Below are 72,089 nucleotides of genomic sequence, written 5' to 3' on the forward strand. Positions count from 1 at the left end.
CTTCTCGCCGTGCAGGCAGTGCCAGAACTGTCTGAACTTCGGACATACTAAGAGTCGCTGCCCTGCCAAAATCCTCACCTGCGCTAAGTGCTCTGCCCACCACCTTACAGCAGAATGCAAGGCGCAAACACAAAAGTGTGCCAATTGCGCGGAACACAATTCCCAATACAAATCCAACACCGACACCACACACCGCGCCGACTCCGAACGTTGCCGTAAAGTAAGGGCCATGCGTGCCCGCGTTGAGGCCAAGGTCAACTACATCTAACATGCACAATAAATTAAATATTATTCAGGCGAACCTTGACCGGTCTCACAACGCCACTCAAGAACTGAAACACCACTTCACCACAAAGAAACTTGACATCGCAATCATCTCAGAACCCTACACAATTAACAACACTATCAAAAATATCGCGGGCCGCCGCGTGTTTCAGTCCAGTTCGACTGACACGACGAAGGCCTGCATTATCACTCAATCACACATCAATGCACACATTATCTCACAATACACAACAGGAAACATGGTGGTTATCGCCATTCCTACCACAACAAAAACACTATACATCGCGTCGGTCTACATTGAACCGAAAACCGACGCAAATAATACACTAGACACACTCGACACTTTCATTAAAGCACACACCAACAATAACGTCGTGGTTGGCGGAGACTTCAACGCGTGGCATCAACTACGGGGCAGCTCCCGTAGTTACGTCCGGGGTATGAGCCTCATAGACATCATAAACTCTAATAGTATGCACCTTAACAACACTGGAAATACACCTATTTGAGACAATTACTCACGGAGCTGAGAGATCATCTATTATTGACCTCACTCTAACCACTATACCCATACATCACCACATACACAAATGGGAGGTGAAACAACACCTCTTCCCCTCTAGTCAACACAACCCCATTACCTATTATCTAGACTGCAGAAATGACCCCATAGCTCAAGCAAATTCCGATAGTACCTTCAAATTTAACACTAGTAAAGTGGCACACTTTCAAAGAGACATTACACACAAATATCATTAAGCACAACATTCTTGATACCAACATCTCCACACTCACACCTACACAAATCGACGAATTCATTATTAAACTCACACATATTATCAATACTGCCTGCTCTGAGTCTTTCGCCCTCAAAACAGGCATTAGAAAACCGAAAGCACCATGGTGGAGCGAAGAATTACAAACACTCAAATCGCAATGCATAAGTCTTCACCACAAAATTCATATACACTCTATACATAAACAAACGCCTCCCCCCGACCTCATTAGAACATACAACGAAACAAAACACTTATACACACAAACTATTACAAAAACATCAACAGATCACTTTAGATAGTTTTGCGAAGCACAAGGAGCAGAGGACGTCTGGTCCATCACCAACAAGACCTATCGGTCTCATCCCCGTCTTTGGTAAAGTGCTTGAAAAACTCTTCACCAAACGACTCACATTTAAAGCACATCAACTCAATCTACTGAACCGATCTCAATACGGCTTCACCGAACAGACCAGTACCACACACGCCATTCACAATGCCCTCGACATTAAACACGATGCCAAACATAATAAATTACACACCATAGGCGTATCCCTCGACATCAAAGGCGCCTTTGACAACGCTTGGTGGCCTGCGGTGTTGAGCGGACTACGATCAGTTCAATGCCCACTCAACATCGTCAAATTGATACAAAATTACCTCACAGACAGAACACACACTACAAATTGGCAACACACGTACCACACACAAAACACAAAAGGGATGTGTACAGGGATCGGCATGCAGTCCGATTCTCTGGAACATCATCCTGAACTCACTCCTTAACACCACACTACCACCAGGGTGCTACATCCAAGCATTCGCTGACGATGTAGTACTCATCACCACTGATAAAGACAAATCACTCACCAAATCACTTGAGCAAAAAACTAACCACACTCTAAGCAAATATTAAAGAATGGGGCGATGGGGTGAAACTCCAATTCGGCCCCGACAAAACACAAACCATAGCATTCACAAAACAAGCACAGAGCTGCAGAATCTCCTTCGACAACACACCCTTACAATTCACCCACAAGATAAAATACTTAGGCATCATCATAGACAATAAGCTCACTTATAAAGACCACATTGCATACATTACCACCAAAGCACTACACATCTTCAACAAACTCACCACGTACACCCGACCCACTTGGGGTCCACATCCAGAAAATATACAACTTATCTACAGAATGGTCATCAAACCGATAATTACATACGGGGCCTCCATCTGGGGCCATGCAGCACTTAAAAGATACAACCGCATTCTACTACTAAAAACTCAACGCGGCTTCGCCATCAAGACTACCAAAGCGTTCAGAAATGTATCCACTAACGCTGCGATCGCAATCGCGGGGTTCGTGCCGCTTGATCTCAAGGTTCTCGAATCGTGTGAGATTGAGAAGGCGCGCATTAAAGGCGTCAGCAAGTACATTCCTAACGACATCACCATCGAACGGCCTACACATTACACCGAGCTCTTACACCCTGCATCCAGACCGCTTTTAAAATTCAGTACTCACAAAAACAATCTCAACAAACACCTTACAAACAACATTAATATATACACGGTTGGAAGCAAACAGGAAAATGGACAGACGGGAGCCGCGTTTATTGCGCACTCCCCTAACACTTACACCGCCATACACCGATGGAAAAGGAAACTCCACCCCACCTGCACTGTATACCAGGCCGAACTGCTTGCCATACAAGGGGCATGCAACTGGGCCATCACGCACTCCCAAAAAGACACAAGTTTGCGCGTTTTCCGCTAAAAAACACCCTTTGTCGCTACTCCTCTTTTCGAAAACACTCTCCTTAAAGCCACAGCCAGCATTGGAATACTTGGCGTTGACATATCGAACGACGTTCAGTTTCGCGGTCACTTGGAGGGAAAGGCTAAATTAGCCTCCAAAAAGCTCGGTGTGCTCAGCAAGGCGAGACGGTGCTTCACTCCGGGCCACCGCTTGCAATGAAGCGCAAATCCGGCCTCACATGGAGTACTGTTCCCATCTCTGGATGGGTGCTCCCCAGTATCAGCTCCTTCCACTTGACCGTATTCAACGAAGAGCGGTTCGAATCGTTGACGACCAAACTCTCTCCGAGCGGCTTGATCCTTTGGCGTTGCGTAGAGATGTGGGGTCTCTCTGCATCTTCTACCGCATTTACAATGGAGAGTGTTCAGAGGAGTTGTTCGGATTAATACCTGCAGCTGAGTTTCATCATCGGACGTCGAGGTGATACGGGTGGAATTTCGTATCACCTCGACGTCCACCGTTCCACAACTGCGCGTTTTTCTAGGCAGTTTTTGCCGCGCACCACCACTTTGTGGAACCAGCTGCCGACTGAAGTATTTCCGAACCTTACAGTCACCGACTTAGGGTCCTTCAAGAAAAGAGCGTACCAATTCTTAAAAGGTCGGCAACGCACTCGCGAGCCCTCTGGCATTGAGAGTGTCAATGGGCGGCGGTATCACTTAACATCAGGTGAGCCTCCTGCCCGTTTGCCCCCGGTTCTATAAAAAAAAAGCTATTTCCTCGATTTTGTCTACGTATGATCATTCAGTACACTTGTTAAAAAACACTCGAACTCTCTGACTCAATGTCAGAACGGATTTTAATTATGAGAAAATTAATAGTTTTTCAGTAGCTTTAAAATGTTAACTCAACTTGTGCCGGCGATTGCCAAGAATCAGCGTGAGCACGATGGGTTACGTTGTAAAGACAAAAATCTAGAATTTTATTTATTAGCAGAACACTGGCGCCTCCAATAACAAAAGCTATTATTGTACACAATTTATTCTTGATATCTCCACAGTACTTAATATTAAAGTCAAGATCACAGACTTCTAGTGCTGAATCAGATTTTGCCATAAATACCTACGATCCAATATCTTGTGATAAAGAAAACACAAATTTAAAATTTTACTTTTTAATTTAATCATTAAATTCTATGTTTTAGATATTATATAAATTAAAATATTGAAGTTTTAAAATGCTTGTATAATAAAAAATGGGGAAACATAGTTAAACACAAGTGTATATCTGGCTTTCTTTTACTGAATCTTCAACATTACATTTAATTTGCTTGAGTTTCTTAGTGTCAGTATTTCTTTTTTGAAAAAATTATCGGTTTGTATTCAAACTCCAGCCCAGTTTTTGTACAAACTGATACAGTTTTGTTTTGTATAAAAAAGGTAATATTTGGAGGTTTCAGTATTATTATTTATTTGATCATATAATGTCCTGTCGTCTAGGCTGATACTCTGAACACGCTCCTGAAACAATAAAGTAGTTTATTTGCTACATATTTATATACAGCAATCCCAGCGTTTATAACCAAACGTTTATGGTTATATAATGAGACATAATGGAACATTAAGAAGTAATTAAGTATAACCTAATCAACTAATAAGGATATTAAACATAATCCGGGAATTTAATAAATAAATTTTTCCTTCTCGCTCTCTCTGTATCTCCCATATAGAAATTGTAGTGTATCATAGCACTAAAAATGTACATACTATTACACTAAGAAAAGATTTTTTAAAGGAATCTTGCTGTTGGCTTTAAGGGTCTTTACAGCTCAGCAGAGGCTGCTTTGGCGAGCTTAGCTCGGCCTGAAAGGGCGGGTTACCCGCGACTACCGCAAGGGCGTCTCCTGTGAGACTCAAACCTCGGCCTGACAGAACTGACTTTTAAGACAAGTGAATATATGTATATATATATATTATTTTTTCCTTGAGCGTTTCTAATATAAATTCATTAATGTTGTTTGTGAAGAATAAAGCAATTAACAAAGATAAAAATGGGTTGTGATTTATACCAAGATAGAACATCCCATAAAATAAAAGCAAACCGTCCTACCTTTTAAAATGCTCTCTGGGCACGCAGTCGCATACAATTTGTTTTTTCCACCTGTTCCCGAAGCGATCGTTTATTCGGTTGGCCAATCTGTCACTCAAGGGGCCAGCTCGGTTCCCGTAACGATTCGTCAAGAAGAACCTGTAATTCATGTTTGTCTTAACTTTCATACAAAATATTTTACCGTTTTATTGATACGACTTGCTAGGAATGAAAAAGAAACGATTTTTTTATATATAATAAAATTACCAAATCACCAAAATTTCACTCGGGGCGCAACTAACATTATTTTTTATAAATCTAAAATAGCTTATGTTTACTTACAGTCCAAGAGTTCGTAAGAGTTAGTCACGTAGCTATCTATACAACCTGCTATTTAATTGTTTATATATCCAAAATGTTTATACGTACCTATTACTTTTCTGTTGGTCATTCTCTTCTGCGTGACGCACCACCCTGGCATTACAATAATGATGTTAATAATTGGTAGGTAAATGAAAAGGAAAAAAAAATAAAAGGTAAATGTATATGAAGCAAATTTGATGGATTCCTCCCAAAAGAACAATTTAAAAATAAATTTAACGATCGATTTTATTTTAGTGGCCAATTATATGCTTTAATTGACGCATCGCTCTTAAAGGTTCATTCATTGCTGAGTACTCACTGTTCGTCACTTTCTTTCAGTATACGGTTGTTAGAGACGAGACTATTTTTAAACAAAAGTCGTAATTTTAATTAAGGGCAATTTTTCATGAGCGCTTTTCGCAGTTAAAATAGAATTGAACCAAGTTATTGCTTGCGTGGAAAGCGATGTGTTATTAAAAAAAATGTAACAGCTTAACTTACATACAAGCACCGCCATACTAGTTTGTGTTAAGAAGTTATGTTTAATCTCAGGATATTTTAAGGCTTTCTTAAATAATATAGACAACCACTCTTGGGGGACAATAGGGATTTATTTTGTGTTCTCGAAATGATGAGATTTTATGATAGAGTTTTAACAATAACTTGAAATGCCAGTAATGAACTCGCGAACCCTCTGGCATTGAGAGAGCGTCCATGGACGGCGGTATCAAATCCTGCCGGTTAGACTGCTGTTCTATAGAAAAATAAGCCAATTTATAGAAGTCGTTTAGTGCCTTCAGTGTTACCTGTTATTCGTCACAGCTTCAGTAGGTCCAGGAAGAGAGCGTCCATAGCGACCGCTGATCCAGAATGTCTCGGCGGAACGCGGCTGACGATCCTCTGTTCATTATAAATATTATCAGTTGCGTTGGAACCGTTATCCCAATCCCGCCTACGTATTCACGTGGCGCTTGCCCAACTATGAATGTAGTGTTATTGTGACAAAAGGTCCATCAAAGTTATACTGCCACACAAACCAAACATTTTAAATTCCTTTAAATTTACATATATATTATTTTTAATTATTAATACTTTGTAGGTTAAGAATATTATTAATACTGTATGTTTGTTGGTTACCTCGATTATGGCCCGTAGCAGAGAGAACGGTCATTACTAGCGCCAAAAGGCAAAGTGGGCGCCACATGCTTGCTTTTTGAGCTTGCTAAAACAAAAACACCGTACAGATGAAAAATAGCTGTTTTTGTATTAACATGTTTTTTTAACTCAATGTTTACGGAATTACCGATACAAAGAAAACATAAATGTTATTTGGATAGTAAAGTTAGGGAAACAAAATTAACATCAAATGTTGAAACCCTTAAGGCTAAACGTCCGTGGTGGGGCATGGGGCAGACATTTACTTAAATTCTTGTAGCTCCTACTAACTAATAATAAACTTTTCTGCTATACTTATTTTACTAAGCCGATTTTGTTTTTGATTAAGTTTTTTACAACATATTCAATCTTGAAGCTTAAGAAATGTCCATTGCGACGGACTAAATAGTATTTATATTAGTGGTTAAAACCATCGAGTTATAACATCCTATTTTATGTATTCCGTACTATCAAGTAAAAACAATAATACTTAAAATGGAACACGTAATAAATACAAAAAAAAACCAAACATTTACGCAAGAAAAGAAACAATAAAGAATCATTAAATTCATTGAACTAAGTAATACCTACCTAATCCCGCTGGTGTGTAAAAACTTGTCTCTGAAACCATTCTATAATTTTACTTTTACATTGTTGCAAATTTTATATACTATACTCAATAGAGTATAGTATATAAAATTAATTTAATTAATGCCGAGTTATAACAGAAAAATTCATTCACCTGTGTCCAAAAGTTTGACACGTTCATAAATAAATTAAAATGTAATTAATTAGACCTTCAATTTCAATATTTATTATAAAAGTTTTAATACAAACAAGATGCTAATGAGTGGATGATGTGAGGGTGGCGAATGCGAAACTTATGTCATTGAACGGTAAAAGTTGCGTTTGATTGTGGGTGGGTGTTGCTTGGAAAAACACAGGCCTGGCCTGGTAGCTACAGCGTGCAACTCTCATTCGATCACCGGCTGTGCAATAATAGACTTTCACTTTTGCTCGAACGTTGAAGGAAGGCATCGGAACATCGTGTGTCAGGCACACGAGGCTGATCACCTCAGATCACCACAGAATTCTGAGACCTATAAAGGCAGTAAGGAAACATTCAATATGGTTAAGTCAAAACCACTACTACCACTACTACTACTACATTAAATACGCATTCATGCCATACGTAGAGTAAAATAGCTTTTGAAATGGGAGTATGCAGAAATTCATCAAATTATAGTAACACTGTTATAGTATGATTATTATTCTTTTTAAATTCCATTATGTATGTGTATTTCTAAATAAAAACCTTCTCGTCAAAAATAAGCTTTAATAGCTTGCGTCCGATGCTATGTTGAATACGAATTGGTGTAATCAAGAAAAATAAATATTATCTATACTAATACTAATATACTAATAATAATAATATTATAAAGAGGAAAGGTTTGATTTTTTGTTTGTTTGTATGAATTGAATAGGCTCCGAAACTACTTGGCAGATTTGAAAAATTCTTTCACTGTTGGAAAGCTACATCATTCCTGAGTGACATAGGCTATATTTCATTTTCAAAAAAAAAAAAGCATCCTTACTAAAATTACGATAACATTAACATTTGTTTATTATTTGATACAATTCTAACAGATGGCGCTGAGTTAAAGGTAGTTTAGTTTAGGTCCGTGTCGTGATACCAACGTTTCACATAAGTTCTCCTACGGTTTCCCTTGATTAATTTACTACTATGTAATATAACAAAAACCTTAGCCACAGCAACGCTTGGCCGAGTCTGCTAGTTAAATAAATAAAATGGTATATGATATTTATTTAATTAAAAGTAGTCTTACAGCTTATATACATATTATAAGAAAAAAAAAACTAAAACAATACAGAAAGCCAAAAACAGATAACATACATAAACAAAATATATGAAACATAAAACAGTTAGTTATTAATAGATAAAGATACATTTTTTTTTATTTGCTTTTTTAAAAGAGTACCGAGAGTTTTTTTACGCCGGCTTTTTCTCTCGGCCTAGACCTCTGTCTCCTTTGCCGATGAGTAGGGATGCCTACAAGTTCGAATAGATTGACGTGGAATAAGTGATACCTAGATGATCTTATGTTCCAAAATAAACGTATTTTATTTAAAAGGAGTTAAAAGTCTGTGGCTATGGATAGCAATAAAGGCGTTCCTCAAGGGAACATACTGGGTTCATTGCTGTTTCTTCTGTACATTAATGATTGACCGAATTTGGATAGTAATAAATGCATGCTTTACTCAGATGACATTTCAGTGGTCGTGTCAAATGATACAACGCGTAACCACGAATCATTATTGAATGAAACAGTAAAGAATGTCACAGAATGGTGGGACAGTAGTAATTTAAGTGTAAATATAAAAAAAAAACAATTTTATATAATTTCGGAACTATAATAATTGCAGACCCAATAACCTCAAATTAATTATAAGAGCGAGTTTATTGAGGAAGTTGTATCAACCAAGTTTCTAGGCATAACACTGGACCAATATCTTAATTGGAAACAACACGTTTTAACGAAATGCACGCGCCTTAAAAAATTTGTTTTTGCTTTGAGTCGAACTCGCAAGGTGGCTTCAAAACACGCAGCAATTATTGCTTATCACGGCTATGTTGCCTCAGTATTGCGCTATGGTATCCTTTTATGGGAAAATTCGGTAGATGTGAGTAAAGTTTTTATTACTCAGAAAAAATGTATCAGGGCTATTATGGGCGTTGGACCACTTACGAGCTGTAGACCGCTTTTTCACGAACTCGGTATTCTGACAGTACCGAGTTTGTATATCGTTGAAACGGTCATGACTGTAAAGAGGCATCCAAAATTATTTCAAACATTTAAAGAAACTTCCTTGCATATACCGAGGGAACTAACTCGGCTGCGGGTGCCTGCATGTTGCACCACGCTATATTCTAAAAATTGCTACGCCATGGCCGTAAGAATATTTAATCACCTTCCTAGAAGCTATAGATAGCTGCCATGTAATGTTTTCAAGGGGAAGGTGATTGGGTTCTTAAAGGCAAGGTGCTTTTATAGCGTGGGCGACTACCTAGATCAAAAGTTTGAAATTAACTTGTATTTAATAACATCACTTCAGATGTTATTAAATACAAGAATAAAAATAGGTAAAAAAACTTTTTAAGTTAAACGGTCTTATGTTAAACATACATTGCAATAGTATTGTCTTTTATTTACATAACTTTTACACATTTAAAGAAAAACACTTTTTTAACGGATTATAGATATGTATTATTATATTTAAACTTATAATTATTTGTACATAATTTTAAATTTAAACCGACGTTTCGCGTGCTTTACAGCGTGCGTGGTCACGGTGACTGAAGACAAAGGTGTTAAATGTCAAAAAGTATTACAGCTGCAGAAAATGTTGTGTTATCTGTATTTATTTCCCCGGAGTTGGTATCGACTAAAAGATGTAGGGTTTTTGCAGAAATTGCTCACGGTGTCCTCCATTTTCTCAAAAATCTCAAAATAAACAACCCGCGAAAATGGAGAACACCGTGAGCAATTTCTGCAAAAACCCTACATCTTTTAGTCGATACCAACTCCGGGGAAATAAATACAGATAACACAACATTTTCTGCAGCTGTAATACTTTTTGACATTTAACACCTTTGTCTTCAGTCACCGTGACCACGCACGCTGTAAAGCACGCGAAACGTCGGTTTAAATTTAAAATTATGTACAAATAATTATAAGTTTAAATATAATAATACATATCTATAATCCGTTAAAAAAGTGTTTTTCTTTATACATTGCAATGTTTAAGATAAATGTACTAAAAACAAAAAAATAATAATAAAATAGATACAGTCGTGGGAATTATAAACATATGCATAGACTAGACTAAAATAAAACCGTGGGAGGGGACCGTACAAATTGTTTGAACTGGAGCAAATCAATCCCTAGGATTAGGATCATTTAGGTATTCGTCACATTTATAAAAGGCTTTATTAATTCATTTACTTTTAACAAGGGCTTTGAATTTATTTAGTGATAGTTCTCTAATTTCGCTTGGGAGTTTGTTGTAAAAACGAATACAATTTCCATATAAGGAGTGGTTTATCTTCTGGAGCCTGGTTGGTCGCACACTCAAATTAGTTCTATTACGCGTATTATACTGGTGAAAGTCACCATTTGTTTTAAAATCGTTTAAGTTTTTTTGTACATACAACAAGGCTTCAAGAATGGCGATGGCTTACGAGGCACATGCAACAACTTTGTGTATCTTGTCGCATAAGGAAGAGGGATTTTAAAAGAAACTAACCTAGCAAATAAGGGTTATCTATCCGCCCATTAAGAATAGCGTGTAAAAATAGCAAGTCTTGCTGACTCCGTCGATATTCCATTGAGTCTAAATAAAAATATTTACAACATCCAGCTATCAAAAATTGATATTTTTTAAGACTAAGAAATTCAACAAATTTTCGTGCATACTCCAGCACGCTTCTGACATATGCAAAATAAAGGCTTTTTATGCAATTTATGTTTTGAAATTACTTGCATGACCGCTTGACAAATCCTAACTTTGCCTGTTATGTCATCGATATGTTCTGATAGGCCCATTTTTTCATCTAATAATATTCCAAGGTCTTTTACTAATTTTACTTGTTTTATTGAGATGTCATCGATTTTGAAAATGTATTGTATTTTTTGTTTTTGCGTGAAAAAGTTAACTTATTACATTTGTTATATATATATATATATATATATATATATATATATATATATATATTATTGAAAGTTTATTTTGTTTGTAATATATTTCTAGCCTATTAAGATCTTGTTCAATTTGATTGAACTTAAGTGTTAAATATTTGCATAATGAACGATTTGGGTCATCTGTCAATCGGTCACAGATGACATTTCTGTAAAATTTATATTGTCGTTCTCTCTTCAACATTTTTCCTTCATAAAGACCTTTTTTTGACAAAAACAAACATCGGAGCACACGTGATGGACTAGGGAAAGAGAGATCCATTATGTACTAAGCAGGCTAATTTACACTGAATTTAAAATTAAAAGTGCACGATATTGTAAAGATTTCAAAACTAATTGAATACAAAGTTTGAACAGTTATTCTCTAAAATTAATGCTAATCACTCATCACCGACACGAATATTTTTTATAACATAGAAACATTTCGTATTGATGAAACAAGCTGAAATTAGCTTATTCTTGTAATAGCCATATTATTCCAGAAATCTTTGGGTCTGCCCCAAAGTGCTACGGCGTTAAACAACCGTATTTAGATTAGCACAACCAAACAAATTCGCTCATTGCAAAATACCCGTAGAAAAAGATTGTGTTTTGGGATAACACTACATAGTATAAAACAGTCGCTTTCTCTGTCCCTTTGTATGCTTAAATCTTTAACACTACGCAACGGATTTTGATGCGGTTTTAAATAGATAGAGTGATTGATGAGGAAGGTTTATATGTATAATAACATCCATTAAATAGTGGAGAAGTACTGTTATTTTTGAGGTTTCTAATGTCATGTCGTAAATAATTACATTTTTTCCGCTTACATTGCAAACGCAGGCTGAACCCTACGACTTTTAACAAAATAATGTACTAAGTATTGTACACATTGAAAAGGTCTACATAAAAGTCCGTGATGGTATACGTCTATCTCTTATGGATAACCCACAATAACTTTTTTTTGTCATTTACTTTTTACGACAAATAATGGCTAATTTTCGAATCGATTTTAACCAATACAGCATTAATCCTTAACCTATTAAATACCTTGAATACATTGTTCATTTAATATAGATGTATATGGCTCAATACACCGTATGATTTAAGTGAATATTTTCGAAGATATTACAGATTTAAATTTGCGGGACGTAGCGTTTGCGGCGGTACCGGCCGGCCGCCCGGTGCGGCAATAAAAAAGATATCAGAAAAAAGTATTCACTGCATTACTATCAACAATTGATAACAATGAAGAGAAATTGTTTTTCCTTGATTACCCAGGAGGTACAGGAAAAACATTTTTAATTAATCTGCTTTTCAAAAAGTGAGATCTATCGAAAAAATTGCGTTAGCTGTTGCGTCATCCGGAATTGCCGCTACGCTTTTAGAAGGAGGCCGAACCGCACACTCCACGTTCAAGCTCCCGCTGAAAATCGCCACCGATGATAATAACAGCGTCTGTAGTGTTTCTAAACAGAGCAATAGAGGAAAATTGATGCGTGACTGCTCATTAATAGTCTGGGACGAAGCTACCATGTCAAACAAGACGTCTGTGGAAGCTCCGGATAAGACAATGCGCGATTTGCGCAACAAAAATTCACCTATGGGTGGATGAACAATTCTGTTCTCAGGAGATTTGGCCACATGTCCATAAATTAGAGCTAATAAAATAATAATAATTAAAACTAATATGAGGGTTTCGTCATCTTCACGTGAGAACAGGCTATTTCCAGAGATGCTGCTAAAAGTTGGCAATGGAGATTGGAGAGTTAACACAAAGCTTTTCACTCGTCCACACTCTCTTGGTCTGTTGCAAACGTACGAGGCCCAGTTGGACTATTTTGCGATTTCATTATCCTGTTTTTTGTATAAAATATTTTTGACGAGTTTAATTTTTGCTAAACTTTTCTTTCTTTGTAATCTTAGAGATACTAGAAGTAAATTAATCATAATATGAAATAGGTAACAATTTATTAATTATTTTTAACTGATTAGATTAAAAATTAATTTTTACAACTCATCGTTAACGTAAAAGTAACGTAATGAACACTACTTATCCAGAGGTTTATATTTTTGGTAGCGGGCAGATAACAACAAAACACTGTTCATTGCCTAACTAATACCTAATCCACTGTGCCAGTGATTTTTAGTTTAAAAAATTATGTTTACACAGTATGAAGTATCACAATACAGCGAGGAAATGGTGCTAGCGTTAAAGGTGCTAATTACTGTATTTTTTTAAATTATTTCTCTTATTACTGTAGGTTAGGAAATTGAACTGTATATTTGAATGTCATGATTAATAATAAATGTTTACCAAAATTGTCATATACATATTTCAGAAAAGATAGTTTATCATATATACGGCAATTTCATAAATAAAATAAAGGTTATAACTTACCACGATGTCAGACGCAAATTGAAAAGCAGATCGACGTGTCGCCCAAAAGATAACTGAGCTCCAATTGAGCCTGAGGCTGTGTGGTGAGAAGGCAAAGGTGAAGGCGGTGCTACGACACATCAAAATTCAGTATATTAAAAAAAAACTGTAAACTTCATTTTGAATCGTACTTTAGGGATTCATGACTCGATATCATAATATATACAACTAAGATTTCAGTTACAAAATTCGTTTATTATCAGTTTTAATGATATATTAAGCACATTTTTTAAATATTTTCGTTACAAATGAAATCTACCGTAATTACGGTAAGCGTAGGAATCACAACTTTTAATGTTATTGCGCGCGCATTTCCTCCTCGTCGCCCTCGCCGCGAATAAGGCTTGTCATCTGCCTTTGTGCATACGAGTCTATTAGTTACTTTAATTTTCTATATTTTTAATTATAATCAAACGCAATTAGAGGACGCCGCCTGTATGAAACCAACGCCTGAAAATGAAACCTCACTGTTGGCCTTTACAGTCTTTACAGCTCAGCTCGGCCTGATGATGTTACGCCTTCTGCACTGGAACGCGTAAGTTTCTTTTATATATGGTTCAAAAAATTTGGATGCTGCTTTACAATCATAACTGTTTCAAAGATATGTCAGAAGTTCGTGAAAAATTGATCTACAGCTTATAAGAGGTCCAACGCCCATGATAGCCCTAATACATTTTTCTGAGTAATAAAATCTTTACATCTACCGAATTTCCCCATAAAAGGATACCATAGCGCAAAATGAAGGCAACATAGCCGTGATAAGCAATAATTAGGCACGTATCAAGATTTGACATATAAACGGAGTGGTTCGCCTTTAGCAACCTTAATATAACTAAAAATATGGTCAATACAAGATAAATTTCTAATTGGTTTCTTAATAAAGTGTTACAAGTTATAATTTGATGTGAATGTCATTGTAATTCATAGTTATATTTAAAGTATTATAGTCTAAAGTGTCTATATTCATGTCACAGTATAGCCGACCGCAGCACTCTCTTCATCTGCATTTACTAAGTCATGGGAGTTACACCCCGAGAGCATAGCCAGACGTCGGCACTCTCTTCGATTGTTTAATTATAATTTCATTATAAGTCTATTGTATCGCTCATAGTCTATTGTTATACGGAAGTGGTGAATATAAGGTAATCTACAAATCTTCTATTATTTCTACCACCTGATGACCCAGGAACCGTACATTTTGGTCCTTCGAGCTATCCGGGAATAGCGGTTCTTTCGCGTAAAGTTGATCGCGTTCGCATTTTTCTCCGTTTTCCTGAAGATCGGCGCCGTGGAAAAACATCCCACTGCTGGTTTGTGGAGTCAATCAAGCAAGTAGAACACCATCATCCGCATCAATAGAAAAGAGGAGAGCAGCGATTAAGTATCCAGAGGGATCAACAGTATATCGGCGTCCTTTTGAACCTAGAAGAAGGCAACGGACGTCAATCTTTAATAAAGGGAGGCAAGTGAAAAAAGGTCCTGTCCCAACATTTATAAGGATCCAGAGGGGTCAACAGTATATCGGCGTCCTTTTGAACCTAGAAGAAGGCAACGGACGTCAACCTTCAACATAGGGAGGCAGCTACAGTAAGTCCTTTCCATTTGTTTTGAGCACTATAACTTCTGAGAATTATCTCATTCATTTCGAGCATAATTTTACTGAAAATGATTAGAAGCATTCATTGAGCATTTTAACAAGTAAATGAATAAGTTACTCCAAGCTTCGAAAACTGAAGAGTCGCTTCGCAAGCAAGAAGTTTTTTTTAGGTCGTTGGATAGCATATTGGATCTAAGGCATATTCGGCATCCGACAAATATGAACTTGAGGATGTACTAGAAGTACAATCACGATGGAATTTAATTTTTGAAACCCATATCCAAATAGATACGGTTCTTAATGGATCTAACTCGGAATATCAGAATAAATATTACGAGCAGGAAGCTAAATTTAGGCGCCAAAGGAGAGAGTTGAATCGCAAATTTCATTCTACAGACTGGCAGAAGAATTCTCAAGAAACGCGTATGGAATCACCGATACTTAGGGATTCACATAATTAAGAAAATTCATTATATGCCTTGCAAACAGCTAATAATCAAATCCGGAAAGATTTAATTAGAAAACAACAGTGGCCTACATCAAATTTTAGCATCAGTAAAAATTCGCTGTCGACGCGTTTCGATAACCAAGGTCAAGGAAATACATATAAAATAAAACGTTGTCAATTATGCAACTTGTCTAATCATGGCCTGTTTAATTGTCAATCACTGTTAGAAAAAGATTGTAATGAAAGGTTTGATACCATTTTAAGATTGCAGCTTTGCACAAATTGTTTGTTTAAGCATGACGTAGAAGTTTGCTTCTCGCATAAAAGATGTAAGATTTGTTCCCAAAAACATAATACTATATTGCACCATGCACTATTTAATTCAAATGTAAATTATTATTCTATGCAAAGAGAGCGATCATTTTAATATAAATCGTATGAGAAAAATTATTCGTCTACGGCAAAAGTGGAAAAACGTTTAGGAGAAAATGAGAACGAGCACAGTGTATGTGCAGATATTTATCAAGGTGGAGGAATTGCCGAATTAGCAAAAAGCGTGGCCAAATTTGTAATTTCAGACAGAATGTTAAATGTTTAAAGAACTTTATTTCTCATTACAAAACAGAAATATTTTATTTACATGAGAAACTTAATATTAATATGTATATATTATATACGAGCTCAGAGGTACCTCTCTGGGCTGTCATACTGTAAGCATCGTAATTGTGTAGCTCCGTATTATTGAGTGCTAAAAAATAATTTCGTACACTGTTCTTGAGACTGCGACGTCACAAAACACAAATTGAAGTGTCGTCCGTGTAGTGGAACTACCGATTTCACACAATATCACGTAAGTTCTTGAATTTCAACAAAAGTATCTCCAAAAAGTGATAATTAGAGGTTAGAAATCCACCAATCATATTGAGCATAGACAAAAGATCAATGACATTGACACTTGTCACAGTAACAGCTAACTAGTGTTGCCAGAGCAAGTAAATAAAAACTACCACTAATTACGTTCCATAACACGCAGATTTAGTTTACAAGAATGGAGGATCAGTTTCAACTATTGTTTGATAAAATGAAGAATGAAATCTTGAACCAAACAATAGAATTGAAAGATTCGATAACAAATAATATAATGGAGAGATTAGACGAAAAACTTCAACCTATTATAACAGAAAATAGAAACTTAAAAATAAAAGTAGAAAATCTCGAAAAGGAAGTAGAAAGTTTAAAAAGAGGAAAGAAGCAAAACAATTTGATAATGTTTGGAGTAAATGAAGGCGAAAGGTCTACACAAGAATTAATACAAAATACAATACATATTTTCAAAACTGACCTTGACATACAATTACAAGAACATGAGATAAACAAAATATATCGTCTAGGAAAGGGAAAGTCTTCTGGAAAACCAAGACCAATTCTGATTTCCTTTACGAGCGAATGGAAGAAGAATGAAGTTATGGGAAAGAAGAAAAACTTCAAAAATGTATATGTTACAGAAGACTACACAAAGGAAGTAATAGAGAAAAGGAAAACGTTGCAGGCGCAGCTAAAAGAGGAGAGAGAAAAGGGAAATATCGCGTACCTGAAATTTGACAAACTAGTAGTAAAAGGAAAAAATACTAACATAAATAAGGAAAAGCGCAAAAGAGAAACATCATCATCCCCACAAAACAATGCTCAACCAAGGAAACAACAAACTCTAATGCCGCCGATTAACAATAGACCAAATGCTTTCGACGTAATGAGGATTAGAGCTAATTCTCTTTCGTCTCTTCCCGCTAAGACAACAACTAACAAAGAATAACAATTAACTGTCGGTAAACGGAAAAATAAACAGCTCAACATGAACCAACATAAAATAACAAAACAAAATACTTCCCCAAGCCGACTGGTCATCGTGGGGAAAAATGACCACGACCCTCTAAAGGAAAAAAATAACACTAACATGAAAAACAAAGTAAATGACATCCACATAGCAACTATTAACTGTCGATCTCTTAGAACACCTGAAAAACTCCAAGAACTAGAGCTGGCAATAGAAGAGTTAAAGTGGGATATTATAGGTATTAGCGAAATGCGCAGATTTGGAGAAGGTATAGAAAACCATGGCAAATACGTACTACATTATAAAGGGGAGACGCCCGGGCTGTATGGAGTTGGATTCATGGTGAAAGTAAATCTAGTCAACAACATAGAAGAACTTAGTGGATTCTCGGAACGTATTGCAATCCTTAATATAAAACTGCCCGTGAACGGAGATAAAGAAGAGAGATGGTCTATTATACAGGCATATTCACCAACTGAATCTGATAAAAAAGAGGACGTAAAAACAATTGAGGAATTCTATGAAAATCTCCAAAACGCTATTGATAACGCACACAAAAACGTCATCGTGATGGGAGACTTTAATGGACAAATTGGGATTCAAAATAGTGGGGAAGAAAATACCATAGGAAACTATGGGTATGGAAATAGAAGCAAAAACGGAACAAGACTAGTAAACTTTGCACTGGAAAACAGATTAAGTATTCTAAACAGTTTTTATAAAAGGAAACCATCAAAAAAATGGACATGGATCTCACCCAATGGACAATATAAGAATGAAATCGATTTTATTATGTCTAATAATAGAAAAGCCTTCAAGAACATTTCGATCATAAACAATTTAAACTTCCACACAGACCATAGGATGGTTCGAGTTGCGATGTCAGGAATGTTCAAGAAAACAAGACGATTTCAAAATAAACAATTAGCGGTACAATACTCAGGTGACCCTAAACTATTACTTAATAATCTTCAAACATCTCTAGATGCCGCGGAATTAGAGAAGAAAGAATATCCATCGATACAAGAAAAGTACAACCTATTACTAAATCAACTAAAAACAGTAACCAGAAAAACAAACAAAAGTATCAAGAAAGAAGTCTCACTTACAATCAAACAATTATTACAAGAACGAAAAGAACTTTTACGACAAAAGGAAATTAAAGGAAACCGCCAAAGAGTAACAGAAGTAAGCAAAAAGATCAGTGAACAACTTAGGAAAGAAAGAAAAACTAAAAGATCTAATACAATGAAAAGTTACATAGAAAAGACAGGAGGAATAAAAAAGGCATTGAAGGAGTTAAACTACAAAAAGGACTGGATACCAAGTATGAGAAAGAAAGATGGTAATAGTACAGGTAAAAGACTCGAAATATTAAAAATCGCTACAGAATTCTACCGAAACTTATACCGAAGTCAAAAAGAGAAAGACACTATAAAAGAAAACGACGAAATAACTAATGAAGAATATATACCGGAAATAATGAAGGAAGAAACCATAAAAGCAATAAATACACAAAAACTCGATAAAGCCCCTGGATCTGATCTTGTTACAAACGAACTTCTAAAAGCAACGTTACCAGTAATCGCTCCAAGACTTACAGATATATTTAATGAAATTATCAATACGGAAAACATTCCAGAGGATTGGACAAAATCTACAATTATACTACTACATAAAAAAGGTGACAAAGGAGATATAGCAAATTACAGACCAATCAGTTTAATGTCCAATATTTACAAAGTGTTTTCAAAAATAATATTATCTAGAATCACAAACACACTTGAAGAAAATCAACCCAAAGAACAAGCTGGATTCCGTAGACATTTTTCAACAATAGACCACATACACGCCCTTAGACAAATACTCCAGAAATTTAAAGAATATAACAAAATTTACTACATAGGGTTCGTGGATTTCAACAAAGCATTCGACACACTTGAACATAGATTTATCTGGGACGCACTAAAAGATCAAGGCGTACATGCAAAATACATACGGATACTGAAAAACGTATACACAAAAAGCACCACACAAGTAAAATTAGAATCTATAGGCGAAGAATTTCCGGTTGAGAGAGGTGTACGCCAGGGAGACCCAATTTCACCAAAAATATTTGCAGCAGTTCTGGAAATGATATTCAGAAATCTGGATTGGACGAATAAAGGACTAAATATAAATGGCGAAAATCTGAGTCACCTACGCTTTGCAGACGACCTAATCTTATTTTCGGAAAACCCGAAAACCCTAAAGGAAATGTTGCAACAGTTAGCGGAAGAAAGTGAGAAGGCAGGCCTGTCAATGAACTTAACGAAAACAAAAGTAATGTCTAACTCCTCACAAACAGAGTCCATAACAGTAAATGATGAAGAAATAGAGTATGTAAAGGAGTATGTGTATTTGGGACAGTTAATATCTACTGAGGAATGTATGCAAAAAGAAATAGAAAGAAGAATAACTAATACTTGGAAGAGATATTGGTCACTCAGTGAAGTCATGAAGAACCAGGATATGTCTATGAGGAACAAGAGGAGAATATACAATATGTGTATCTTACCATGCTTACTATATGGGTGCCAAACATGGGCATTGACAGAAGAACAAGCAAGGAAAATAAAAGTTTGTCAGAATGGAATGGAGAGAAGCACAATAGGAATTAAAAGAAAAGACCGAGTTAAACTAAAATGTATCAAAAACAAAACAAAATTTAAGAATGCATACACAACATACAGGTGCTTAAAGTGGAGGTGGGCTGGGCATATGATAAGAGAGAAGAAGGAGAAATGGACGAGAATAATAACTGAATGGCAACCACGAGATAGTAAAAGAAACAGAGGCAGACAGACTAGAAGATGGGAGGACGACATCAAAAAAGTGGCGGGCCCAATATGGACGCGCATAGCGAAAAATAGAACAGAGTGGAAATCTTTAGAGGAGGCCTATGTCGAAAGACAAGCTGAAATGTAGAAACGACCGTTTACCGATACCTGATTTATGAAAAGAAAAGAAACTGTTAAAAGTTATAAACGTATTTGTAAGAAAAATTACTGTAAAAATAAGTTCAGCAATAAAGGCTATTTTATTTATTTTATTTATTTTATTTATTATTATATACGAGCGAGATACACGTCGCCATTAGCCGTAACAATTTTAGTCAGCTATGTTCATTCTAACATGCATCTTTAATGCCTTTTTGAATTTGTCAAACACTCCAATATTGCGAATTTGAGATGGTAATTGATTAAATAATTGCACACCCTCATACCTTCCTTCATGATTTCTTCAAATAATTTGTACGCGGCTTCGGCAAGATAAGCAAACTCGCTCGACGAGTATTGCGTGTCGTTGTATATTTGATTTTTTTAAACGACAAGCAACTATGGATAGAGTTATTTAAAATTTTTTTTATCAAGATACAGGTGCTATATACATACAGTTGTTTAATTGTCATAATTTTAGTTTCTTGGTAGATTTTATTAGTCGGTGTTAAAAAATTGTATCTAAATAATGATTTTATTAATTTATTTTGTAGTGTTTGTAAGTTAGAAATTATGTTTTTACATGCCGTACCCCATATTTCAATTAGATATATGAAATGTGGCTTGACTAAACAATTATAAATTAAATGACGTACGGAATGGAGCGTCATAGCATAATTTTCGGAGTAGAAGAGACCCTGCATCAAAGTGCAGGTCAAGTTACACTGCATTCTTCAATTCATAGTAAAAATACTTCTTATTCCAATGTGTATACTAAGAAGCAAACTGGTAGTAAATTACCTATGGATAATCACAGTAGGTATATGTGCAGATATTTATCAAGGCGGAGTAGCCGAATTAGCAGAAAGCGTAGCAAAATTGACTTACAGAAGAATATGACAGAGGGAATTAACCAGGCAATAGACACCTAAACTAGGTTATATACAGAATAAGTTGATCGAAACTCTAAAAGCTTCCCTTATTATGGAGTTGCGAGAAGAGATCAAGTCATTGTTCCATTCGTCGAAGAAACAAAATCTCTAAAGGAAGAATTGAGTGTACTTAAGATCGATAAGAGATCATCTCTTGAATTGCAATGCCATGGTAGGTGAACTGAAATCTCAAATTGGGAAGCAGCAACAGTGGAAACGGATGAACAATTTAGAGATTGTAGGTTTACCTCAAACTAGCAACGAGTCGACACGGTCACACAAAAAATCGCAAAACATGCTGAAGTGGATTTACAGCCGGGCGATATTGAATTCGCCAATCGTATACAGCCGAAACAATGTATGCCAGGAAAGCCAAAAACAATTGTGGTGCGTCTCAGATCTCGCGACATTAAAGATAAAATTTTGTCTGGTTTAAGAAAACGGCGAGGAATTCAAACATCTGACATCGGATTGGTTGGAAATTCAAAGAAATTCTTTGTAAACGAGCACCTGACCCCTGAAAACAAATATCTGTTAAAAAACGTTAAAACACTGGCTACGACCAAAGGTTAAAAATTCGTTTGGGTCAGAAACTGTTGCATTTTTTTACGCAGAAACGTAGAGTCCCCAGCCATTACAATAAATTCGGAGCGAGACTTATCAAAAATTTCTTAAAAATTTCCTATTCCACTTCCCATCTGTATTTTTATAATATTATCAATTTTTTTACGGCATTGTTCGTGTATTCTCCAGTAGTTTTAGCAACGCTTTGTTTTTTGATTTACAATTTGACAGCAATAATAATGCAAAAGTCGAGGTCTTCCCGCCGTAATAAGAATATTTGCGTAAACGTTGGTACATTTACATTTTTCTTTAAATGTAAATGTACCAATCCTGTAATGATCCGTGTTTCGTCGTCGCTGAGCCTTGTCAATAGAGGAGTTCCTCAGGGATCTATTTTGGGACCCCTATTATTATCCTATTTTCAGCTGACATAACTTATATGCAAATATATCTTCCTGTTGATAGGGCTTGTGTCAATGACTGCACTCGAAAAATGAATGAGGACCTGGAGCGCATTGCTGCTTGGTCCCGTAGAAACGCACTCCTCTTAAATCCAACTAAGTCCAAATTTCTAATAGTCGGCACCAGAAAGCAAGTGTCAGATCTTTCGAGGCTAAGTCCCACTCTTCTAGTTAATTCTTCACCTATACTTCAGGTCCAAATGGCTAGAAATCTGGGTGTTGAATTTGATAGTCATTTGAGGTTTGAAGACTATGTTACTAATATAGTGCGTAATCGCTTTTTTCGTCTCAAGGTTTTATATAATATACGACCTTTCTTAAGAGTCGATCTTCGTATTAGACTTTGTGAAAGCATTGTGCTATCAAAACTTACCTACGCTCTTCCGGTGCCTTGTCTAAGTGCTAAAGCACAACGGTTGATCCAGAGGGTACAAAATGCATGCGCCCGGTTTTGTGTTACCATACCACCTCGCTCACATGTCACCCCATATTTGAATAACTTAAATTTTCTCACAATGAAAGGTCGACAAAAATTGTATTTGGCATGTTTATTGTTTGATATGGTAAATACTGAACAACCTGAGTATTTGTACAAAAAGCTCCTCTGGCGTAGTAATGTCAACAAGCAACAAATAAGGAGTTGTACTCAGGAGCTCGCCATTCCCCAGCATCGGACAGCTTCATTTCGTGGGAGTTTTTAATATAGTGCGACGAAGTGTTGGAATGATATCCCTCCTCCGCTGAAAAGTCTTAAATTAAAGTCTAATTTTAGTCGCAGCTATAAAACTTATCTATTAACTCAACAAAAATCCCACGAAATCTAGTTTTTAATCCGCCAAAAAAAAGATAATAAAACTTAACAATTATTCTTATTTTAACCTTCAGTTTTACCTATTTACTTCACACTATATTACACAAGACTTTGTTACCGATATAGCTAAGTTTCAATAATACTATTATTATCATTTCCTACTGAGTATTAATATATTCTTTTTTTTGCGACTGAGGCGCAAACTAGCTGATGTGGTCTCTGGCAGAATGACCAGCGCTGTGGAACACTCTGCTCCTCAGCATAATGCTGAGCCAGGGCCATTACAGCCACAGCACACACGCAATATATGCTTGAGACGGACCGAAGGGGAAAGGGTAAAATAATATACCTCTCTTTATATCCTTTATTTAAATTTTTCTCTTTGATTACTGCTGTGTTGTGTATTTATGTGTGTGTGTTTTGTTTGTAATAAATAATATGTCTATGTCTAAATTACCTAGATACGGTTGCATTTTATAACAATTGTATTTAAACTAGGTAATGGTTTATTCACCAAATCAGTATTGTACTTTTAATGCTCATGCTAGTTCTCAGAATGTGCTCAAGACAGTTAGTGGATAGGATATTACAATCATATGAAGATCAGGAGACGTCACGGAGCAGTAGGTGAACATCGGCAGAATCAGCAACCGGTTTCGCAGTGGCCTCAGGAGAAGCCACCCGGGACCGGACTCCAGTATATCTTAGTGCTAGTGCAGTGGAATTGTGTCAGAAGTGTTAATATAAGTTTAAAGACTAGTGTCCTAGAGACTGTTAAGCATACAATGAATTCATCTTGTAAAGCACTTCTTATTCATCTTGTAAAGCACTTCTTATTCATCTTGCACTTTTTGTCTGTGGGAGTATGTACGAGCCAAGGCTGTACATTTTGCTCACTTAGGTTTTCTTAGTTTCATAAGCGCGATGTTTCTCTATATACGTGCCAAGGCTCATACATCATGCCCAGCTACAAACGTGATGATTTCCATTGTATGTACGTGCTATGATTATACACTTGAATCACTTATAAGCAGGACGATTTCATAGCCGACCGCAGGCACTCTCTTCGATAGTTTAATTACAATTTAATTATAATTTTATTATATCGCTCATAGTCTATTGTTATACGGAAGTGGTGAATATAAGGTAATCTACAAATCTTCTATTATTTCTACCACCTGATGACCCAGGAACCGTACAATTATTGTTTACATGCCAGCGCCACCTTAATCCGTTATATTTTTTAGGGAATTTGTGTTGTTGAGTGGTCTTGTACGAGACAAGACTACATTTAGTTCATCTATCTGCTGTGGAGCTGTGGCACCATGTGCGCACGCACCGAGGCGTCCATGCCGGGATTGTTGTTACCATAAAAGCGACACTCGCTAGATTCAATATTATACCTCTACAAAATTTAATGGGCATCGGAACAGATAATGCTTAAGTGATGACCGGCGTGAATAACGGTGTATAAGCTAAACTGAAAGAGGATTTGCCGACTTTAGTTTTGGTGCGTTGCATTTGTCACTCTCTGCAATTGGCAGTATCAGCAGTAACAAAGCAATTATTACCGAGAAATTTCTAGTTTATTATTAAAGAAACATATGATTAGTTCAATCGTTCTTCGTCAAGGCAAGCGGATTACAAAGAACTATACACTAAGTTTGTATAGTTCTTTGTAAACTTAAAAATTGTAGTCTTGTCAAACTCGATGGCTTTCTATAGTTTCTACAGTCTGCAGTTTCACGCATTTACGCACAATGGTTGGAACTGACAACATATTTTAATATTGCCAAATTGAAAAAAAGGTCTTACACAGCAGAATTGCTGCATGGAATATATTCAGATGACGTGAATTATGCGTACATTTCATTGGATACATAATCCAATTCTCACTGAAATAAACAGAGTTATTTGAATCAAAAGATGCAGATCATACAAAACTGTACGACGAATTGACAAATTTGGTTAGAAGGTAGACGTTTTTACGCAAAACATTCAAGATTTTGTTATTTGGGGTAAAGATTCGAATTTTTTGTGTCAACGATGAGAAAAAAAGGACTTCCACGTGAAAATCAGATTGCCAGAAAACTTAAAACTCATGAAAAATATGAAAAGAATCAGTGTAGATTGTGCACTGTCTCACAATAAAGAGCCGATCACTGACCTAATCTTACATTTTAATAAAAATCAAGAATACATATATATAATACATTCTGACGAAGATGGTGCTGTACCTAAGCCCGATTTTTCGAATTTGAAGATGACGAAATTGTTTTCCTAGGGCGAGCTAAATGATTTGGTAAGAGACTTGAATCTTCCTAAAAACGCTGCTTCGATCAAGGCTTAAAATATGGGAATTTACTTTTTAGGCAATAACAAAGACCCAAACTACAAACAAATCGTCAAAAGAATGTTAAAAGCATTTCAAGCCTTAGGTTGCTTAATGAGTTTAAAAGTACATTTTCTTCATTCCCACCTCGACTACTTTCCAGAAAATTTAGGAGACCTGAGGGAAGAGTAAGGTGAACGATTTCACCAGGATATTAAGGAGATGGAAAAAAGATACCAGGGAGATGGAGCGTCTAAATGATGGCAGACTACTGTTGGACGCTTCAAAGAGACCTTCCAGATGCTTCCCACAAGCGAAAATGTACCAAAAGGAGTCTCACTGGGAAACAGAAATGTATTTAGTGCTTATTAATTAATGTATTTTAAATAAAAAAAATAGTTTGGTTACGCAATTATAAATTATAAATTTATTTTTCAATTTTTTAAATGTTTTATTTTACGATAATAACTTGTTTAAGATAGACACCTACATTGCCAGAAAACGTGACGTTCTAGGACAAAATTAAGTTATTTTCGAATTCAGCATACCCAACTAAAAAACATAAGAATGCCACATAAAAACCAAAACAGCTCTTACTTATTTTTTTGCAGGCTTGTGTAATTGTCGTGCACCTAATATCGGGCCGACTTAATTGTCATATTTAGTTAAGTTATAAATACAAACTAAGACTTCAAAAGCACCCCAATTAGCTCGCAGGACTGTTAACAAACTATACCAGTAACTACTCGACGACTTAAAAAGCGGCGAGACATTCTTGACCAGGACAACCCAACAGACTGAGTTTAGATAAGAATAGGCAGGCTCCGCTGGGAGTAGCGCCCGAGCGCTAATAGTCGCAAAGACTGATTGTATGATTAAAAAAAAGGTATGTTACTTTTTTTAGCGCTGGCACTCACTTAATTAGCTTGCAATCAGAATTTATTTCTTTATTTTTATTTGCAGCCTCTTTTTCAGACCGATTAGCGAAAATAAAAAAAAATCAGGACTAAAAGGGTTTTGCAAGCCAAGCAATTATTTTTAACTTAATTGAAATTTTCTTGACTTTTCGGTTAAGTGAACCCCATTACCCTCTTTTACCCTACTACAAGAAACAATTGATACTAATTTAGACATTCAGTTTTGTTATAAGGCCTTTTTATCCCTTCATAGAATACCAGCCAAAAGAGGTCAAGCAATTAAAAAGCAACTGTTGATGGCTGGAGCATGGACCACAAATGAAATCCCCAAAACCAGCTTAACTAAGACACCCAAAACACCTCGAAAACCTGAAGAAAGATTTAATAAGTTATGAAGGTATAACAGCAGACTGCAAAAAATCCACCAGTACCAAATATAACATTGTACAGCTCTCAGAGTACAGCTTTAATATTCAAATACTATCAAGCGGGCAACCAATTTTTTTTTCATATCCATAATTTTTCAAGCCCACAAAGGTGTAGATTATGTTGTTTTCATGTTGTTATTTCATTTGGAACATTTTACCTACCAACTGCCATAAGCTTGCTGTTTTTGTGATTCTTGTGCAGGTCAACATAAAAAGGTAGTAACAGTGACCATTTCAGAACGTGGCCACAGCTACCTGGAAAGTGATGAAGATTTTGGCTTTATAAACCACAAAACATTTAGTGACCTTCCCAGAATATTGGGCAAGAATTGTTAGGGACGAGTGAAACCTTGCCCTATTCATGCTTTTAAAGCAGTAAATATTCCAGAAGTACAGTTCCTTTTGGAGAACCTTAAAAAAAACAATGTCAATTTGCAACAGCCAATCTCCGAATTGAATATTAAAAGCAAAACTACCATATTGTTGATTACTGACAATCATTGGACCTTGGGAAAGTTGTGTTTTCATGTTGACCAACATAGAAGTGGCCTGACCTGACCTGACTGGCTTAGATCTATCTGAACTTGAAGAATAAAAGATATAAAATAATATCATAATAACATCAAGGACACAGTGACTTAACCATTTATCACACTGAAGATTATAAATGATCATACAATTATTATACTGATCATTGATTAATCATAATTAAAACAATTTTCCTATTTAAATAAAACAATCTGGGTTATACACTGGACACTGAATTAAAATTCTAATTGTAAGGTATAAAAGAATTGGTATAATTTTCGAGAGATATAAATCCTAATACAAATTAGAAAACGCATGTGTTCAAATGGAATGGTAAATTTGTCACAAAGGATTTGAATTAAGATTACCATTTAACTTTCTGAGTGAAAATAATGTAGACTTCTATTAAATCAGCAATAATTTATACCCAAGTTCCAACACTAAACAAAACGACTCTAACAACAACTTTTCAAGAATTCAGACAACACTCAAGGGCTATTTTAGTACTTGGTCTGTACTTAGCCAAAACCAATGTAAAGAAAACAAATAGTTAAGAAGAAAACTAACCAAAAACAAGATCTAAATCAAACTACATAACATTGGAAACTTCATTGTGGTTAGTGATACATCCTCCCGCGAGTGTTTAGGCCTGTTCGGGGCATATGCCATATTTGTAAGGTGTGTTGGTTCGCGCCATGCAGATACCCTGTATCTGGTATGGGGGCGGCCATTTAGCCCTTGATGGGGGCTGCAGCGCGCGAGGAGGCTCGACTCGCTGCGCGCAGCCGATGGGGTCATATCCGGTGACAGGTCCGTTGGTGTGGGGTCAAAGAGTAGTCACAACTTGACCTTGGTATTGTAGACGGTGGTAGGGGGCAGACTCGCGTGTCGCGGTCAAGCACCGCCGGGTGAGACCCCCAGTTGTCCCGGGGGAGGCCCAGCGAGGCGACCAGCGGTCGAAGCCGGGATTCTTGCCTGATGTCGTCGAGACCCGCGGAGAAGAGCTCAAGCGGGTACGTGTAGTAGTCTGGAAGCCTGGAGTGCCACGGTGCGTTGGAGTCGAGGATGCTGAGAGGAGTCCGCTCGATCAAACATCTTCTTCGCGAGCCGTGTGACGAACTCGTCGATGCACGCCATCCGTAGGTCTCGCGCTATGGTGGCATTCCTGACGTAGCGTTGGGCCCCTACTGCGCGCCTTAGGGTAGTGTTTTGCAGCGCTGCGCTGCAGTTCTGGTGCGCAGTCTTCGGCAATTGGCCTCCTTTGTGTAGAAGAACCATCCATCCATTCTTCCATCTTCTTTTGACTACGTATACTACGTGACGTGGTGTCGCACATATAACTTGTAAAGCGCGAGCTTGTTACGGAGTGCTTCATGGAGAACCGCCGGTCTATGGTGACCCTTAGGTAGGTGACCGGTGTTACTTCTAAGTTCTGAAGTGGTTAAATATAATAAATAAGTACACTTAACACGGAGGAGTCTTAAAATGACAGCTTTTTTGGAATTAGGCGGAAGCCGAAACGTAATGTTGCCACTGCCCACTGTTTATTTTAATATTACATTACGTGCCTGGGCTCTGTTGCGTCAGTATATAACGACCCACTGGTGAAATTATCTGTATGAAGGCAGACGGATGCACTTTCGATATTTCTAGTGATATTTATCTAGGATTTTATTGGTATACTACACATTCAATACGTATCGCGTCAGTACGACGGTAAATTTCATTCAATACAGTCATACGTTTTCCGCTGCAGTACCAGATAGCTTCGGATCTGTTATTTTTTTTTAATTCTCTTTTGCATTTTTGAGTTGATCTTTGCGTCGTGTTTAGATATCGTGCGTGTAAATTTTTAAAATAGAGGTTATTTCACAAGCACTATCAGTCAACCTCCTTCCAGTACCATGCTGTTGCTTTAGAGCATTCGCCAAATGGGCAGGCATGACCTGGGCATCACCGCTGTTTCACAGAAAATCGGCATGAAGTGATGCAATAGGTTTATTTACTTTATTTGCATTTCGTGTGGTGAGTAAGACTCGCCCATTCTTATCAATTCCCTTATCTGAATCCCCTCAGGGAAGGCCCATCCCTCTTCAATCCCTAAGAAATATGAAGTTGCAGAAACAGAGATTACCGGAACGCCGAGCATCCGGTGGCTGCACAGGTTACCCATATGTTAAGCAACATCAATCACTAATAAATTATCGATCTCAAGGCAGACGGAGCAAATAATCCAAGACGCTTTATACCAAACTAAACGTGTACCTACTGGTCTCAAATGTAAGGGGGCTGAACTACAACATCCACGCTGTTCATTATCATTTGGAGGCTGCGAAGTGGCCTTGCTCGTTCTTACCGAGACTCAGATATCTTTCCCGACTGGTACCTTTCTTACCCGGGAAAAAATTGGAACATTATTTAGTACCGTGGGCGGGAGTTTGCGTGAACGGCAGGAAGGATGCTCTTGCCTCCTCGGGATGCTTGAAGGAATGGGCCAGTCTAACTTTGAGCTGCGATGGCCAGTCGCGTTTCTACACGTATGGGTCCCACAGTGTACGACGAAACTTATCGACTCATAGAGCCATCTATATGGCTTCTCTAAAGGCATTAGAGAAGCCACGGAAATCATGATACTTGGCGATTTTAACGCCCACTATGCCGATAGGTTCAGTTCTGAAACCACCAATCGCGCGGGAAGATCCTTTCACGACATTGCTTTTATGTTTTAAATTAATATTGATAAACAAATTTAAGAAAAAATTGTATAGAGAGAGTTCATTGACAGAAAAATGAAACGTTTGGAAGTCAAGACTAGAATGATAATTTACTTGTTTACTTAAAATAATAGTAAATCTAAACAAAGATGTGCCGACGACGACGCGACGGCGACTTGTTATAAATGTATGTAGTTGTCACCAGTATTTGTAGATGTTGATTAAAATAAATTGTTAGGTTTGAAAAAAATAATTTATACTCACGAGTAAAAGGCCTTACTTATTAAATACGTTCACCGACCTTTGTTAGGTGGCTAAATGACTAAAGTGGTAACACCGGAAATACTTAAAATATAGTAACTAATATTATAGTCTATATTTGTTTTTGGGGATAAATATTATGATGCTTTTGCTTAGTCACAATACCGTAGACAAGACGATTTCTCGGTGACTAGATTCGATTTTGAATATATTTCGCTCCAACCAATTGAATTAATTTTATATTTTAATCTTATATCTTTAAACGAGCAATTCTTGTATATATATGTATATAATTGGAATCTCGGAATCGGCTCCAACGATTTTCATGAAAATTAGTATACACTATACAGAGGGTTTCGGGGACGATAAATCGATTTAGCTAGGAATCATTTCTAGAAAATATCATTTTATTTGTGTTTTATCAACTTAAACATAGAATTGCTCGTTTAAAGATGTCAGTTAAATAAAAACTTAAATATGAATATAATTATCTTTATTCGATAATTATATTAATATTTTATAATTTTATTAGTATGTAATTCGTACTTAAATAAAATTTCCAAAAAACACGATTTATAAAAAAAAAATACCGAGCTAAGCTCGGTCATCCAGGTCTTTGATTAATATTAAACAATCAATTTTAATGAAGCAAGTAAAAATAATAAAAGAAAAATTTAATATTTTCTATGTAGGTGTAGAACATTTAGACAATTGTACCGCACAATATCGATTAGTTAGACATATAATATGCTTATCTATTCTTTTTCCGTATTTGTATTATGTCTATTCATAGATTTAATTTTATAAATAATTCTTACATTTATACTCTATACAACTATAAACTATCGCCATCTGTAATGGCTACCGTTTCAAAAACATGTCATATTTTGGTATTTTTTCCGAAAGTTTTTTATTCGATTATCTAGCTCATTTAAACGTTCCCGTATCATTTAAACTAAAGTTAATAATTTTAGTTTTTCAATTAATCCATGCGAGGATAACATAATAGACGCTGATAAATGTAAAATATCAATTAAATCAGTAAATTAAGAGAGGTAAATCCTAGTTATATTGGATATTTTTATTTAATATTTATATTGTATTTAAGTAAATGAAATAGTTCTTTAATTTGAAAAATTCATTATGTAACTTGTAAGTTAAAGATACTTGTTTCTTGTAAACTTTATATCATATTTTAATATTGCTTATTAACAAAGTAAAATGATAGTACAATTTATTTGTAAATTTCAGATGTGAAAGCAGTCACTAATGAACATAATAAGAAGTTCTTAATATATTATTGTAACTCTATTTGAAGCTAATGATAGAATATTGATTAAAATTTATCAAATAAAGTGGATTTATACTTCATGAACTTTAGAAATATAAAATCTAGTGAACAAAACTAAGTAATGGTTACTAAGGTAATAAATAATTGAAGAACATATTTGCTTAATATAGAGAAGTTTACTGAATATATAATTAATATTTAATTAATGAGAAGTTTGAATTCAAGTCCCTTAGGAATTACTGACATTGTTTGGTTATTAAAAACAAAGCAAAGTGACAAATTAAAATATTTTTCAGTTCAGAATAAAGGAAAAAGTAATATTAAAGGTACCTATTTATTAAACCTTGGAGTGATCTTACAGTTTAGTTTGTCAATTTTCCTTTTGATCAAAATACTAACTAAAATATTTTCTTTTTAGAAAAAGAGAAAAGAAAATATGTTTATTTTGAAACATAAGATCATCATGGTATCACTTATTCCTCATCATCAAATCCGAGCCTGATGGCATCCCTACTCATTGGCAAAGAAGACAGAGGATGTTGGCTGAGAGAAAAAGCCGGCGTAAAAAACTCGTGGTACTCTTTTTAAAAAAAGAAGAGAAGCAAATAAGACAACTAAAAGCTAACCACAAATGGACAAGTTTTATTGGTCTTAGCTTTTAATTAATTTAAGTGTTATATTATATACCTGAGAATGAATTTGTTAAAGAGGGTTGAAGTATTTTATGAATAATGTAAAAAATAAGAGGAGTGGAGTAAGAAATAATGGTTGGTTAAGTAACATTACCTCAAGAACTGGAAACAGTAACTGAAACTATATTCTTCCACATTTAATCTTAATTAGTTCAGCAGTTTGAATGTGGATGAGATATTTATTATAAACAAACTGCATTTGTAGATTTTCGGAAGAACTATATCTTTATAATAACTATTATTATATATGTACCATCATTCTCTCAAGGAAACAATCACTTTTTTTTAATCGCTTTAAATCATGATGATAGTAGTTATGTTAACCGATTACAATTTTCAGCACCGATTCAAACCGATTACTGTTACAAAAAAAAACAGTATTTTTAGGTAGTGTTAGGCTTTTCCTTACTTTTTTGAAGACAACAGAACAAAGGGTTTTTTTTATTTAACTACTATATTAAAATCAAATTATCTTTTGCAAAAAAAAAACATCTTATTGCATAAAATGTTGACATTTTGATTAAGAAAACAGATCTGGTCGACAGCAGCAGTAATCCTATAGAGTTCAATGGTTCTAAATGTTAGTGCTCCAAAAAATGCCAGCACTTTCAGTTTCATGGTGCTGGGGCTCTGTCTCCATAAACATGTGCAGTATGTTAACTGGATGCAGTTACATTGTTAGTGGTTTTCCTTCGTTTCAAAAAGTCTAATATTTCTGGTTTTTTCGGTTCCATATTAATTGTTTCCATTGAAATATTAACTGCTTGTTCTGAAGTTGTTGCCATAATATTGGTATCAGAATCTTTTATTAAATGAGACAATTCTCTTCTTACTATCTCATTGGCAGCTTAACATATTTTCCGAGCGCCTAAAACCTGTTCTTAATATGGGATGTAAGTACGTCGAAATTTGAGTGACAGTTCTTGTTTCGTATACTAAAAGCCTGCTACTCATATTTCGACGTACTGATGAGAGCAAAACATTTTGCCAATATCTGTTTTCAAAGCATTTTCAATCAATCCACTTGGAAATGGTAATCAAATTTTCAAACAATCCACAAATTAGTGGTATAATCAATGAACTGGTCGGATATGTATCGGCACTAACTAGCTTTGTCGCCTATTCGAATATTTATAAGATCTTTACTCTTTAGTATTTCTTTGCCCACTCTTTCTTCATTGGCAGTTAAGTATTCTGGAGCCTGGTTTAATTTTGTACATACTAATGCCAGAACATCGGATACTTGAAGTTCCCGAGATATTCCGAATTTGATTTTTCCAAAATGGCGGACAAAATGGCCGTCATTTTGTCCGCCATTTTGGCCGCCTCGTGCTCGACCCGTTAAGTACGAAACCCGGGTATGTAGAGTCGGCTCTTCTTTTTAACAACTTTTGTTCACAGTCCGGTACAATCAGTTTGCAGGGATGTCTTTTATAAATTTCTAATGCTAAAGTTCGTTTTCTGGGTGAAAAACTCGTGAACGGCGGGAGAGGGGGGAGTTGTGGGGGAGAATTTCAAAATTAATTTTTTTTGTAATAAAAATTAAACGCGCGGTGCAAGGCTTGTATACTATGTATACAAGACTGCTGTCAGAAAAATTTTGTAAATTTTTCGGGATTTTTGCAAATTTCGGAATTTAAAAGCTGGTATGTGGATAGTGTATACATATACCGGGGTGACGTCAAAATTGCCCTATCTCCTACCGTTTCCGAGTTATTCCCTGTTTTTTGAAGTAAGTCTTCCCGTCGGCTTTTCTCGGCAACCGCTGACTTGTTTTACTTACTGCACTCGACGGGAGCTTTCCAACGGTGTATATCACGCCTTCGAAATCCCTCGGGATCCCTAACCACGTTACACGTGGTTTTTATGTTCTTGCTTAGTAACTTTTTTCTTTTTAACTCGGCCCTCTATCGCCTTGTTGTTGTCAAGCCCCTTTTTAGTTTTAACTTATTTTTATCCAAACCTTTAGGCTTAAAAATCCAAATCGGGTATCAGTAGATGCGGCTCAAAAAGGCTCATCCAACGAGTCCTTAATCGGTATATGTCGTAGATCTATTTTAAGCGTCGCACTCACTTTTATCACAGTAGGTATATAATTTTTCATTTTTTTTGCACTTTTTATTATTAACGTAGAGCAAATTGAGCTCTATTAGATGACACAATACTCTTATTTTTAACTGCACTGTAAGTATTTTTAGTTTTGTAAAAACCTGTTTTTTGAAAGTTTTTTGGCTATTAAAAATATCAAATGAAAAAAATTAACGTTGAATTTTGCAATGTTAGACGCAGCGTAATTCTGCATCTACTGATATGTAACACCATATGAAAAACTTCTGAAAACTATTTTTAAACAATTAAAAACGATTTTCTGCTCGCGGAGCGACACAGATTTCGACCGTTTCGGGCGGCCGCGGCGTTTCGACGCGGACTGGTTATGTTAGGTTAGGTTTTTTTTTTTAATTGAATCGCCTAATGGCCTACTACACGGCACCGGGCAGGTCCGTGGCCGAGGAAGTTAATCGAAAAATCTTTATTTTTGTTCACATATTTACATAAAATACAATACAATTTTAACAAATGCAGAGTAATTTTACATAAAGTGGGTGTGGATCTGCGGAGGATGTAACTATTCGATACTCTGCTTTCCGCTGCAGATCCGTTACAATTATAATGGTGAGTGAGTGAGAGAGTTACAATTATAACTAAGATTAAAATTAAATTTAACAATCGTTTGGTGTATAAATAATTAACAGTTGGGTGACGTAAATTACGATATCGACAGCCCGGACTCTCAAAAAAAACCAATAACACAGGTCTACAACAAAAATGCTGTCTGGATATTTTCAACTGATTTCTATGTATTAAGGTGTTCTGAAAACTAAAAAAATACTCAAAAAATTCCAGAACGTAAGGTTTTTTTACAATCACACAATTCTATTACAAAAAAGGGGGTTTTGGGCTAACTTGTAGTCATAATCTATGGGTATAATTTTATTTTTATAACTGTTTTTAAATGTTTACTGGACGTTACTATCATTAATTTATAAATAACGAACACCTGTTTGAGCTACATTAACAAAAATATAAACATATTGCAACCTGAACGTGCGCGCTCCGACAGTGTCGAGTATGGCGCGGTACAATTACGTGTTAACTCGTCATTGTTTTATAGATCTTAGATCAATAAAGTGCAATGTCGTCTGTGCGGAAGTGTGTGAATTCGTCTGATAGTTTCTGTTACATTTGTGGCGAATATATGATATTAAAGCAAATGGTGAATATTACGGACTTTGTAAAAAAAGTATACTTTGCGTATTTTGACTTAAAACTTGGAGATCAGGATAAAGCTTGGGCACCTCATAAAGTCTGCAAACAATGTGTTGAAGACCTTCGAAATTGGTTTAAGGGCAAGAAAAAAGCTTTCCGATATGCGATTCCTATGGTATGGGCCGAGCAAAAGAACCATAGTGATGATTGTTACTTTTGTTCGTGTAATGTGAAAGGGTATAATTCAAAATGGAAGCAGTCAATTTCATACCCCAATCTGCAATCAGGTACTGGTCCCATCCCTCATGGGACCGATATACCAGTTCCCAAGGTCCCTGCTACCTTGGAAGAGATTCCAAGTTCTGACGAAGATGGTGCTGTACCTAAGCCCGATGACCAATCAAGTTTTGAATTTGAAGATGACAACAGTCCGAAATTGTTTTCCCAGGGCGAGCTAAATGATTTGATAAGAGACTTGAATCTTCCTAAAAACGCTGCTGAGTTGCTTGGATCAAGGCTTAAAAGCAGGAATTTACTTTTTAGGCAATTACAAAGACCCAATCTACAAACAAATCGTCAAAAGAATGTTAAAAGCATTTCAAGCCTTAGGTTGCTTAAGGAGTTTAAAAGTACATTTTCTTCATTCCCACGTCGACTACTTTCCAGAAAATTTAGGAGACGTGAGTGAAGAGCAAGGTGAACGATTTCACCAAGATATTAAGGAGATGGAAAAAAGATACCAGGGAAAATGGAGCGTCTCAATGATGGCAGACTACTGTTGGACGCTTCAAAGAGACCTTCCAGATGCTTCCCACAAGCGAAAATGTACCAAAAGGAGTCTCACTGGGAAAAAAAATGTATTTAGTGCTTATTAATTAATGTATTTTAAATAAAAAATTGTTTTGTTACGCAATTATAAATTAATTTTTTAATTTTTTATGTTTTATTTTACGATAATAACTTGTTTAACATAGAACCTACATTGTCAGAAAACGTGACGTTCTAGGACAAAATGAAAGTTATTTTCGAATTCAGCATAGCCAAAAACGTAAGAATTCCACATAAAAACCAAAACAGCTCTTATTTTATTTTTTTTTGCAGACTTGTGTAATTATATAACTATTTATTAATTAAACTTATAATTAAATTACAAAATATAGATCCGTAGTCGATGCCAGACACGAATATAATGCAAATATATTTTATTAAAATAAAATGCGGTAAATGATGAGGCAGCAAAACGATTCCCTGAAGCCCGCACGTTGACCATACACGTGCTGCAACGTTAGCGATCTTCTTTAGGGTACCGTATGTAATTCCTCCATCCCCAGAACAGCAACTATTTGAGCACTTTGAGGGAAAATGTTGCTGGTACTTCATGATTTTCAGAATCAGGAACAGAATGTATAGGGTTGCTTCTTGGTTCTCCCTCTGGTGTAGTAGAGTTCTTTCGCAGGTATCGTCGAAGAGTATAAGCAAGGAAAATTATAACTATACCAGATACAAGTGCATAGAGGGGCAACGTTGTATGGTATAGTGAAGAATCAAAGTGGGCGAGTCGTATGGGGTTCTGTAGCATAATTCTGTTTTCCAGGTGATCTTCAGCGGCTGTCCCTTGATTTCATTTCATCTTGGTTATCTTAAATATATCTGTTCGTAGTGAATATTCATGAGGAATGGTTGCTAAGTAACTGCCTGATAAGGATACATATTCCTGCCGTTTACATCGAAGTTCGACTTTGTGCGCTTTGGGAAGACAATAGTATAGTGTCTATCATCCAGTTGTTCCATAGTTTGCCTTGTAATACAGACTTCAGTGGGGCTGCATGATTTATCTAAAGATTGATTAATGATAATACTCTGGATAAAATCTGCGTGTTCTCGTAGCTGATACTGATTTGTGCTTTCCTCACAGAGAAGGTATTCGCCAATCTTCGGGCATTCGGTTTGCAAGTACATGAAAAATCTCCCATTGGTTGCTATGAAAGGATATAGGTATAAAGGTCTGGTGGAATATATTAGGAACAATGGATAGCTAAAATAAGTCGTAACTAACCTTTAAAATAACTACCTGGTTTTTTAAGATTATAATATTCTCTAAAATCAATATCTAAAATTTTATTTTTACTAGATTATATATTTCTCTTAATTAACTAATGATGTATCCTAAGTTATCAATGCCTATCATACTATAATGCGTGCTCGCTGCACGTTTAAATCCTATAAAATATTCTCTTTTATAAAACCTATCTAGTTGAATTTTAAAATAATCCAACTGTTCATTTATTCGTCTTAAATATTATATAAAGGTATGACCAAGTTTAAAGGGTAAAAGCTCATTGTCAAGAGTCTCAAGTTTTATCCCTACTGTCTTCGTCATTGTCATTATCAGTATTAGTCGGTACCTGTAACAATTTGGATGACTTTGGTACTCGTTTCAAGCGAGATTTAGCGACAGGTCCTTTTTTCTTTGAAGTGTAAATGTGTATGGGAAGGTCTGCAAGAACTGTGTCGTGAGTGTATCGTGGTGCTAACTTCTGTCTACTAGGTAAGGGGTTCTTAATAAAAACTTGCTGGTCGGGTACATATTCAGTTTCTGGCTCACGATTTTTATTTCTATTAGTCATTAAATTCGTACGATCAATAGTTGTAGCTTCATTAATCATCTCATATACCGTCTTCATTTGGTCTCTATGAGTTATAATATACTGTTGCAAAAGGTGTTCGGCTAAATTAAAATCTAAAGGGTCTCTAGGATCAAAATTACCTCTAATGATATCGTGTGGTCTACATTTTGTGAAACTATGTACTGAACTGTTATAAGCTAAGATTGCATAAGGAATTTGATTTATTGTAGGTTCATCTTTATTTTTCAGATGAAGAATACGAAGGTGTTCTAGTAAAGAAGAATGGAACCTTTCAATAATTCCGTTGTCGTTAGGCGAATGAGCTAGTATTCTATGATGATTAATTTTATGTAGTCTAACAAATTCTGCGAAAAGTTGATTAGTGAACTCAGTCCCGTTATCTGTCACAATAGTCAAAGGTAGGTGATGGGTGCTGAAATTTAATAGACCTTGGATAATACTAATAGCTGTACCATCTCGTAAATGATATGCTTGGCCGTATTTTGAGAACGAATCTACAAAGGTAAGATATTTTTCAGCTTGCACTGTGAATAAATCCATATGAACTATCTCAAAGGGCTTTGTTGCAGGTTGTACTATATTAAACTGTGGTCTAATTGGGTTTCTGTCATATTTTGTCTGTCCGCAAATTGTACATTCATTTATGTATTTACTAATTTCTTCCCTCATTTTAGGCCAGTAATAACGACGTGACAAGGCTAAATAACATTCATTAATACCTCTATGGTTAGTTTTACCTTCATGATAGTGTTTAATTATTTCTTGCTGTCGTAAGTACTCCTTTTCTTCTAGCTCGGTTTTTACTAAAACTAGATGCATAGAATTACATTTAAAGTTATTTTGTAAAATCGGAATTATCGAATACATACCTAATGGTGGAGTTATTTTAATAGCAGTTTTTATCTTAGGATTTACGTATTCTTTTACAGCATGTATGACGTCTTGTTCTAATGAAGATTCTGAAACTTGTATATGTGTACGTGTGTGGGTATCAAAAGGCTTAGTTACATGAGGTCTTCTTTTAATATCACCTACTATAGTCAAGCAAACCTGTTTATGAAATTTATTCAGAGGTTCATCTGTAATGGGTATTTCAAGAATAGGATTTTCAGCGGATGTATGTGCTGTTGCAGTAGTTGAACCTGGTGGTTCAGGTCTTATTGACACATCTATACCACATTCTTTAAGAAGTGATTCTATTTCCTCGTTATTAATTTGTACACGGGATAAAGCGTCTGCGTTAGTATTCAACTTTCCTTTTTTATAAATCACTGTATAGTCATATTAACTCAGTTTCAGTCGCCATCGTGTCAGTCTCGAGTTCGGTTCCTTTAAATTCATAATCCACTGAAGTGGTTTATGGTCTGTTATAATTTTGAACTTCCTACCAAACAAATAAGGTCTAAAATACTTAGTTGCCCATACAATTGCCAAAAGTTCTTTCTCGATTGTACTGTAATTTGATTCACTGTCACTTAATGTTCTAGAGGCATAGCAGATCGGTTTATCAGAACCTACTGTGCCTTGTGAAAGTACTGCTCCTAAAGCTACATTAGAGGCGCCTGTTGTCAGAATGAATTCTTTATTGAAGTCGGATATTGTAAAATAGGATCGTTAGTTAATAAAGTTTTGCATTTCTCAAAACATTTGATATATTCAGAATCTAAAGTTATTTTGTTAGACTTTTTAAGACATTTAGTCATTGGTTTCGTCAGACGTGCAAAATCTGGTATGAACTTTCTATAATAACCTAATAATCCTAAAAATTGTTTAATTTCTTTTGTTGTTTTAGGTAAAGGACAATTTTCTATGGCTTTAATTTTATCAGGATTCGGTTTAATACCTTCATTACTGATTATATGACCAAGGTAAGCTGTTTCAAGTTTCAAAAATTCAGATTTGTCTATCTGGATTTTGAAATTGGATTCTCTCAATCTACTAAATACTTTTTCTAAATTAATTATGTGCTCTTGCAAAGATGTACTGAATACTATAATATCATCGAGGTATACTAGACATATCACATTTTGTAAACCCTTAAGGATATTATCCATTACACGCTGAAATGTGGAAGGTGAATTCTTAAGTCCCATCGGCATACGTAAAAATTCAAAATGACCGTGTTCTACGTTAAATGCGGTTTTCGGTATATCTTCAGGATTCATCTCGACTTGATAAAAACCAGATGCAAGGTCAAGGGTGGTGAAATACTGACATCTACCTAACTTGTCTAAAACGTCGGTGATGTTCGGAATTGGGTATTTATCGTCAATAGTCTTTTCGTTTAACTTTCTAAAATCCACTACAAGTCGCCATTTTTGTCTACCAGAAGCGTCAGCTTTCTTTGGTACTACCCAAATGGGTGAGCTCCAAGCAGAGTCAGAGGGTCGTATTATACCTTGTTCGAGCATTTTACTAATTTGTTCTCTAACTTCCTGACGGTGTACAAAAGGGTATCGGTAACTTTTGGTGTAAATTGGGTTTTCATCATGAGTTCTAATGCTATGTTTGATTCTATTAGTGAAAGTTAGTGGCTCGCCTTCTATGTAAAATATGTCAGCGTAGCGCTTGCAAAGAGTAACTAAATTAACCCGTTCTTCACTATTCAAATGGTCAGTTCTAAGTCTGTCTAAAACCTATTTTACTCTATCTGAGTCTGGTTCAGTATTGGAACTTTCAAAGTTAAATAAGTCAAGTCGTAAAGGTCTGTCAATTGGAATAACAGTGTCTTCGTCTGTCATATTCTTACCCTCTACTATACCAATCTGATCAGTCACATTAGTAATACATTCGTGTACAATGCAATTACCTAATAATTGTTCTGGTATGAAAATGTCACCATCGTTATGATGTATCGGTATACTAATTAAACGAGATGTTTTGGCTGGTATTATTTGATCTGTATATCTTTTACATTGATATCGCAATAAAGGAATTTTCGCATTTTCTGTTATTAATATATCATCTCTAAAATCAATTCTACAGTTTTCTAACAAATCCAATCCAATTAAACCATCAAAATAATTATGAAATTTATATATAAATCATTTTATATTTTTAACATCATTAAATTCAGGAAAACTAGGAACTGATATCGAATGTTCATGAATGCTTGTTACTCTAGAATTAGTTACTTCAAAAGGATCATAAATTATCGGAATATTACTGAAATATTTTTCCACTGCTTCAGGGCTTATAAATGATTGGTTTGCGCCTGTATCTATGAGAAGTTTTAAAGGTGGATTATTAATTTTAATATAAGGCAATTCTTTCTTTGATTGTAAATTTAATTCTATTCTGGTGCGGATTTCTGATTGCTCTTTTGAAAATCCTGACTTTTCCTACCATTTGGATATTTCGATTGAATATCTTTACTAGCTTTACTGGTATTAGGCCTATTACTTTCATAGCGAATATCCTTTATTGGTGGTAATTCTTGTTGTTCATAGTATTGATTGTCATCATAGTTATAATTACCATATTGTCCGTAATAGTCACTTAAGTCATAGTCGGTGTTATAATAATTGTAGTCAACATAGTCATTGCCATAGTCATAATCATCATAATCATAAAATTAATTAAAATTAAGTTCTTTAGACTTAAAGTAATTTGATGGAGGCGGATTACCAAATTTCTGCCAATCATGTCCAGTAATTTTAGGTGGTAAGGGTTTCGTCACGAAATGACTTACCCCACTCATAGGTTTAGGACCAGAATTATTATGTACAGGATTCCTATTAGGTATTCTGAAACCACTATTATTGTTAGGCAAAGGTGCTCGGAAAATTTGCTGAGTACGCGTTGGATACATAGGCATGTGCTGACGACTATTAAAATTAGGATTAAAATTAGGTTTTTGCCAGCTAGGCCCAGGTAAAAATTTAGAAGGATTAAAGTTGTTAATAATCGGAGGAAATTTAGGCTGTGTGTGTGTAAGTTGCTGGTGTGTGTTCTGTGATGATGATGATGACAATGGTTTTCTAGGATCTGTTGCTAAATTATTACGCTGTTGTAAATACATTACGTTAAGCTCATCTTGGACAAATTCCAACGCCTTTTCAATCGTTTCAGGTCTCATACATCTTATTCGGGACCCGAGAGGATCTTTTAAGCCTCTTACAAATGCTTGTAATGTTAATTTGCGATATAGAACTCTTTTAGCTTCTACAGTTGTGTCTAATGTCTCGTGCAACGATACATAAGACATTATAGTACTGAAAAGATTTTGGCATTTGTCATAGAATTCCTGTGGAGTCTCATTACATTGTGTCGCTAATGCTAAGTCATTATAAAGAGCGGTCTCGTCCCTTTGGTCAGAAAAATTATTAATTAATGTATTCCTAATTCCTAACCAATTTTCAGGTATGCCATTGGAATTTATAGTACGAGCGGCTGAACCTTAATCTTATTTAGTATGCCATTGATCACACATAAATTAGATAATTCATATCCTATCTCGTCCTTTACACTTTGAATAACAATTTGATCGCATATTCTTATAAACCTAGGAAGTATATGTGGGTTCCCATCGAATTCAGGAACTGGGCGGAGAGCCTTATAAACTGTATCAGGAACTACTAAAATTTAAATTCAAATTACTGCTTAAACTATGAGGGCAATTCGAGCTCTCAGGAAAAAAATTTAAACCTACTGAAGGGCGATTCGAGCCTTCGCTTAATTGACAATTCGAGTCTTCACTTAATTGACGATTCAAGTCTTCACTTAATTGACGATTCAAGTCTACTAAACTTACCCTACGAGTTTTATACCTGGAGGAAACAGGACTATTTTTCATAGGGCGGAAAATCGTAACGAGGAGAGAGCAACACGAATGGAAAAATAATTCAATGTACTCACATAACTCGTCGACTTCCCTGGTTTCTTTTGAGTTGCACTGAAGTTTGAGTACGCCCCGGCTGCTTCCTTATGATCTTTGATGCTTCGGTGAACGCTTGATAGCGATAGCTAGAACGACCGCGCGCGGTGTCGAAACTAGACCCCGGAAATCTTCTTTATAGCGATCGTCGTAACCCCGAAACTATCCTACCGACTGCGCCAATTACGATATCGACAGCCCGGACTCTCAAAAAAAACCAATAATTATATAACTATTTATTAATTAAACTTATAATTAAATTACAGAATATAGATCCGTAGTCGATGCCAGACACGAATATAATGCAAATATATTTTATTAAATTAAAATGAATAAAATGCGGTAAATGATGAGGCAGCAAAACGATTCCCTGAAGCCCGCACGTTGACCATACACGTCGACCTATCCGTAGAACAGAGTTCCATCTGCAGGATTGATAGTTTTCAGTAGAGGCTAGAGAAGTTGTTGACTTGTGTAATTCTTAAACAGTGAGACTTGAGATTTTGATTTTTTGGTATGATATGACAACACCCCAGCCTAGTTAAATGCTATGTAGTGTATATTTCTTATCCTCTTATTTCATGAGATAGTGAGTTTTATATAAACATAGGACGTTTTATGGCGGAAGAGCGGGTGCCCGTAGTGAACATTGTACGTTTTTTTACGGAGATGTATGAATTAAGTGACGTTCTGTATTAACATGGGTATTTTTTTGTTGGAATTACCCATCCCTTATGAGTCCTATGTAAATAAACATCTTAAATTTTTTAAACATAATGTTCGCCATATGATCCCATGTAACTAAATAAAAATTAAGAATATTATTAAAAATAGTTTATTAGTTATAAAATCTTAAAATAGATATGTTAACTATTAGAAGGCACCACTTTGAACATAGTCTAAAACTACAGATAGGTACATAGAATAGGAAAATTACAGGAGACGCGTATGGAGAAATTTAAACTTCGCATTAGTTATATAATCAACAATATTATGTTCAAACAAACATACTTAATAACAATAGAATTTTACAATAAATAAAAATAAATAAATAAATATAGCTAAGACTATTTTTTTTGGCGCAAAAGTTAAAACTTAAATGGCATTTCGTATCACAGACACTGTCCTCTTCATTTTGAGTGTGTCCTTTCTGTAAGAAGCAGTGTATTATGCATTTATTGAACTTTTCTGCTGCGTAAACGTACATTGAAAATACAAAGCGGTTACGATTTTGGCCAGCATTGTCAATTGTCTGACCAATAGCGAAACTCTTTGACCCACGGTCAACATTAAGAGACAACTCCTGATCTCATTTGAGCCACGTTTTGCCACAGATTCATCCCAAATATAGCAAACGGCCTTCCTTTTTACCCATGCCAAAAACTGTGAAGTTAAATGAAGAAAACTTTCTGTTATAGTAAAATAAGTTTATATTGCCATGAGGACGCTGCAATACATTTTAAAAATCAAACACAGCAGCAACCATGTTTTCATTTGACTCCTCAGCGTCTTTCTTATCTTGGCCTTTTAAGTTCCTTTCGATCTTTTTATTAGTCTGGTGCTGTTGAAAAGTTTCTTTTTCTTGGTCTGTTGGATTATTTTTCAATCGAAAAACGTGACATTCGTCGCACTAATCCCTTTTGGAAATATGAAAAGCTAGATTGAAGTTAAAGTTGACAATGTCACGATATTGGCGTTTCTTTGTAGCCTTAGAGATGTATTTCTCGGGTTCGAACCATTCAAGATACAATTTGAACATTTTGGCGATACTTGTCTCCTTGTAGGTAGAGCTTTTGGCTATTCTTGCGTATTCGATACGATGGACGATGGACTGGGACATTTGTCCCAGTTGCTTAATTAAAAAAGTTGCTGAATCGCTTGCATGTGACCATGTTCGGGCAAATGCCTACAATGCAAATGCGACCATGGTCACAAACACTTTGTTTCATTGCGTCATCTATAACAATCTTATGATTATCGTGGCGACTCCGTCTTTCCTCTTCTAAAATAGCACTTTCATCGTACTTCTTCCATGCATTTTTTTATCTCATATTTATCTCGGCAAGAGTATTAATAAGCAATGTTTGGCATACTTCGATTTCTCGCAGTAAGATTCGCTAGAACCTGTGATCAGCGCCAGATAATAGTTAAAAGTATGCTTTCTATTACTAGGAGTGTCTTGACTCAGGCATCTTTTCTTCTTCATTTTATCGGAATATTTGATGATGAAATTCCACTGCTTGATATCCCAGTTGGCAAAATTTTGTGAAACATTCCAACCGCTGTTGTTGAGATATTTTATTAAGACATTTGTAACGGTATACCTGACGGCCACATCGTTTTTTCGTCTACGGCTTTTCCTTTTATCGTGACATATTTCGTACCTAAGTTCTTAAGGCATTTGCGTTTAAGGTCTGTCCATTCTTTTGGGCACCTCTTACGTTTTCTAGTCGTTTTAGGATTCACGGTGGGATCTTGGGACTTACGTGCGAAGAAGGTGAATTCGTGGTGCTAAAAGACGACGAAGAAATTACAGATAATAAGTCTGCATTATTAGGGCAGAATGAGCTATCGCAAATCGAATGAATATAAGTAGGAGATGGCATAGAAGTTGGCAGTTCTCGAAACTAGAAGGCACTTGCAAAGAAAATGTGCTAGGTTGATTTCTGTAAGCATCTTTGGCAGACGGATCAGACACATTGGGTATGAAGCTATCACAAGTAATATCTTCGGTCAGGTAATATCTTCATGGAGAACTTCTTCCCATATATCAGCTAGTTCTTGACTGATTTTTTTTTATAATAAAACACTTTTTTTACGGATTATAGTTATCTATTATTGTATTTAAACTTAGATTTTTTTTTTCACCGGAGGGCAAAGGTGAGCTCTGTTGTCTAATGTCGTTGTCATCAGCGTTCAGAGCTGTAGTATAAAAAATACTGTATAGTATTATTATAGCTATTCATAAAACATTATAAATAAATTAAGTTAACAGACCGTAAATAAAAAATCGTTATAATATTATTATTTAACGATTTTTTTAAATGAACAACGTCCTAACTGATGACATTATCCCAGTAACAACGTTCTATCTTAATATCAAACCAAGAAATCATATTACAGATTACGCAGAAAAACGTCTTAAATTCATATGATACGCTAAAAATACCAAAAATGTTCATATAAAATCGTCCTTATGTTTCATAAGACTTCTACTTTTTACTATTTATTATTATAGAAAATATGAATACTCTGTGACTAAGCATTATGTCAATTGCTTTTTCGCATGATTTTCGCACTACAAATGCTTTTCTATACCTCTCCGGCAAGAAACGTCCTATATTAAAATCAATCACCCACAATGCTTTACTGAGTCAAAAATGCAATATTAAAGCAATACAGATATGATGTTTGTTAATATAAGAATTTATTAGTGTGTATCGCGAAATAATACAGCTGAAATCGTCAATATACCAGTAATTACACTTTTTTTCGAAAATTTGTAAATGGTGCACTAAGTTCCGGCCTTTCTGCATCAGTTTTTTGTAGCATATCTAATATTTTCTTTGAACGTGACATCTTTAATAATATGTGTTTACATGCAAAGCAGTTAATTTATTTTGTACATCAAAACAAAAAAAAATCTGAGTGCATAACACAAATACACCCTCTCTCTACCGAACAACGGCCGGAGTGACAAGACGGACGGGGCGTCTGCGCAGCCGTCGCTTACCGCGTGCCGTCGCTTGATCACGTCGTGCGTTTTTATACGGAATTAATGTCAGATAGTACGTTATTCGATTCTATATCTCCGAAACTAAACAAGATACGAAAATTTTAAAAACGCACGTCTGAAGAGTTCGTATTCCTTATCTCGTTTAGCCATTTAACTCATTTTTGCTCAATGATCACATCGGACTCTGTTCTACGGATAGGTCGACGTGCTGCAACGTTAGCGATTTTCTTTAGGGTACCGTATGTAATTCGTATTAAACAATGGATGTAAGAAAATTATAAATAAATATAGAACTTAAAATTAGATTCGGTTACAGAATAATGTAAAACGGTAGGATGATACATAAGGTTTGTAAAAGCTTAAATTTATAAGTTTTTAATGTGTAAAATAACAATATCACATGGGTAACTTAACTAACTAAAAAATATTAATATTAAACAGAGAAACTTAAAGTTAAAATTGGTTACGTCATAATTCGTAATATTAAAAAGACAGGAAAAGTTTGTAAAATATATGGAATTCTTAAAAATTATAATAAAGACAAAATTATAAGGGTCTATGTACCATTGAACGCCTTTAGATAGTTGATAATATATTTAATAAATGTGTCAAATGATTTAGCCGAAGTTTCTTTACTTATAAGTTCGGCTATGTTATATGGATCGATGTTAATGAAGGAGCAGGTGTGTTCATATGTGGATCTTTGAAGATTAAATCTGGGGCATTCAGGGATGAGGTCTTGTATAGATGTGTTGTTACAGGGGCAGTGAGAGTTTTTAGTGATGTGGAATCTATGTAAGTAATCTTTAGCAAAAGAATGGCCGGTAAGAAATTGTGTCATTTGAAAATATGTGGGGATGGCGAGGAAAAATGCGTGTATACTGTTGAGTTGCCGAAAAAGTTTCTTTGCGAATGCCCCAGTTATTCCTTCAGTGTGTTTGTGTCTTGTGTTTAGTTTCTTGTTTGATTAAGTGTTTATGTATGAAATGGGGCATCAATGTTGATGGGGCATGGGGTGTTAATGAGATCTCGGTGTTTTTTCGGTGTTTCTGTGATTTTTCAAATCTGAAATAGTTGTTATTGTTGTTATCTAGATAAAACTAACCCTATTGGTGCTGGTAAAGTATAGAATTTTAACTAATATACTCGGTGCAGTTGCAGTAAAATGTATCTATATCCTGACTCCAAGCCCCCCGACCCAGGAACCATTTCTACGTCTCGCAAACGACAAGGAGAGGAGAGAAATGTGACTTCCTCTAAAAAAACAATTACGGATCCCACTCAGGCGAACCCGTCTGTTCAACACCTTTATGTTCCGTCCTTTTCCGATGGCCCTCGGTCTTACTCTAATGATGATAAAGGTCCGTTCATTATCCAAGTCTCCCGGGAAGTAGAGGATCCATCTTCCGGAGCCTCTTTACGTGGTATTACATTCGGTCAGTTTATGCATAAACACAAAATAAGCTCTGTCATACACCGCCGTAACAAAATTACAGTTGAATTCTCTTCTGCTGAAGCTGCCAACAACTTTCTGGTCAACCCGATTCTCGGTATGTGCGTAAGTTTAAAGCTATTATCCCCACTTATAACATAACCAGAATGGGATTTATAGATTTTCATTAGAGTTTCCTCCTGGATGTGGTGAGGTAGTAAAGTCATGGCGACTGAACCGAAAATTTGTTACTGAGGGTGTCACCACCTGGGTGCCTACTCAATCTGTCGTCCTTACCTTCAGGGGGCAAATGCTTCCTGATAAGGTTTACTCTTACCACACTTCCCTCCCTGTCGAAACCTACAGACTTCCTACCATACAGTGACTGAACTGCTGCCGTTTTGGTCATATCAAATCGGCCTGCCGATCTAAGGCCAGATGTTACAGGTGTGCTCAGCCTCATGCAGGTGAAACGTGCGAAGTCACCTTAGAAACATCCACATGTTTACATTGTTCCGGTAAACATTTTGCTTCTGACAAGGGCTGTCCAGAATTTTCTCGACAGCAATCTATATAAATGGTGATGTCCTCGGACAATATCTCCTACTTTGAAGCAGCAACTCAGTTTCCACCTGTCCGACGTTCATATGCTGAGATAACAAAAGAAATGTTTACCCCTCCTGCCTATTCTCTAAGATCATCTCAAAAAGCCCAAACTCCTACCAAAACTTCCTATCGCCAAACAATTAATAGCTCTCCTCGTCCACAAGCTCCTTTAACAAAGGGGTACGATAGAACAGCTCACCAGGCTGTTGTTGGTCAGTGCTCCTCATCCCTCCCAAATGGTTGTGCTCTCAACAGTAATTTTGACTCCCTTCCCTGTCGTTGAGTGCGTCCTCCTCTACACATCCGCCTATATAAAAAGTAATTAATGTGCAATGAGCTTACTCGCTCTAACTGTAATGGTTGTTGTTCTGTATTAGGTTACGAGTTGCTCTAAGTTAATAAATATGTTTTCTTGAAGTTTAAGCCCATTTTTCTTTTATACTTTATCTCCCTTTCTCACTCTCTCCCTTTTCTTCGACAAAAATGCTGCACATTTTCGTGACGTTCCGAAAAAAATTTACCCTCATGCGCCTAAACTTTCACTTCAAAAAATGTTGAGAAAAGTATTCGATTGCAGTCGTCCAATTGGTGCGGGCTTTTTTTGGAATGCTATTATTTTCTTTCTATTATTTTACGTTTGCGTCAATTGTAATAAACAAAAATTAATAATAACAATATTTTTTTTGTCTTCACGTAGCTGTTGCCACATATATATTTTAAATGAATGTTATTTTTATTTACGCATATGCAAGTAACTAATTGAATTAATTCCTACCTTGATCAGCATTAATAATCTGTTGTTGCAGATCAGAAATCTGCGCGTTGAGTAATGCCAAATCATCTTCCAGTTCCTTAAGCTTCTTGCTATTGGCTTCAGAGTCTGTACTGTTGTGGATGCGCTCCATTTGCTCAGTTATCGAAGTAACGAAAAATTTATCAGAACTGCAGTCCGGGGCTCCGTTTCGGCGCTAGGGCCCCGACAACGTTAACACGGAATGGCGTTGCCGGCTCTTTTTTCAGAGAAAATTCAGCAAAAATCTGTTTCTTGAAATAAAAATCTGAGTTTTTTAAGTATGAATCTTCTATTGTTGTTCTGGTTGTTAAATTAACAAAACTCTTACGTCATAGATCTACCTCCTGAGATATGGGTCGGCAAAGTTGAGGTAAAATAACCACTTTCTGCAAATAGTCTGTAATTTTTTTCCAGTAGGTTGCCTTAGATTGTAAAATATTGTTACGAGCTAGGGGATCGGATAGAAACTGCCGTCGATTTCTTCAAGGGTTTATTTTAATAAAATCTACGAGGAATTCGTTTACACTAATATCTGGAAATTACGCACAGAAAAGCACTAATAACACACACAATGAAACACTGTCACTAATCACTCAAATCACTCAGTACTTTATCACTGGTATCACTTAATCGCACTTTTTCTCTTCGCTGTTTATCGCTTGGAATCGCATTGAAAACTGAACTGAGTGGTCGCGTTTTGGCTCGCTTATATATCCCTGGGAAGAATCTCGAACGATTTTTCCGATGTTTACGAGAACTTTCTAGGCGGGAGCGCTACTGAGTAGCGATCGCCTAATTCTAGAACGCGCGTACTTGCTATCTCTTTCGCACACTGCTACGTGCTTGTCGTACGACGTTCTAGAGTTCTCGGTCTAGCTTCGAGAAGGTTCTTATCTTTTCTCTCTTTCGCGTATCAAACAGTCCTTGTCCCACACCTAGAAAATTCGTTCTAGAATATTCCTTCATCGAAGGGCTATAACCAGGCCTGAAAACGCCTAAAAACGGGTCTGCTGAAAAGTGTACCATTCGTCTATACGTGTTCTGAAACCGACTGAAAAAATGTATCAGCCTCCTGAAAACTACGGCAACATTATGTAAATTTCGATTTTCTAATATGTGATTGACCCTCTTCTGAAACGGTCATAAATCATATTTCAGCCTGCTGAAAAGTTCTCTAAGTAGTGGAAAATTCTAAAAACATTGCAGCTGACCCGTCTTCGTAACAATATGTTGTTGTAAAGAGCTTAAAGAGAACGGCGGTTCTAATGACGACTACGACGTTTTGGGTTTGCCAGATCAAAAGTTAGTCTCCACGTGGTCACCGCATGGTTAGAGTGAAAAAAATTAATAACAAGTACCGCCGCCTTCACCGGTTTCTGGCAATCGGCCCTCATGTGGGCTCCTCCACAGTGACTGCACACCTCTGTATCTTTTTTGCTGTTCCTGCGGGTATGTCCATACCCCAGACACATTGTGCATTGGACCAGAGGGGATTGGTCCTCTACCCAAACCCTCTGCAGGTCCACGTGTATTCTGCCAGCCGATGTCAGAGCTTGCCAGAGTTTAGGCGTGACCTGCAGGACCACGTGGCTCTCCAGAGGGTTTCTTGCCTTCCTTCTGTACTTTTCCACTATGTTTAGTTCTCGTTCCTCCAGGTGCGCAGTCACGTGTTTGTTCTGGTTCTTTAGGGCCCGGGCAATATCCTCGGTGGTGTTGCAGGTCAGTAAATTTATTATTTTTACGAGAGGGTTTTTGTTTGATTTATATTTCACCTCCATCTCTCTACCCAGTTTTTCCTTTAGTTTGCTCCTCTCTTCCTCCGTCCTGCAACCCACAACTACCTTGCCGTCTCTTGATTTTCTTATTTTTTGCACTTGCCAACCTTCCTCCTTCGCGTTGAGCAAGTGCCGGATTTTCTGCACCGTCCTCTGCCGTGTCGGTCGCGTTCTTCGGCGCCACCACGACAGAGTGCAGTGCAGGTTTTTGCCCCGGGCCTTCTGTGATGTTTTGGCCCTGACTGAGATTTACTTTCGTCGCTTCGGCGTACGATTTCATACTTGCAACCCAGTTGTTTTGCCTTTCTGTCCTTCTTTTCCTTCTCCTCAAACTCTTTCCTTATCTCGGTCAGGACACATTCATCTTTCTTTTTTGCCAGATCCTCTATGTCTTTCCTACATTTCTCCAACTTACTATATTCTGCCTCCAGTCTTTCAATTTGCGTTTCTTATCTGTTGTATATTTCGGTTTCTTTGTCTTTTCCTTCTGTCGGTTTTGTTGAAGTTTTTGTTGGGCCTCCCGCCAGCTCCACTTCGGCTTCCTTTATGAGTTGGTACAGCCGCTTCACAGCTGACTGTACCCCTATCTTTATTTCTGTTTTAATATTGCGGGACTCCGCCAAGTGGGCCATTGCCTTGAGGTAGCAATTTTTTGCTTCTCTTTCCCTGGCTTGAGCGGGAGCAGGAGACTTACCTGCTCCTCCTGCCCCAGCCAGAGGATCTTCTTTTGCTGCCTCAGGGGCTTGGCTTGAGGCCGCCTCCCACTTATCAATACTGCGCCTGATAGCAGGTGCCGTTTGTTTGCATTTAGGTGGAGTGCGAATGCCCAACATTTCACCTATTAGGATTGTCACGTGAAATTAAATAATTTAACCTAAGGTCTACTCCCAATAGGGTAGTAGCCGTGTCACTTTTAATAAAATATTCTTTTAAAACAATAATTGTCTTAAAACTATACTTAATCTAAGGCTACTCCCAATAGGGTAGTAGCCGTGTCAATTATAATAATATTTTTATTTACAATAATTTGTCTTATATCTGTACTTAACCTAAGGCCTACTCCCAATAGGGTTGTAGACAGGTCAATAAATAGCTTACAAACAATGAAATATTCTTAATTATTAATTTTCTATGGATTGTCAAATTGTCAATTTAATTAATATAATTTCTTAAAACTTATTCTAATGGCTGTCCCAAAAGGGTGGTAGCCGTGTCAAAACACTTACTTCTAAGAGGGGTTTCCAATAGGAGAGCCCCTGTCACTTATCCTAGGGTCGCAGTCGGTTTTTTTTTTTAAAACAAAAATTTTTTCCCGACTCTATGTAGAGCCGTCTCTATAAATAGATATAGTGTATAATTTTCTAAAGCTTAAAACGTTTTTTTGGTGAAAAACTCGAGAGCGGAGGGAGAGGGGGGAGTTAGGAGGGAAATTCCAAAATTAAAATTTATTTATTTTTATATATAAAATTTACCACGCCGAGCAAGGCTTGTATTCTTGTATCAAGACCGCTGTTAAAAATCCCGAAAAGTCCACCGTTCCTGAGATACGGGCTTTTTAATTTTTCCGATTTTCACAAATTTTGTCTATTTTTCGGGATTTTTTCAAATTTCGAAATTTCAAATTTAAAAAGTGTCTTTATATGAGTCGATGCTGCGCAGTCAAAGCCGGTATATGGATATATCCATATACCTACCAATTGCCCTATCTCCTACCGTTCCCGAGTTATTCCCTATTTTATGTTGTGGTTCTTCCCGTCGACTTTTCTCCGCAGCCGCTGACTCGATCTCGACGATTTACGATTTACGAACGGCTGCTAGCTGCACTCGACGAGAGCTTTCCAACGATATATAGCACGTCCTCAATATCCCTCGGGATCCCAAACCACGTTACACGTGGTTTTTATGTTTTTTCTTTTTAACTTTTTTTTTTTTTTAATTTTTGACTGGAAAAATCTTTTAAAGGCTTTTACTTCCTTTCTTAATAGTTTGCTGGTCTCCTCCATCCTGTCGTTTTCTCTTTTCAGCCGGTTTATTTGTTCTTCTAGTTTGTACTTGTCGCTTTTCTTGATTTGCGATGTGGTGTCTATTTTGTATGTTTTGTTAGCTTCACCTTCTTTTTCTACAGTTTCCTCACATTTCCCTTCATTTTCCTTTTTCTTGTCTCTTCCTTCCTTCAATTGTGCATCGGCCTCTTTTACTAGCTCGTATAGTCGCTTTACTGCTGAGGTGACTGCTGCCTTGATTTCGCCCTTTAAGTTGCGGGCGGCGTCAAGCTGCAGAAGAGCGCTTTGCTGCAGTGCTGCGGCTTCGGTGAGCATGTTTTTATATAACTTTTGTTTTTTCGGGGCTTCTGCGCTCCTAGCTATAGCCGCCTCCAGATCTCCAATGCTTTTTCTCACCGCTGGTGTTAAGGCGGGTGTTGGTGGCTGTGTGGAGGCCGGTCCTTCTTTTTCCTCTATGGTATGGGTTTGAGGAGCGGTGACCTTTGTCGTAGTGCGAATACCGAATATAATGTTTTTAAAATCACGCGTAGGTAGGCTATGGTTTGTCAGTCTTTAAAATGGAAAACGTATTAAACGAAAATAACTAATCAGTAAATATAAAATTTTCAGTAAGTAACTTAGTCTAGGGTCTACTCCCAAAAGGGTAGTAGCCGTGTCACAATACAATATTATTTATTCAGTATTACACTATTTTGTAAAACTTAGTCTAAGGCTTCCCCAATAGGGTGAAAGCCGTGTCAATAAAATAATTTAGATAAAATAAATATAATCTAGGGTCTACACCCAAAAGGGTAATAGCCGTGTCAGTATACAATATTTATATTCAGTACTACTCTACTTGGTAAGACTTATTCTAAGGCTTCCCCAATAGGGTAAAAGCCGTGTCAATAGAGTAACTAAGAAAAAATAAATATAGTCTAGGGTCTACCCCCAAAAGGATGGTAGCCGTGTCAAAACACTTATATCTAAGAGGGGTTTCCAAAAGGAGAACCCCTGTCACTTAACCTAATATCACAGTCCTGGTACCTTTGGGAGCGGTGTATCGCTTGTTCTAATAAAGGCGCGTGAAGGACCACCTGACCTTGCCTTATTTGTATGTGTGTATATGTGTGTGTGTGTGTTGGTGTGCCTTGGCACGTGTGCACCTACTCGGAGGATCCGCTGCAATCAGCGGAGTCGAATTTGGAGCTACACTTGAGTTTCTGAACGTATATTTGTATGTGTGTGTGCCGGTATGTGTGTGTGTAAACTCGAATGTAGAAGTGGACAGCCGCAATCTTCTCCCCGAGTCACGAGGAGTTGAACGAGCCGTCACACTTGTGTGTTTATGTGTGAATTGTGTCTAAGTGTGTTTGTGTGTGATAACTGTGTGTACGTGTGCTTGAGTGCGCTGTAAACGTACTCAGTCGACTTTGCTTTTTGCGGGGAGTCGAAAGAGCCGTCACACGTGTATGTTCCGTGAGGTTGCAATTTTTCAACCCCAGGGGGTGAGGTAATAGGGCGAGGGGGGGTCCAAGGTACAGTGCACGCGACACGTCCCTATAACCCTTTTTTACCCTAATTAGGCCGAAAATAATACTATTTTTAACCTAGCGTGCACCGTTTTTACTGAATTTGATACCACTGTAATTTATTAAATATTTTAATTATTAAATTTTGAAAATTATTTTAAAAATTTTTGAATATAGTTTCCGGTAGGGTTCGAACTGGCGGTCAAAACCCAGTATAATGTGTATACTGGATCTGACCTTAAAAACGCGCTAAAATGTACCGTTCCCGAGTTATCCCGCACTTTTCCCCCTTTTTATTCCCGGGCCTCTGGAGCCCCCAATATTGATCAAATTTTTTATTCGAATATATCAAAATGACAGGCTCGTCGAGATCTATCTACCTATATAGCTCAAAATATTGGCGGGATCGTGCCACGTGGTGTTTTCTTATTTTTAAATTTTTTCTTAATTTCTTGGCCGCAAAAATCTGGGTGAGGTGTCAAAAAGTGCGGCTTGACGACCTCTATCTAGCCACGTAAAAAATTTAGGTAAGGCGTCGCTTTGGTTTTTGAGCCGCACGCACTTTTTCACTAAATTTTTTGCACTTTTTGTGTTTTTTCACTGTTTTGTCACTTTTTCTTCACTTTTTACTACACAATGTTTATATTTTTGGATTTGCCGTCGCGAGACGCGTACAATGATATACGGCCCTGCCCGATCCGCGACAAAAAACCTATTTTTAAGAATTTTTAGGTTTTTTTTTTTTTTTTTTTTAAGTTTGTTTGTTCGTGTAATGAATTTATGATAACTTATTATTATTTTACAATTTTATTATGCTTAAAATTATTATTTATAATTTAGAGTATAGATTATTTGATGATTGTATTTATTAAATATGTTTTACTCGATGTAAGTAAGTCGATTGACTCGATACCAACATTCACGAACAAAATGACGAGTCGTCTTGAGATGATCAAAAAGAAGCGGGGGTCATTCGGACCGATCCGCTTGACCAAGACGGACGTTAAATTGTAAGCTGTGTGGTTGTTTAAGGATAAGAAGTGTTGGAAATATACTTAGTTATTGTTGTAACAAAGCAGGCGTTTATTATTATACACCGAGAATCGAATAGAGAGAATTCATCGCAATTCAGAAGCGGGACAAGACCCAATCTAAGGTGCGTACAAGTGTTTTATACGACTATTAATGTTATTTCTATAAATGATTAGAAATCGAACGCCCCACGTGCGCTTTGGCTACTAGAGATTATGTACGTCAATCGAGCCATGTGTGCTAATTAGTTATAGGTTATGCGTACCTACAATAGGAAGCCAAGTGTGCTTAGTAGTTAGAGGTTATGTGTGCCTACAATAGGAAGCCAAGTGTGCTTCAGATACTAGAGGCTATGTATGCCTACCGAGCCATGTGTGCTTAGTCGTTAGAGGTTATGTGTGCCTACAATAGGAAGCCAAGTGTGCTTCAGCTGCTAGAGGCTATGTATGCCTATCGAGCCATGTGTGCTTAGTCGTTAGAGGTTATGTGTGCCTACAATAGGAAGCCAAGTGTGCTTCAGATACTAGAGGCTATGTATGCCTACCGAGCCATGTGTGCTTAGTCGTTAGAGGTTATGTGTGCCTACAATAGGAAGCCAAGTGTGCTTCAGATACTAGAGGCTATGTATGCCTACCGAGCCATGTGTGCTTAGTCGTTAGAGGTTATGTGTGCCTACAATAGGAAGCCAAGTGTGCTTCAGCTGCTAGAGGCTATGTATGCCTATCGAGCCATGTGTGCTTAGTCGTTAGAGGTTATGTGTGCCTACAATAGGAAGCCAAGTGTGCTTTAGATACTCGAGGCTATGTATTCCTCCTGATCTGTGAGCGTGTAGTAAGTTAGAGTAGAGGTCATGTGTACCTAGAAGAAGCAAAACTAAAAAAAATAAGAAGCTAAGTATGCCTATAAAATGTATCCCTTAGAGCGTGTCAACGTTAACGAAATCATTATTGTATTTTGTTTTCAGTCAAGGATTAATTTCAAATAAATGAAGTTTATTTCTTTAAATACTTAATTTTGAAATGTTTAAAAAAAACATATATCCTTATAGTTTTAGTACGTCTAGACAATGAATTGATATACTAACATAATAAAATGATATTTTATTTTTGAGGTATGGATATTGATGAAGCGATGACTCCCGAAGGCTCGCCTTCTCGTAATGATGAATTTCAGAGAAAGCGTTCACGGTCTTCCTCCAAGGCAGCAGCTAAGTCTAAGAGAGGCAAAAAGCGATCAAAAAAGAAACGCAAAGAGTCTTCCAGCTCCTCCTCCTCCAACAGTGAGTCACCCCGTAGTTCACGGTGTGCAAGTAAGAGACGATCCAAGGAAAAAGGTAGTTGGTCTACTGAACAGGTACTGGATATATTTAATACCCTTCAAGGGCATAAGTGCAAGATAAGTAATTTAAATAATAATCTTCTCAACAATGTAATACCAGAATTTGATCCGTCAAGTAAAACTCAGAATATCGACTGTTGGGTTAGGAAAGTAAATGAATGTGCTTTAATCTATGAATGGGACGAGAAGCAGACCATACATTTTGCTCTGCAGAAACTGTCTGGCTTGCCAAAGAAGTGGTTCGAAGCCCTTCCTAGCGTTGTTTTCAATTGGTCAGAGTGGCAGGACAAACTTACAAGAGCTTTCCCAAATGAGCAAAATTATGGTCGGCTTCTCGAAGAAATGTTATCTCGCAGTACTCGTAGTAACGAAAGTTTACGTGAGTACTTCTACGATAAGTTAACGTTGTTGAACAGATGTGAAATAAGAGGCAAAAAGGACGTCGATTGTATTATCCACGGAATACTAGATACATCTATTAGAAGCAGTGCACAGGCACTGACTTGTCGCGAACCGGAAGACTTGTTGAATTTTCTAAGCTCCCAACGTCCTATGTTAGAAAATAAAACATTCAATAGGAAACGTAGCGATAATACGATAGTTCGAACGGGTAACACTGCATCATCCTCAGGCGAAAGTTTGTTAACTTGTTTCAATTGCCGCTCAAAGGGACACCCTTACCTTCGATGCCCTAAACCTCTTACGAAATGTGTAAAATGCCATCAGGTAGGCCACAACAGCGATAATTGTAAACTAGAGCCGTTGATCTTGCGAAATGAGCCTAAACAAATTTTTAACTATATCTACCCTCAGTAACAACAGCGACAAATTTTACAAAACGGTTAAGGTAAACGATAAGTCTTTAACTGCATTTATTGATTTCGGCAGTGAATGTAGTTTAATCAGGGAATCTGATGCTCAAAGTCTGAATTTAACTAAAAACTCAACGGAGTTGCCAGTAATCAAAGGGTTCGGGAACTCTAAAGTATTTCCAGTATATAGGACCAACGTCGATTTGAAATTAGATGAAGTTGAGGTTAATGTAGAGGTACTGGTGGTTAGCAATCATTTCCTTCAGTCGGCTTTACTTATTGGTCAAAATGTTACTGAACTTCCTTGTGTTACAGTATTTATGTTTGTATATTTCGTTACTGCGTTGTTGACCCTGGCCTTGGTGTCCAGTTCTTTTATCGTTCCTTTGTCTAAACCTTGTTGTGTCAATTCCGTTTTTATTTTCTCTTTAAAATCCTCCCAGTCTGCGTTTTTTGTTTTGTATTTGCGGGTCGTCTTCGGTAGGGTGTGCGTTTGGGGTTTTTGAAGGGCTGTAGTCATAAATATTGTGTTGTGATCCGAACTGGTAATTGATGTGTCAACCCACCATTTCGTTACCTTGCTGAGGAGAGCCGTTGTACATACTGTGATGTCGACTGTACTCGTGTATCTACGGCCCCCTCTAACGGTGTCGAAGGTGGGTGTGTTTCCACAATTTAAGATGCTCAGCCCCTCTTCATCAAGGAACCCTCGTAGTTCCTTTCCTCTTGTGTCTTCGTTCCGGCTCCCCCACCACTCACTCCATGCGTTCACGTCCCCTCCAATCAGTACCATCTTGGTTTACTTTCTCGTGAAGCCTCTTAACTGTACGAGGTATGGTTCGATGGGTTCATCGCCTTCGAAGTACACTGATATTACCCCTAGTTCCCACTTGTCCGTTCTCAGGACGGCGGCCACTATGTTTTCGGTGGTGAGTGATTTGTCTTGTGAGACCTCGATGTGTTCATCGAAAACAAGTACCGCCGCCTTCACCGGTTTCTTCCCTGTGGGAACGCACTGCACTACTCTGTACATAGGGCTTTCTGCCATCTGTTTATTGGCCCCTGTGTACGGTTCCTGGAGTAGTGCTATCTTTACCTTCCTACCCCCCGCTTCTTTTATAAACTCCTGGTTCGCGATTCTCTTTCTTCCAAGGTTCGCCTGTGCCAGGAGAAAGCCGGTGTTTATGTTGGAGCCCTCGGCTTTTTTAACAGTACGCGTAACTCAGCCTCGCTGCCCTGTCCCATCCCTGCCGGGTTGGGCAGCTCTGGCTGAAGGCTCCGTGCTCTGCGTCTCTTCCTTTCATTGCTTTACAGTTAACGCAGCTGGGAGGCTTTCCTTCCCCGAGGATCTGGCAATCGGCCCTCATGTGGGCTCCTCCACAGTGACTGCACACCTCTGTATCTTTTTTGCAATTTCTGCGGGTATGTCCATACCCCAGACACATTGTGCATTGGACCAGAGGGGATTGGTCCTCTACCCAAACCCTCTGCAGGTCCACGTGTATCCTGCCAGCCGATGTCAGGGCTTGCCAGAGTTTAGGCGTGACCTGCAGGACCACGTGGCTCTCCAGAGGGTTTCTTGCCTTCCTTCTATACTTTTCCACTATGTTTAGTTCTCGTTCCTCCAGGTGCGCAGTCACGTTTGTTCTGGTTCTTTAGGGCCCGGGCAATATCCTCGGTGGTGTTGCAGGTCAGTATGTTTTTGATCTTAATAAGTGGGTTTTTGTTGGAGGTCTCCTTGACCTCCATTTCTGTGCCCAGTTTTTCTTTAAGTTTTCTTCTCTCTTCCTCTGTCCTGCAACCCACCACTACCTTCCCATCTCTCTTTTCTTATTTTTTGCACTTGCCAACCTTCCTCCTTCGCGTTGAGCAAGTGCCGGATGTTCTGCACCGTTTCCTCTGCCGTGTCGGTCGCGTTCTTCGGCGCCACCACGACAGAGTGCAGTGCAGGTTTTCGCTCCGGGCCTTCTGTGTTGCTTTGGCCCTGACCGAGATTTACTTTCGTCGCTTCGGCGTACGATTTCATACTTGCAGCCCAGTTGTTGTGCCTCTCCATGTCCTTCTTTTCCTTCTCCTCAAACTCTTTCCTTATCTCGGTCAGGACACATTCATCTTTCTTTTTTGCCAGATCCTCTATTCCTTTCCTACATTTCTCCAACCTACTATTTTCTGTTTCCAATCTTTCGATTTGTCTGTTTAGCTTGTCATATATATTTTCTTCCATGTCTTTTTCGCTTCTTGTTTTAGTTGTTATTTTTGTTGGGCCTCCCGCCAACTCCTCCTCGGCTTCTTTTACCATTTAGTACAGCCGCTTTACAGCTGACTGTACCCCTGTTTTTATTTCGGTTTTTATGTTTCGGGACTCCGCCAAGTGCGCCATTGCCTTTAGGTAGCAATTTTTTGCCTCTTTTTCCCTGGCTTGAGCGGGAGCAGGAGACTTACCCGCTCCCCTCCCCCCTGCCAGAGGTTCGTTCTTCTTGTGCTGCCCTAGGGGCCTGGCTGGAGGCCTCCTCCCACTTATCTATACTGCGCCTGATGGCAGGTGCCGTTTTTGGTGGAGTGCGTATGCCCAACATTTTGCCTATTAGGATTGTCAGATGAATTTAATAAGTTAAAAGACTTAGCCTAAGGTCTACTCCCAATAGGGTAGTAGCCGTGTCAATTATAATAATATTTTTATTTACAATAAATTATATTATATCTATACTTAATCTAAGGCCTACTCCCAATAGGGTAGTAGCCGTGTCAATTATAATAATATTTTTATTTACAATAAATTATATTATATCTATACTTAATCTAAGGCCTACTCCCAATAGGGTAGTAGACAAGTCAATAAATAATTTACAAATAATTTACAAACAATGAATATTCTTAATTATTAATTTTTTATGAATTATTGTCAATTAAATTATTATAAATTCCTAAACTTATTCTAATGGCTGTCCCAAAAGGGTGTCAGCCGTCAATTTTTATATCCTAACTTATTCTAAGGTCTACCCCCAAAAGGGTGGTAGCCGTGTCAGAACACTTATTTCTAAGAGGGGTTTCCAATAGGATAGCCCCTGTCACTTATCCTAGTGTCGCAGTCGGTTTTTTAAAAACAAATTTTTTCCCGACTCTATGTAGAGCCGTCTCTATAAATAGATATAGATATAGTGTATAATTTTCTAAAGCTTAAAACGTTTTTTTGGTGAAAAACTCGAGAGCGGAGGGAGAGGGGGGAGTTAGGAGGGAAATTCCAAAATTAAAATTTATTTATTTTTATATATAAAATTTACCACGCCGAGCAAGGCTTGTATTCTTGTATCAAGACCGCTGTTAAAAATCCCGAAAAGTCCACCGTTCCTGAGATACGGGCTTTTTAATTTTTCCGATTTTCACAAATTTTGTCTATTTATCGGGATTTTTTCAAATTTCGAATTTTAAAATTTAAAAAATGTCTTTATATGAGTCGAGGCTGCGCAGTCAAAGCCGGTATATGGATAGTATATCCATATACCGGGGTGACGTCAAAATCGCCCTATCTCCTACCGTTCCCGAGTTATTCCCTATTTTATGTTGTGGTTCTTCCCGTCGGTTTTTCTCCGCAGCCGCTGACTCGATCTCGACGATTTAAACGGCTGCTAGCTGCACTCGACGAGAGCTTCTCAACGATGTATAGCACGTCCTCAATATCCCTCGGGATCCCAAACCACGTTACACGTGGTTTTGGTGTTTTTTCTCTTTAACTTTTTTATTTTTAGCCGGAAAAATCCGATCGACCCCTCAAAAGATTCGTCTTCTTGAATGTTATCTATATATGATTTTTAATTTGGGGGTCGTCGCTTTGGTTTTTGCGTAATATGCTCTTAATTGATTTTTAAATAGGTTATTTTAGTTTTTTAACTTTTAAAATTTTTCCCCAAGTCCAATTTTTAGAGCGATACACCAGTCTCTTCGTCTTTTTAAGCTGCGTTTTTTGGTGTATCGCACTTATGGGGGAAAGCTCAATTTCGGTCACCAGTTGTCACGCCCCTTTTTTGTTTTTCCCTTATATCTCCCTTATTTGTAGGGGTAAAAATCTGGGACTAACCTTATTTAATGCGGCTTAATGAGGCGCATTTAGTGGTATATTTGTTTAGTCTACGGGCACTTTGCACGATCTTATTGCACACTTCCTCCAGGCACGCCCGCAGGTCGCCGCGGGACACGAACTGTGGGAGCCGGTCCTCCGTTAATGAGATTCCCGTTTTCTCCCCCACCTCGTGCCTCGCGACCCCGTACATGGGACAACTGAGCAAGCAGTGCAGGGACGTTTGCGGCGTGCTGTTGTCAGGGACACGACGGGTCTCGCCTTAAGTTGAATCTGTGTAAATAGCTGGCGAAAGGACCATGACCCGTCATGACATATACAAGGTTTCTGTTTGGTCTCTTTTGTTTGATGAAGTTATAGGCCGAATTTGTATCAGGTAGGAAGGTCTTCGTCACAAGGCCCCGCTCGCTCTCAGTATACCTGTGCTCCCACTTATTTAGTGTATCCTTTCGTATTTTACTTTTTTATAAAGGATATTGGACATTTTGTATATGCAGCTTTGGTTTTTAGCTTTTCGGCTGCGGTTTTGGCCAGGTCGTCGGCTCTTTCATTGCCGGCTAGGCCACAATGGGCCTTTATCCAAAAAAGCTTTATTTGTCTGTTGTTTTTTATTGCCGTTTTTAATTGTCCTCTTATTTTAACTATAAGAGGGTGCCATGAATTGCCACCAACAACCGCCTGTAACACCGATCTCGAGTCGGAGTATATAGCGCTGGTCCTCACGTTCGCGGTGCTTATAACGCGTACAGCTGCCGTCAGAGCGAGTGCCTCCGCCTGAAAGACCGTACAGTAGGGCGACAGCTTGAACTTACCCGATTTAATTTCGGTGCCGTTTTTCCAACAGGAAAAAGCGGCACCGACATCTTTGTCATTCTTGCTGCCGTCGGTGTAGAATTGTGTTAGTCCCTCCGAGCTAGTCTTTAACTCCTCCTCGTTTGTAATAAGACCGTAATGTAACTGCGGCTCTTCGGCGGGGTGATCCATTTGGCAGTATTCTGCCTTGTTCTCGATCTCTATGTCGTCCTTGAGGCCCTCCCAGTGGCCTTTTTTGGCCATGTAGAGGGTGGCTACTTCCTTTATTCGAAGGTCCAGTGGGAGAGCCCCGGAAAGACTAGCTCGCGTTCAAGGACACGGTCCTGTTTGCCCTAACGATTTTTTGGGTGAAGCCTCTTTGAATCATATTAAGCTTTTTCCGGACGCATAATTTCTCTGCTGCCCCGGCCCATGCTGCAGCTGCGTAGGTAACGGTGGGCTCCACCACGGCTGTGTAAATTGTGGAGACTATATCTGGATGCAGACCCCACGTTTGTTTGGCCGCCTTTGCCAACTGTTTGTAGAGGTTGGCTGCCTTTATGCATATCTCTGACGTGTGATCGTTGAATGTAAGTTTGTTATCTATTGTGAGGCCAAGTATTTTTATTTTATTCGTTAGTGCGATTTCAGTCCCATACATTGTAAGCCTTGGTGCGTTATACTTGACTTTGTTTGTTATGATCATTGCTTGCGTCTTCTTGGGTCCAAATTTTAATTTATTTTTGTCACCCCATTTTTTGGCCAGTTCGAGCGCTTTGTTGCCCTTCCTCTGGACTTCCTCTCCACTTACGCCCTCCACTATCACCAGCACATCGTCAGCAAATGCTTGGCAATATATATTATTGTCGGACATTTGCTCCAGTATCGGGTCCAGTATAACGTTCCAGAGCAAGGGGCCGCTTATTGATCCCTGCACGCAACCCTTGGTGGTGACTCTTTCGACTTCTTCGCCAGCATAGCGTAGCTTTACTTTACGGTTCTGGAGATAGTCGTCGTACACCCTTCTCAGGTTAATGGGACATCCTTTTTCAGCTAGACGCATGCGTATTTTGGGCCACCATGCGTTATCGAATGCTCCCTCTATATCCAGTGAGATGATTAGTGTTATTAGTTTTCCTTTTAAGTTCTTGCGTACTCGGTCCATTAGAGTATAGAGGGCATCCTCGGTGCTTCGTTGCGGAATGAACCCGTATTGCCTTTTGGATAGCTTTGGCACGAGGTGCCACTTTAGTCTCTCGACTAGCATCTTCTCGTAGATCTTACCCATCACGGGTAGGAGGCCAATGGGTCTGTAAGATTTTGGTTCCGTATAATTAGGTTTTCCTGGTTTTCTCAGAATCACCACCGTCGCCTCCTTCCATTGTTTTGGGAACGACCCGGTTTCTAGGGCTTTATTTATAATTGCTCGGTACACTTCAGTCTGGCTCTTGATGGCTCTCTCGCAGATGTCGGCTGTGAGACCGTCCCCGCCCGGCGCCTTTTTAGGGTTGAAGCTGTTTACGGCTCTTTCTATCTCAAAACTTGTAAATGGTGGGTCGTAAATATCATTATTTCTTGAACCATCATTCACCCGCTCTGCATCTGCTCGTACTAGCCTCTGTTCTTTTGTATCCTCTCTTGGTTCATCCGGGGGGTAAAACGTCTCCGCAAGAAGCATCGCGGATTCTTTGGGGTCGTAGTGTTTGCCATTTACGACAAGGGGAATATCCTCTGCTCTTTTTGTTGTGCGGTTTACTACTCTATAGATCCCTTGCCACATTCCTTCTCTTTCCTGCCTAGTACAAAAGTTACGCCAGCTCTCTGTTCTCGCTTCCATGACGATTTTTTCATACTCTTCTTTTTCTTTCAGATATTCTTGCACTACTCTTTCCCTGCGGACTTGTGCCGCGCATCTGATGCGCCTTTTCTTTGTTTTAACCATTTTCCTTCTTCTTTCCAACTCCTCATTCCACCAAGGCAAGATGTTTGTTTGTCTCTTTTTTACCTCTGGGACGGCCTCTTTTGTGGCTGCTATCGTCGCTTCCGTATATTTGTCTACCATCTCCTCTAGCTGTTTCTTATTTCTTACTTTGTTAATTGTCTCTATATTTACTTGGGCTTCTTCCAAGAGCTCATTTAATCGTCTTCCAAAGAGTGACCAGTCTGCCTTCCTGGTGTTGTATTTTCTGGTGGTTCGTTCTGTTTTCCTTCCTTCTGATCTCTCAAGCCTCATCTTAAACGTTATAGCGTTATGATCGGAGCTCACCATTCCCTCCTCCACAGTCCATTCGTCTATAACCGTCAATAAATCCGTGGTGCATGCGGTAATGTCCACGTAGCTTTTGAATCTCTTGCCCCCCCTTATAGTGTCAAAAGTGGGTAGGTTGCTGTTATTTAATATTTCAAAGTTCTCGCAAAGAGCTCGCCTCTACGGTCGACTATAGGGCTGCACCACCAAGGACTCTTTGCGTTTGCGTCGCCTGCCAGTAACACTCTCTTTTTGGCCCTACTGCATATTTTCTGTATCCGGTCTATATGAGGCTGGACGTCCTTGGGGTCTGGCTCAAGATAGAAGGATACCAAGGTGATCTCCCAAGCCGCCGTACGCAGCATGACTACTACCACGTTTGGCGTTGTCAGTTCGAGAAACTGGATTACCTCGATCTTTTCGTCAAAAACGAAGATCGCAGCCTTCGTCACGGTCGCTCCCACCTGCTGATGCTGATACACCCTGACGCCCGACGGTTCCTTGACTCTCCCTTCGGATCCAGTATACGGTTCTTGAACGAGAGCTGCGAGGATACCTCTGTTTTTTGCCTCCAGCCAGAGTTCGTTTTGAGCTAGTTCTTTACGCTGGAGATTTGCCTGGCACATTAGATAGCCGAATTGTGTCTTGTTGGTGCCTTTAGCAATATGCTACCGAGCTGCGTGCCAGCATGTCCCACCTCCTTCGCATTGGGCACTCGAGATCGAAGGCATTGTGCGCGTCTGAGCTGTTTTTTGCCTTTCGGCAGTTCACGCACTTTGCTGGTACTCCTGCTGTGTGTTCGGGGCAGTCAGTCTTCAAGTGCAGTCCCCCACAGTGTGAGCAGGTTGGGTCGGCTTCTTTGCAGTGTTTCCGTCCGTGGCCGAAACCCAGGCACCTCGAGCACTGTATGAGTGGTGACTGGTCTTGTACCCATACTCGCTGCAGGTCTATGTGTACTCTCCCCGCTTCTGTGAGCTTTTTCCACACTTGCGGGGAGACCTGCAGTACTATGTTTTCAGTGTGCGGGTTTCTGGCACGCCTCCGGTATTTAACGGCTATTTTTATCTCCTCTTGCAAATCTTTAAGTAGGTTCTGGTTTTGGATTTTGATTGCGGCCACTACTTCCTCGTCAGTATGGCATTTTATAACATCTCTGAGGACGACCAGTGGGTCCTTGGTGGTCGCTGTTTCCACTACGAAGGATGGGTCAGTGTTTAAGCGGTCTGTTATTTTACCGAGTCGCTCCGTAGTGGTACAGCCTATGACTATTCTTTGGTCTTTAATTTTCCTTATTTTGTCGACGTTAAGTTGACGTTAGGTTAGGTTAGGTTTATTTATTTATTTTTTTATTTTTTTTATTGGCTAGTGGGCCTACCTCCCCGGCGACTTCCGCCCCGGGGCCGAGGAATCTAAGCTTAAGTAAGTTTTTCAGTAAAGGTTTTTATTGAAAGTAAAACAATGTTGTTTGTGGACATGAGTGAGGTGGTTGAGGGTCGGTTTTGCTATTTGATACAATAATTTTCCCTCAACCACCTCGGAGGAGTCCGCGTCTTAAAACTAATTACAATTTCTTAACATTATAATTACAACTAAATTTGAAATTAATATTATTGTGCAGTTACAAGTCAAATATTGAGTATTGAGAATGTTGAGAAGTAGCAATGAGGATTTCTTAACATTAACTAGGGTAATAGTTAAAACTTAAAAATAATTAGTCAATAATTCGGAATGTGAATTCAATGAAGTTTGAACATAAAAGATAAACAATTTCTTAAAATAAGGTACAATTATAATTACAATTTCTTAACAGTAGTTTTGATACATTGCATGTGTACAATAAAGGTAAAAATGGAAAATTAAGTAATTACAATTTCTAAATTAGTGTGTTAGGAAATAAAATAAACTAGTACAATGTAAGTAAATCAAAGTGAGGATTTAATTAAGATTAAATAAAATTAGAATTGAAACTTAAAACTAGTCAGTGTTACAAAATAAATAAAGTGTGAATAAAAATTAGCATTATCTTATAATTTTGTATTCATGAGGATATAAGTGGAGAATTAAATATTTACAATTTCTAATTTAGGATGTTTTGTTGTTAAAGTTTTTTAATGCATCTATTATTTTTGTGGCCATGTTTAGTAAGGAGATGATGGTTTTGGGATTGTTGTGTAGGAGGGAGTAGGGGTCTTGGGATTTTCTATTTCTTTGAAGGTGAGTGTGTCTGTAATTTTGAAATTTCGGACATTCCTCTAAAAGGTGTTTTAGTGTTTGTATGGTGTTAGTGTCGCATGGACATGTGTCGTTGTCTGTAATGTGAAAGCGTTTAAGGTGGTCTTTTGCGAAGGAATGCCCGGTGAGTAACTATGTGATTTGAAATGTAGTGGGGTATTGTTTTGTGAATGTGTAGATATTGTGTATGTTGTGTAGGAGGTCTTTGGTGTGTTGAGCGGTGGGCTCGTCGTGAAATCTCTTTTCCCATATTTTGAGTGTGTTTTGTTTAGCCCTTTGCTTAATAAAAGACAAAGGGCATTTTATATAGAAATATTTAGAATGTGAATTGGCTGCCGATTTGGCCGCCTCATCGGCCGCCTCGTTGCCAGCAATACCATGGTGACCTTTTACCCAGTTGAACTTGATGTTAATGTGTTTGTTGTCTGTGATATTTTTGTGTATGTCTGTCACTATGTTGTGTGTATTGTTTGTTTGGCCGATCGCTTGAAGCGCGGCCATTGAATCTGAGTTTAATATATATGTGCGTGTATCTGTATGTTTTCTTGAATGTGCAGCAGCCCAGTCGCTAGCTCCCTTAAGGGCGACTAGTTCGGCCTGGAAGACTGTGCATGTGGGATGTAGTTTCCGCTTCCATTTGTGTATGATCTGTGTATTGTTGGGAGCAAAGGCAACAAAGGCGGCACCCGTTTGTCCCGCCTCTTGCTTACTCCCATCAGTGTAAATGTTTATAGTGTTATCTGACATGTGTTTGTTGATGTTGTTCTTGTAGGTGGTAAATTTAATTTGTGGTCTGGAAGCGGGGTGTAATAGGTCAGTGAATGGTGTTGGTCGTTCAACTGGGATGTCACCCGGTATATGCTTGCTCACCCCCATGATACGCGCGCTTTCGATCTCGCAGGATTCGAGGACTTTTAGGTCTAACGGGACGAAACCTGCGAGAGCGATAGCCGCGTTCGTGGAGACGTTTTTAAAGGCTCTGGTTGCCCTGATTGCGAAACCTCTCTGGGTTTTCAATAGGAGTTTTTTGTTATATTTTTTGTTTGATGCGTGGCCCCAGATCGAGGCCCCGTACGTGATGATGGGCTCTATTACCATTTTGTATATTAATTTGATGTTCTCGGGGTGTGGTCCCCAAGTGGGTCGTGTGTAAATAGAGAGTTTGTTAAATAGTTGGGTTGCTTTAGTGGTTATGTGTTCGATATGGTGTTTGAATGTTAACCTGTTGTCTAAAATGATGCCTAGGTATTTAATTTTGTCTGTGAATTTAAGTGGGGTGTTGTTGAAGGTTAAGCTGCAATTTTGTGCTGGTTTGGAGAAGGCCATTGTTTGGGTTTTGTCGGGTCCGAACTGTAGTTTGACTCCATCGCCCCATTCTTTAATGATTTTGAGTGTGTGGTTAGTTTTGTCCTCTAATGTTTTAATGTCTGTGTCTGTAGTTAATATTAGAACGTCGTCGGCGAAGGCTTGGATGTGGCACCCTGATGGGAGTGGTGTGTTGAGTAGTGTGTTAAGGATAATGTTCCAGAGTATAGGGCCGCATGCCGACCCTTGGATACATCCCTTTTGCGTATTGCGAGTGGTTCGTGTGTTGCCCATTTGGTGTGTAACTGTTCTATTTGTGAGGTAGTTTTGAATAAGTTTGAATATATTGTGTGGGCACTTTACCGCACGTAATCCGCTCAATACCGCCGGCCACCAGGCGTTGTCAAACGCGGCCTTAATATCGAGGGATACGGCTATGGTGTGTTGTTTGTGCTGTTTGGCGTTATTTATTATGTCTAGAGTTTTGTGTAGAGCGTGTGTTGTACCAGTTTGTTCGGTGAAGCCGAATTGAGATCGGTTTAGAAGTTTTAGTTTATGCGCGTTGAAGGTGAGGCGTTTGGTAAATAGCTTTTCTAGTACTTTCCCGAACACGGGGATTAGTCCTATGGGTCTGAATGAGCTTAAGTTTGTGTAATCGTGTTTGTTGGGTTTGGGAATTATTTTTATTACTGTTTCCTTCCATGGAGTCGGAAAGTGCGCTATTTGTAGGCAGCGGTTCATGAGGTGTGTGGTTAGCTCTGGGTAATTGCGTGCAAAGACCTGGCAGATGTCACTGGTGAGGTGATCATTGCCCGGTGCTTTGGTGTGACTGATGGAGTCGAGTGCTGCTATAATTTCAGGTGTAGTGAAGGGAGGGTCGTCCTCCGTGTCGGGTAGTATACCAGAATTGTTGCGCATATTTGTGTGTCTGGCGTCCGTGTCTGGGGTGTCGTCGGGATAAAAATGTGTGAGTAGTGCCTGTGATGTCTCCTGTTCGTTGTTTGTGAATTTATTGTTGACCTTAAGGGTGCGGGGTTGGATGTTGTTGTTAGATTTTAGTAATTTGTTGGTGATGGACCAAACATCTTCTGCACCTTGCGACTCGCAGAAGTGTTTGAAGTGTTCGGTGGATGTCTTTCTGATTGTATTTGTGTATGAGAGTTTAATTTCGTGATATTTGTTTAAGAGGTCTGTAGGGGGTGTCTGTTTGTTTTTGGAATATGTGTGTATTTTGTGGTGTAGTTTAATGCATTGTTTCTTAAGTTGATCTAGGCTTTCGCTCCACCAGGGTGCTTTGGGTTTTGTGTGTCCTGTTTTAAGGGCAAATGAGTTGTGGCAGGCGCTGTTTATAAACTTGATGTTTTTATGCATGTTTTATATATAGTTGACCTTGGCCTCTACGCGGGCACGCATTGCGCTAACTTTGGGGCACCTTTCCGAGTCGGCTCGATGTTGTGTGTTAGTGTTTGTTTTGAACTGTGCGTTGTGTTTGTGGCAATTGGCACACCTGTGTGATTGTGGTTGTTCTTTGCACTCTGCTGTGGGGTGATTTGCAGAGCACTTGGCGCAAGTGGGTGTGGTAGCGGGGCAGCGGCTCTTCGTGTGTCCAAAATTTAGGCAGTTTTGGCACTGCCTAAATGGTGAAAAATTGCCGCTGTGGACCCTTTGCATGCCTATGTTAATTCTGCCTAGATCGGTAAAGGCCTTCCAGGCAGAGGGGGTGGTGTTTAGAACCACATTGTAAAGAGTGTGGTTTCTGTTAACTGTCTTGAATTTAATGCTGAAAGTGTGTTCAATCAATGTATGGTTCTGGTCTCTAATTGTGTTAATGAGTTCTGCTTCGCTCGTGTTTTTGTTTATCCCTTTGAGAATTATCATCGGGTCGACTCGCTTTTCTTCCTGGGTTTTTATTGCGCTATGGTTCTGTAATTGTGTGAGTGTGTGCAATTTGTGCTCGTCTTTTTTGAAGACGAGCTTCACTTTGTTTCTTGATAGTGGTGTCACCCTGATAGGGGCATATCCCCCCTGCCGGAAGTTGACCGTGCTTCTAATTTCGGTGATTAATTTCTCAGTGGTGTCGAGACCCTCTCCGGATACAACAACAGAGGGACCTGCAGGGGGTTTGGGGGCGGCGGTAGCCTTAGCGTAAGATTTATAAATGTTGTGCGGGTCCGCCGCCGCAGGCTGTGGTACCGCCGGTGTAGGTCGCGGTTGCGCTTTTAATGCCCTGGAGTGTTCCTGCAGGGCCCTGTTGCTCTCCTCGAGTAGCCGAGAGTGGGCCTCTAGCTTGTTTAGGAGTAGTGTATTATCGACGGGTGGTGTATTGTTGCTTGTGTTATTGTCGATGCTATTGGCCGGAGGTGTGAGGGGTTTGGAAGGGGAGGGGGTGGTAGGGTCTAACATAGCGACGACTCCGAAGAGACCGTCGATTGTCTCTGTAATTATAGTTTTCAGCTCACTCTTGAGGTTACGAGAGAGTGAAACCGCGTTCAGGCCTTTGATTCTGAAACTCCTCGCCATCTCCATGTAGGTGGACTCTGCGGGGGGAGCTTCTCGAGTGAAGGCCGGACTTAGATTGTCCACCAAATTCCGCCTAGCGGTTGTAAAGGATGTTTGGGGAGATGGTGAGGCGGTGGTTGTGATTTTGGGTGGGGTGCGGGGTAACATTATTTCGTGATGGGTGGGGGGGGGTCGAAACTGGATTTGGTCTATTGGACTAGAATCGCCTTTAACAGCCGATTCAGATGATATATGACTCGGGGGGGTGCGGAGGGGGGGTAAAAATTTAAGGGGTGGGGGGGGAAAAACTCAACCTGGGGGTTGAAAGGTGGGTTTGCGGACGACTGTATGACTATATTATTGTTTGGCTTGAAGAGGCGGTTTGAATGAGCCCAAGCTCGGTGTGTTTCTGTGTATGTGGATTTGGTGTTGGAGATGAGGCTGGTAATCCACCCTACCTGGTGCTTCCGCACGGGATAACTCCAGTACCGCTGCACTGCTGATGCTGGAGTTTGGTGTCGTCTAGAAGCCCGCGACGAGGTCTACCCGATGGTGCTGGTGAGGAGGCAGTTCCTGGTGATCACCAGGAATTTTGGCTCCTGGTGGAGCTGGTGATAAGTGGTGAAGTAGCGAAGAAATCGGTTCTGATGCAGAGAAGAGTTGCGGATACGATGAAGTCAAAGTTTTATTTTTA

The 72,089-nt window shown here is 38.1% G+C and overlaps 1 protein-coding gene and 1 long non-coding RNA gene across 4 annotated transcripts; one reads left to right on the forward strand and one right to left on the reverse strand.

Moving 5' to 3' along the window:
• Positions 1–4,101: 4,101 nt before the first annotated feature.
• LOC110995933 lies at positions 4,102–13,814 on the reverse strand. Of its 2 annotated transcripts, XM_022263354.2 has the most exons (6): positions 13,589–13,814; positions 6,410–6,494; positions 6,079–6,172; positions 5,339–5,383; positions 4,931–5,068; positions 4,102–4,341 (listed from the first exon to the last, which is right to left on the reverse strand). In XM_022263354.2, the coding sequence occupies exons 1-6, from the start codon at positions 13,706–13,708 to the stop codon at positions 4,317–4,319; spliced, it is 507 nt and encodes a 168-aa protein (XP_022119046.2). In that variant the 5' UTR covers positions 13,709–13,814; the 3' UTR covers positions 4,102–4,316. The 2 variants fall into 2 exon arrangements, with proteins under 2 accessions (XP_022119046.2, XP_045487456.1); XM_045631500.1 differs by lacking the exon at positions 13,589–13,814 and having other exon boundaries at positions 6,410–7,093.
• A 17,459-nt stretch (positions 13,815–31,273) lies between these two features.
• LOC110995935 lies at positions 31,274–35,212 on the forward strand. 2 transcript variants are annotated; one of them, XR_006750706.1, is made up of 3 exons: positions 31,274–31,487; positions 31,684–31,856; positions 32,142–35,212. It is a non-coding gene; the product is annotated as an uncharacterized LOC110995935 (long non-coding RNA). The 2 variants fall into 2 exon arrangements; XR_006750707.1 differs by lacking the exon at positions 32,142–35,212 and adding an exon at positions 32,020–32,049.
• Positions 35,213–72,089: the final 36,877 nt, after the last annotated feature.

Source organism: Pieris rapae, chromosome 15 (assembly GCF_905147795.1).
Source record: "Pieris rapae chromosome 15, ilPieRapa1.1, whole genome shotgun sequence".
In the NCBI taxonomy this organism is placed as follows: Eukaryota; Metazoa; Arthropoda; class Insecta; order Lepidoptera; family Pieridae; genus Pieris; species Pieris rapae.

Bases quoted from the DNA above. Each gene is read 5' to 3' on its own strand.
- LOC110995933 (XM_022263354.2), bottom strand. From the start codon at position 13,708: ATGTGTCGTAGCACCGCCTTCACCTTTGCCTTCTCACCACACAGCCTC. The intron at 6,495-13,588 runs GTAAGTTATAAC...TTTTTGTTTTAG, and splicing joins AATTTGCGTCTGACATCGTG to CAAGCTCAAAAAGCAAGCAT. The intron at 5,384-6,078 runs GTAACACTGAAG...TTGTAATGCCAG, and splicing joins GAAGCTGTGACGAATAACAG to GGTGGTGCGTCACGCAGAAG.